General features: G+C 32.0%; 4 protein-coding genes across 4 annotated transcripts in view; 1 reads left to right on the forward strand and 3 right to left on the reverse strand.

Moving 5' to 3' along the window:
• Positions 1–3,433: 3,433 nt before the first annotated feature.
• LOTGIDRAFT_138720 (hypothetical protein) lies at positions 3,434–3,816 on the reverse strand (the record flags this gene model as incomplete). Its single annotated transcript, XM_009048812.1, has 2 exons — positions 3,434–3,547; positions 3,700–3,816. The coding sequence occupies 2 exons, from the start codon at positions 3,814–3,816 to the stop codon at positions 3,434–3,436; spliced, it is 231 nt and encodes a 76-aa protein (XP_009047060.1).
• Positions 3,817–18,067: 14,251 nt separating this feature from the next.
• Positions 18,068–40,857, forward strand: LOTGIDRAFT_238061 (hypothetical protein; the record flags this gene model as incomplete). Its single annotated transcript, XM_009048813.1, has 10 exons — positions 18,068–18,151; positions 24,366–24,452; positions 26,849–26,932; positions 28,295–28,465; positions 29,070–29,223; positions 39,043–39,092; positions 39,214–39,322; positions 39,427–39,506; positions 39,741–39,845; positions 40,190–40,857. 10 exons carry the CDS (start codon positions 18,068–18,070, stop codon positions 40,298–40,300), a joined length of 1,035 nt encoding a protein of 344 aa, XP_009047061.1. The 3' UTR covers positions 40,301–40,857.
• Positions 40,858–43,851: 2,994 nt separating this feature from the next.
• Positions 43,852–46,405, reverse strand: LOTGIDRAFT_205112 (hypothetical protein). The gene is made up of 7 exons (XM_009048814.1): positions 46,251–46,405; positions 45,904–45,984; positions 45,530–45,637; positions 44,988–45,176; positions 44,666–44,757; positions 44,213–44,417; positions 43,852–44,014 (listed from the first exon to the last, which is right to left on the reverse strand). The coding sequence occupies exons 1-7, from the start codon at positions 46,309–46,311 to the stop codon at positions 43,869–43,871; spliced, it is 882 nt and encodes a 293-aa protein (XP_009047062.1). The 5' UTR covers positions 46,312–46,405; the 3' UTR covers positions 43,852–43,868.
• Positions 46,406–50,689: 4,284 nt separating this feature from the next.
• Positions 50,690–72,089, reverse strand: part of LOTGIDRAFT_238064 (hypothetical protein) — a gene marked incomplete at its 5' end in the record, with an annotated part of 24,804 nt that continues 3,404 nt past the window's right edge. Inside the window, 4 exons of the mRNA XM_009048815.1 lie at positions 50,690–51,353; positions 51,888–51,939; positions 53,303–53,680; positions 56,300–56,619. Of these exons, the coding sequence (XP_009047063.1) occupies positions 51,224–51,353; positions 51,888–51,939; positions 53,303–53,680; positions 56,300–56,619 (880 nt within the window). The 3' untranslated portion in view covers positions 50,690–51,223. The remainder of the gene's footprint in view (positions 51,354–51,887; positions 51,940–53,302; positions 53,681–56,299; positions 56,620–72,089) is intronic.

Raw genomic sequence — 72,089 nt, forward strand, 5'->3', positions numbered from 1 at the left:
GTACACGTTAAAGATCCCTCCGAAATCATGGCACACTGTATGGCGTTGTCCATCTTCATAAGCCTCATCTTTTAGAATAAATCTTAAATATGAAAAATACATACAGCCCAAATTGTAGTCAGTTAACAAGAGCTAAATCAAGGCAGAAATAAATAAGAAACCATCTACCTAATATTATGCATAGTTTGCAAAATTTTACTTGAAAACTTTCTGATCTAATGTTGGATTTCTAAAGGCAGGCTTAGATTTACGGGTTATTCAACACTTCTCAACAGATATACCTCACAATCGCAAGGAAGCACAACATGAGCAACAAATGTGATATGCAGGTCTCAGGATCTCCCAGTTGTCATCAGTTGTTATCAGTTGCCATCAGTCATTGGCTACCAAAATAGTCAAAAAATAAACCTGAGCCTTTAAGTGTTGAAACTTTGTTGTGTCATAAATATTACTTGCAATCAAAACATTATAAGTCCCAATTTTGTGTCAAATGGAGGACAGATGTTTCAGACTAAAAGCCAAGTAAACAAACAAGATAATATATCATATAAACAACAATAGTAGAAAAAATAATAAAATAACAAATTCATCCAATAATCTACATTTCTTTAAAGTAACTAAGCGGGAAAAGTTGGACAAAAAAATCAATACTTAAAAAAAGCACAATGGAGGCACTAAATGCCAATTGGCTACCAAACTTGATTCATCATTCCTACAGTTTCCAAATGCCTTTCAGAGAGTCAAAGAAGCATTTATTTAATAGAACTCTCATAGCTTATCATGTGTATGTGGTATATAGGATTGTCAACTTGGCATCTCTTTCTGAGAGTTCAAATATCAAATATTTACTTCAAACCACCCTATATCCATCTTAATTTTAGATTGGGATCAAAATAAGAGTATTAATATGAAAAAAAAAAACCAGGCAAGAAAAAAACATAAGAGTTAGCTTGAGAACCGTATCATCATTCATGAACAATATTAGTACTCAATTTGAGTAATATGTATGGAATGTGATTTCTTATTTTGGTGTACTCTAGAATCCCATGAATATAGAACCTACAAAGAAGCACAAAGAAGTTTTTTTGAAAAAAGCTGAATATATGAAAGTAAGAATAGAAATGTGGTTTATACATTGCTAATAAATAAGTATAACACAAATAATTCAGTATTACTCAAGCTTTTTGTCAGAAACATCATAACTTCAAATCAAACATCAAAATCCCATTTCTGATTGGTTAATTTGCTTTCAGATCTAATAGTAGGAACCACTCAGATATCTGGAAACACTAACCAATGAAATTTCTTGAATTTTTTGTGATCTGAAAATCATTAGTCATGAACTTTCTGAAGACAGCCTATGAAAATTAGGCTCAAACTCATTTATAACAATAAATATTTTTGATAACTATTTTAAAACAATTCACACATACTGTTATCTCAATTACATTTATACCATATTCTCATTCTCCTTCATTCACAATACATGTTCATAATACAGTTCAATGTTTATAATACATATTGCATGTTCACATTGATCACATTCACAATGTATACATGTTCACAATTAATGATCAATGTTCATGTCCATACTTAATGCATGTTCACAAGGAATCTTTGTATTCACACTGTCTTTTCAGGTTTGCAATGATGTTTGTGTTCATATGCTCTTCTTCTTCAAAAAAAGGAGCATACACAAGAGTATAATGACAATACTGCAAACATTATAGAATCAGGATTGAACACTTCTTCCATCAAACAGATCAACCATTTTATTAGCAGTACCTGGATTGGGCTTTCCTACTATCAATCAATCAAGCAAATATTGCTTGCTCCAATCAAAATTGGACTCTTTTTCAATCAAACAGAGAATTGTGTAAGCGTTAGATGTGTCACATTTTGGAGTATATAAGCTGTCCATTGTTTTGGAATATAGAATTGTGCATAACAGATACAGAACCATAGAAGACTAGCTAGGTAGCAACCACGACTGAAATGAAAAAAAAAAAGTTAAAAATAAAAGGCCAAAAATCAAACTGTGACAAATTCATTAACGAAAGAATTTACATTAATCAAACAAACCCAATAATCTGATTTTTGTGCATGTAAATTTTCACATTTTAAATAGTGGGTACAGACAGAATTCAAAATAGCAGAGAAATAGATGGGAAAATTTTAAATGTGACATATCCACTTTCATACCATTGGATTGGGGGAGAAATAGAACAGTTGTTCACAACTCTCCAATCGAGCATATTTGAACCTAAGACTCTCTAAAAAAAAGTCTAGAAAACAATTTACAAATTGTGATACATAACTTGTCAGAGCAAAACTAAATGATAGAATGACTTTAATGTAATTTCCCAAAAATAAAACAAGACATTTTTAGAAACCTTTAAATCAAGCATAGAATGCTATACTTTTATAGTCAAGCAAAAATTTTTTTTTTCATGTCATGGGATGATTCAAAACATGAACACAAACAATCAACTTATCTTAACATAGTTTAAGTAGTAAAGAATTTATTTTATAACAGTTAATTTGTGATGATTTTGATTGTATATCAGTAATCTGATTGGTCAAATCTTCAAGATCAATTTTAAAGGGACGGGTTTGCCATTTTGGAGGGTTGATTTGGGTTTTGAATATATGTAAATAGTCTTCAGGAGTGCTAGAAATGTATGTCTTTCCATATATGGCGAGTCGTCAATTTAACTTTCAAAGCGGACACACACACAGATTTAAAAGCTCATTTTTAGATGGTGAACTGTGAACATTAAAAATGATTTGTTAGCTAAAATCCCCGTTTCTGAGACTGAGGAAGATTGGTCAAATGGATAGTTAACCTGTCCCTTAAAGTTAAATTTACATCTTTACTATCAAAATATCAAATGAAGTAGTATTTATTCTAACTACTATATGGTAGATTGTTTGTTTGTGTAAGTTATGTTTAATACCACTAGGGATGTACACAAATATCTTTACTTGATTATACTGACATAGAATACAATTCAGTGACCCAGAGTTTTAAAGTACCAAACTAAAAAATAACATTGGAACCTCAACCAAAACTAGTTTATAACAAACCAGTGTCCGAATTCTGTTATTCTATTGGTGGATAAGAATGTAGACACATTGGATTGGTTGCTGGTTTGATTGACTAAAGAAATATACAACATAAAACATAAAATCTGCACTGTCACCAAAATTTACCGTTTATTTTTTCTGAATCTGGATAAATGGAAAACAATTTTTTTACTGATTACAATGCACATCCTGAGAAATGTTTTTCTCAATTTATTCTGGGGTTTACTATACTTACCATTCATGATCTGAAGCAATTCTTATTCTAATTGTGGCCAATATCAACAATACTGTCATTTAAACATAAACAGTGCACATTTAGTGTGGAAAAACAGTTCCTTCTTATCCCTTACACAAAACTAAAAAACACATCAAAACTTACCTTGGCATCTTCTCGCGCTAAAATATTTCTTTTTTGTTCATCGTCAAAATTAACTACAGTTGAAATAACTTTGGCAAGAGTCTGAAATATAATAAATGGAAATCAGAAGTTTTGGCCATTTTTCCTCATTATTCCAGTCCACACAGCTGTAAATGGGAATGAAAATCAAACATTTTCAAAGTTCCATCAGACATGAATGGCAGATGCAAGAGAAATAAAAAAGATGATATTACCTTGGTTTCTTTTCCCATCATATATTCATAGAGAATATTCCGTAAATACTGAAACAGATAGATTATATTAGATTTACTTATTATTAAGTAAAGTTTTAGGAAAAAAGTTGGCAACATCATGGTATTTCACTTTCTAGTGTTTGTATGTGGGACATTTATATCTTTTATTTACACTATTAAACTGTGTGGTTTCTCATAATCCAGAAAAACTGATTAGGACATCACTATCAAAAATATTCAAATTTTTTGACAAATTAGATTTCAATCATAGGACTTGCAAATAGGTATTACTAGTAATTACAAGACAACCCTTCTTACCTCAATTTCAGTTGGTTCACTCATCAAAGAACTATCATGTATAGAATGATGACTAGGACTGGCAGGAGAAGTTGGTGTATCACCATATTTTATTCTATTCTCTAACATACTTATCTTAAATAAATACACAAATAAATAAAATAAAATAGTAATATACTTTGCTGTATCTGATTTAAGTTTTAAGGAAATATTTAGTCCTGCTTCAATTGACATGATTGGGCTCAGGAAAGCAAAAAGACTCGGAAAATAAAGGGGTGAGTCACATTTGCTTAGGGAGTGATTTAAGAATGATTCTTAAGAGCCTGTAAAATATGGATGTTTATAGATAATTAATATAAGTTTTGTATTTGAGAATGTTTATAGCAGTCTTCCAGTGACAACAATTTATATACTAAATACTTTAATTAAAGGTGAACTCAATATCAGTTTTCAATTCTGAAAAGGGATCTGAATAGGTGAAATATAGCTAAATCAACAATATCCCTATCAAAACTAACCTTATTTTGAAGATCTGTTTCTCTCTGTTTCATCTGAGTTAATTCACCATTTATCTGACAAACATGAGCCTAGAAAATATCAAAATACAATCACTAACTTTAATTTAGGGTCAAGTACAAATTTGTGGTAGGTATTGTAGCCATTTGTCTATCAATTTTCAAACTTAGTTCTGGTAATGACTCTGCCAGGGCTTTAGAATCTATTAATAACATGGCTAGACCAATGATTTTGGTGTCAAGCTTTCAACCTCCATGTTTGATGCCTTATCACATACCTGTAAATCTAAATTATGGAATTCAAGATTTTGAACTTCCTCTGCAGCATTTGGATCTGTAATGTCTATCTGATGTTTGATTGGTTTAGCTGACAGTGGTGTGGGTAGATTTGAATCTGACATCTGGAGTTGTGTTTGTAATTCAGCCATTTCTAATCTGAAATATAAGAAATGACACTATTTAAGGAAACAACAAGAGTGAATGATATTGGCACTTTCTGAAGGTGATAAATCAAAAAATTGCCAACTGCTGGTTATAGTTGGAATTGAGCTTTATCCTCTGGTAAAGCAATTTAGAAGACTTACTGATGTTTTGTTTGAACTTCCTCTAATTTCCGTGTAAGATCAATCACTTCCTGTTGTAATCGTGACTGCCCACCAGGTGTCGTCTGGTTCTGTAATGCTGTTAATGTCTTCTGTGTTTCTTGAACCATTACCTGTATTCAAATTTGTATGTCATCATAAATCTATGATTATCCTTAATATGAATATTGAGATTACAATGTGCAATGAAAGCAAACTTAGCCTGCTCTTTTTAATTTTCAACTGTGTAGGGCTTTTTAATGTGCACAGCATACAGAGGCTGGCTTTATTGTCCCATTAGACAGTATAGATCGTTAATGTCATAACCTCTTAATCGCATCCTGGGTTGAAAAAAAAAATCATGTTCCAATATCCAATGATATTTACTGATGAAAGCTCATGCATAGTTTACAACATTCAAAACACATGCAAACATTTTCATAGCCTGATTGTTGAGTTTGATGATTTTCAAGGAATATCTGTTGAAGTTGTGTAAAACTCTGCAGACAAAACAATATATTTTTTTAAATCAAATTTCAGGAAAAATTAGATCAAAGAAAATTTGTGAAAACTATGAAAAAGACAAAGAATTGTGAAAATTGTACAAAAAAGAGAAAAATTTGTCTTAAGAATAACAAACAAATTTAAAAAATTTTTGGAGGGGGAAATATACAGAAAAAAACTGTTATCTAGTGGGCAATATAGATATCAAAATTCTAGAAAAAGTTAAAAAATATGGTTTACAGAGAAAAATGTAAATCTAGAAAAATTCCAGATGAAAGTTCTAATTTAAAAGTTTCTTTCCATTGCAATTCAAAATTGATAAAGGTTGTCTAATGGGTGAAAAAAAATATAGAGTCTAAAAATTTAAGAAAGATTTTATAATGAGATGGTAAAATGTGTACCTCTTCTGCTGGTGACTGTACAAGGGGATCAAACTGTACATGTGAAAGCTGCTCAGTCGACTAAAAACAATAAAATAACAACACAAATATATACAAAATAATACAAAAAACAACAACAAACTATTTACAAACATTAATAGCTACAATCAATTTGTGAATTTTTTACATTTGTGAATTTTTTTTACATTTGTGAATTTTTTTTACTTTTGTGAATTTTTTTTACTTTTGTGAAATATTTTACATTTTGTGAAATTTTGTATTTATGAAAGTTTTGTATTTGTGAGACTTTTGTACATTTGTGACATTTACAACAAATGTAAAATTTTCAAATTTGAACAAATACAGCAGGGCAGCAGCAATATCCTAATGTTTTTATATTTTAACTGGCAAACCATATAGTGTACATAGCTATTAGCAATGAAACTCATTGTGCACTCTTCTACTTTGCAAAAAATAAAGCTATACAGGGTACTGCAATAATATTATCCAAATTTATTTCTAGACAAGTTAGTCGATGAAACCTTCACCAGCTGGTTCAAGGAATCTTTCTAGTAAAGTATGAAGCTTATAATAAACTATGTTTGAAGCTTCTATGATCATATAAGCAGAAGAGTCACAATAATAATGATGACACTATCAGCCATTGTATAACCATAGCAACTAAAACTACTCACAATCAAATCTATCTCTGATCTATTTACCTTTCTTTCTTGGTTCCATTCCTGAGTCAGCGCCGAAACTTCTTCTTTGTGTAAGGTTTCTCTCGACTGTAGAATATTCTGATGCTGTTTTTTCAATTTTTCTTCCAAATCATACAGTTCTATTTGATGACGTTGTTTCTGTTTGGCTACCTGATCTTGTAAATTCACCAATTCCGCTTGATGGACCTTATCTTTTTCCTACATTTATGTAATTATTAAGTTGTAACATAAAATCTAAACCTATTACATCATTTATGTCATATGACAAATACTTACATTTATAATTAGGTTGTAACTGTAAATAAACAGTCAATAAGACCAATGTAAACAGTTTTTATTACCACTTGGAAGTTGAAAGTAACAGTTTCTGGATAGTTATTACTTTCTGTCTCTACACTTGCCACAATTATCTGGATTTTAAGATATGTCTTTTAACAACAAATACTAAATAATTCCACAGCATTTTGATTTTGCAAGTCACCCCTCATAGACTCGCATTTATCATCTAACTCTTAATTTCAATGAGGCTCTTCAGGAATTGAAAACTATTAAAACAAAGTTTGAGCTTACCACAGTCATTTTTAGCAATTTGATCCCACACCTACCTGCATATTGTGATGATGTTCTTCATGAATTTCCTCTAACCTCCTATCTTTTTCATGTAATTCCTTATACAGCTCATCAACCTGTTGTTTATGTTCCTGGAACAGTCGATCTTCATCTCTACCACTTTTACCTGGCAGATGAGAAAAATATATCAAGATGAAAGAACAAGGGCAGTAACTCATGGTAGAGTCAAAAATAATGGTCGCAGGTTCATTTTTTGTTGGGATCTCAAGAATATTAAATAAAGAATTTAATCCTGGAATCCAGCTTTATATGATGTTAAATTCCAGATTTCCATTTTGAAAGGTGATACAAACAGCTGGGGTTATCAACCAGTATTAGCCTGCACTGATAAACACATTCACTTACCCATAGCCTCAGTAATAGTGTCTTCAAACTGTTTTTCTTTTTCAGCCAATGACAAATTCATCTCCCGAACTAACTGTTTAATCTTTGAATCATGATCCACTTTTAAATCTTCCACTAATTTTTCATGATCTTTTGTGAGTTTTTCTAGGTTTAGTTTATTTTCTCGAGTTAATAATTCATACTCATCATCTTTATCTGATTTTAAACCTTGGAATTCCCGCCTTTCAGACTCCAAAACAGTCGAAGTTTCAGCGAATTTCTGTTTTAAATCATCCAAGTTTGATTCTAAAATGTTTATTTTTTCTAATAACGAATTACGTTCCGTTTCCAATTTTTCATATTTCAAGTCTTTTTCATTGATCACAATTTCAAAATTTTGAATTTTTTCGTGAAATTCTTTCCAATCAGTGTCTTTGGAATGAAATTCAGAAATTTGAGAATCAAAGTCTAGTTTTTGGTTTTCTAATATTTTTTCTAATTCCGTTTTTTCTGAAGATAAAACATCAATTTGTGTTTCAAGTTCCACAATTCTGTTGTCTTTTTGATTCACTTTTTCCTCAAAGTCACGTATTTGTTCTTTTTGTTCAACTAAAATGGACTCAGTATCTCCTTGAAGTTGCTTTTTAATTTGTGATATGTATTGCTCTGCCTTTTTCTTGTATTCTGCAAGTTTACTATTGTTTTCACTCTCTAGTTTTAGAGTTAATTCTGATAATGATTTCTCAGATTCACTTTGAGCTTCGGATAATTGCATTTTCAAATGAGCTTCATTTTTTAATGATTCATCCAAAGTGGTTTGCACATTTTTTAGTTCACTTTCAAGTCTCTCCACTTTTGAATTTGAAATCTTAAACTGGTCTTGAAGTTCACTTACTTTAGAATTAGCGATTTCAAGTTCATTTTCGCGTTCACTTAATTTGGAATTCGAATTTGATTCTAAAGCAGTTAATTTTGAGCGCTCAACTTCAAATTCACTTTTCGAGTTTCTTAGTTCCTCATTCAAGTTTTGCAAAGTAATTTCAAGCTCAGAAATTTTGGAATTTGAGTTTTGTAATTGGTTTTCACTGTCACTTAATTTACCATTCACCTCCTTCAAGTTCATTTCAAGTTCACTGACTTGTGTTTCATATTTCTGGACATTTTCTGCATTATTTTGAACCAATGAAACTTTTTCCACAATTTCAAAATCTTTTTCACTCAAAGCTTGCTTGAGTCTTGAGTTACCCTCTGAAGCCTCAACCAACGATCTTTCCATTTCTTCACATTTCTTTTGCAGTGACACAATTGTAGTCTCTTTTTCACTCAATGCTGCTTCAAGTTGGTCTAACTTCTCAGAGAGCTTTTGTGATTCTTGATCAGCTGCGGCCATCTTGGAATGTAATTCAGTAATGACATCATCTTTTCCCTTAGCAATGATCTCATTTTCTTGGAGTTTATTTGCCAATTCTTTACTGACTTGTTGTTCAGTTTCTTCAAGTTTCAGTAACTTTGTGTTAACCATTGTCAACTCTTGAGACATAGACTCTTTTTCATTTCTCTCTTGATGTATCTTGTCTTCCGCTTCCGCTTGGTATGATTTGAATTTTGCGACATACTTCTTTTTCAAATCTTGAAGTTTATTCTGCCAAGTTTCTTCTAGACTTTTCTGCTCTTCTGAATGCTTTTTCATAGTTTCATCCAAAAAGACATCCTTTTCAACTAGTTTTTGATGCAAATCGGAAGCATTGGATAATTCATTTCTGGAATCTTCTACTTGCTTGTTCAGATGATCCACTTCTTCCTTACGTTGAGTTTCAAGCTTCTCCATCTTGCTTTTGAAATCTTCAATTTGATTCTCGTAACTATGGATACAATCCTGCATTTTTTCTTCTGCATTACTAAGCTTGTCATTCAATTCCTTGAGTTTAGTTTGAAGTTCATTATCACTTGATTGCATCTCGCTCATTCGAGACTCGTAATCGTCACGAATTTTCTGCATCATTGTCATCTGCTCTTCTTCAATTTGGTTAACAAGAGCCTCTCTCTGACTTCTGCTTGTGTCAAGTTGATTGAGAACATTCTTTAATTCTTCTTCCTTTTCAATCAACCTCATTTCCAAATTCTTGGCTCTTTCTTCAAAATTTGCACATTCATCTTTTAATTCCTGAATTTCATCATCCTTTTCACGATTGCTATCATTCACTGCCTTTAATAACTCCTCAATTGAAGAGCTCTTATTTTCAAGTTCCATTACTTTGCCAAAGATTTCTTGAATTTTAGTATCTTTTTCTTGAATCTCTAGTTCATGTTTTTCTTGTACAGATGACAGTTGATTAGTCAAATCTATGACTTGATCTTGCAGTCCTTTCATTTGATTGTCTTTATGTTGGTCGCCATCTTGTGTCTTCTCCAAATTCTGCTTTGTGCTCTCCAAAATGGACTCCAATTCTTTGTTTTTTGCTGTAACTTCTTCAAGTTCTCTGCTCAAAGCAGAAATCTTTTCACCAACTTCTCTAAATTCTTCCTCTTTCTTGGTCAAAAGATCATTTTTTTTCCAAACGTCTGTTTCCATGGCAACCAATTTTTGCTGTATTTCAGTTATTTCTTGATTCAATGTTGTCAGTTGATTGACCTGCTTTTCACTTAGTTCTTCTATAGCTTTCAAATGTTTTTGCTCTAATTCTGTTGTCAACTCTTCTAATTCTTGTTGCTTCTGTTCCAAATTCTTTCTAGATTCTTCTTCACAATCTTTGAGCTTGTTTTCCCAAACTGCTATCGTTTCTGTCAAGGTAACTTTATGTCGCTCTGCCTGTTCGCTCAGTTGCTGTTCTTTCAATGCCTCCATATTACTGGTGATATCTCCAATACCTAAATCTTTCTGCTCCATCAATTCTTTTAACTTTTGGTCAAATTCTCCATCTTTATCTTTCATTTTTTCTTCAAATCGTTCTTTCAATTTCAACATATTTTCTTTGAACTTCTCCTGCTTGGCTTGAAATTGTTCCTTGAAGCCATTTTCTAAACTTTCTAACATCGTCTGATGCTCTTTTTTTACATCTGCTATGGTTGTTTCAAGTTCATCTTTTTCTTTTGTGATGGTAGCTGTCTTGTTTTCCCAGTCTTTCTGTCTTATTTCAAACTCTTCCTTATGATTCTGTTTCAATGCATCAAGTTTTTCTTTCAAATCTTTTATTTTGTTCCTTGAAGCATCACGTAATTGATCAAACTTGGCCACTGTTTCATCTAAATTATCCTGCTTGTCTTTGAGTTCCTCTGTCTTGTATTTTAAGTCATCTTCAAGTTGCGTCACCTTTCCTTCAAGGGAGGTAATAAAACCAGAATTTTCTTCGATTGATGTTCGTAAGGCAAATATCTCATCATCTTTTGTGGTGACTGACTTTTCCAATGCTTCAATCTTTTCTGACTTTTCTATCACTTCTGCTTCCATATGAGATATTCTGTCTTGAAATTCTTCTTTTTCTTGTGATGACTTCTGCGTCAATGTTTCTGTACTCTCCATCAATTTTTGGGACAATTCTGTCTTTGTTTGCCGCAGCTCTTCCAAGATTTTTTCCAGATTACTGAGTTTTTCCTCCAAATCTGTTTTTTCTGTGACAATGGACTTCTGGCAGGTTTCCAAGGAACTAATGGTTTCTTCAAGTGACATTGCATATTTTTCTTTTTGACTCAATGCCTCGGTCATTTCTGTTTTCTCCTTTTGAAGAGAGTCCTTCTCACCTTTTTCTTTTTCTAATTTTGCAGTCAATTCTGAAATTTTCATTTCGAATTCTTTAATCTTTTCATCAGCATCTTGTAATTTTGAATTAATCCCTGCTTCAGTTTCAGCCAATGAAATTGCAGATTCATTTTTACTCGCTTCCATTTTTTGGATACATTCTTCTTCCACTTGTGACTTTTCATGTTTCAAGGCCTCAAATTGATTTTGGAGGGAAATAATTTGTGAATCTTTACGTTCAAGTTGAGAAACAAGAGCAGACTTGGTATCTGACTCTTCTGTGGATTGTTTCAGTGTTTCCTCACACTGAGATTTCACAATTTCCAACTGTTGAGAAATGTCCGCTTTTTCTTGAACCAAATCTTCTGATCGTAATTGTTCTTTTTCAAGATCCTCTTTCAATTTTGAAATATCACCATCATATTCTTTATTTTTGGTTTCCAAATCACTAATGACTTCCTTGAAATTATTTTCTGCAGTATCTTTTTCTTCTTGAAGGACATTCAGCTTTTGCATCAAATCATCCACCTGGGATTTAAGATGTCTGATTTCTTCATCCTTCTTGCTGACGTCTTCTTTCAAATTTTGAATTTGTTTGTCAAGTTCTTCAATGTACGCTTTCCGTTCTGATAACAACTGTTCAAAATTACTCTTAACGGAATCAACTTGTGATTTATAGAACTCCTCAACCTCTGAATTTGATCCTTGGAGTGATTCTTCATATTTGTCACGCATAGCTTCAATATCTGCTTTATGTTTGGCGCAAATGTCTTCCAACTTTTCATGATAAGCCTTCTCCATTTCTGATTTAAAGACTTGGAACTGTTCTGTGTTCTGTTGGTTTAATTTCTCAATGGTTTCAGAATGCTGCTTTTTTAGTTGAGAAATGGTTGCTTCTGATTTTGTCTCCATTTCCTGTTTCTCATCCTCCATTTTCTTTAATCGTTCCAACAATTCCTCTTTCTCCTGCAATTATAAACAAAATCAATTCAAGTAAGATGTCGGCTTGACACAAGCTCATTGAGGTTAACCTTCCCACATACAGGCTAAAGTAATGTCACTGAACAGGAGAACTTGAAATTATGACAGCTAGTTCAGAAATGAGGGTTAACCTTCTAATGTACAGGAGAACTACAAATATACCAGTACTCTTGACTCAAATCTTATTTACCTTAAAGTAATCAAAATCTGAGTAGATTCTTATTTTAAAAAGTGATACATACAGCATCAATTTAAACAATTTGATTGTTTTTTGATAACCAAGTCTACAAAATACTTATAAATCATAGATAGCTGAAATTGAGCTATGAATCAAACATGCAGATGCTGACTTTCATTACCATCCTAAACCATACCTACCTGTAATAATTTCTCTATTTCTGCACCAAGTTGTTCTTTCTGTTTCTGAAGTTCTGTAATGGCTGCTATTTTCTGTAGTTCTCTCTCCTCCAGTTCAAGTCTACTATCTTGTGATGTCTCTGAAATTTTTCGCTGCATTTCGCCTTGAAGTTGGTTTATTGTCAACTTCTTTTCTTGTTCCTACAATAAGAGGAATTAAATTTCAAACATGAAAATAAATGTATTACTTCCGCTTTTCCTGAACCTGATTGGGCTAATGAAGACCAGCAATACCATGCAGTGTGCAATGAGATAAAATTTGCCAGGATTAACTTTCTTTTTTTGAAATTTTCAAATGTCAAGATACACAGTCTCAGGTTATAGACCTGTCAAGAAAATACAAAAAACTTGAATAAACCTGTGTTAATTGTTTTAACGAATCATACCTTATTGTCGAGAAGTTCTTGCTTCGATTTTTCTAAATCTTCAATTTGTTTTTTCCAGAAAATGTCTCGTTCTTCAATACTTGATTTTACTTTTTCTTCTAGATTCTTCTCAGCTTCCTCCTGACAATAAAAATCATTATTTAATATCAAAATCTCATTCAAGCTAGATAGTATTCACTATAGTGACATTATAGTATAGTCACAAGCCATGAACCAAAGGTGATGGCAAATAAAAATAGGTTAGATAACATCTATAAAATGTTATAGTTCAAGACTGCAAGCAAATTAAATAATCAGCTATAGTCAGGTGTCAATAGATAGAATACCCATTCTAGATAATTCATGATGGAAATAGATGACAAAACTTGGTGTTACCAATAAACCACCAACAATAAAAGATTATAATACCTGTATAAGAGTTATGGCTGCTGCCTTGCCACGTGATAATTCTTGGACCAATTTTGATTTTTCCTCATCCATAGACTGATCTAAAATTTCAAATTCATCCATCAATTTCTTCTTCTCATCTTTTAGTCTGTTGATTATTTCTCGAGATTTTTCAAGCTGATCTTGAGCTAAATAATAATCGAGATTATTTTTTTAAAAAATGGTGGTCATAAATTCTAATCTATGTTTACTTCCAAATATATTCCAGGAAAGAGGTTTGACCAAGAATCAGCTGATAGACAAGATCCTTGAGAACCACTGGTAACTTTGTAAAATGGATGTTTATTTCTTTCCAACTGTACAATATGACAAAACTTCTGTACCTGATTTTTTAAGTTTTTCAATCTTGCTCTCTAGCTCAGTATTGATATTTTGAAGGGAAGATAACTCCTCATTATTGTGATGTAATTGTTGTCTGATTTCATTTACTTCTTCGTCTTTTTTCTCAATTTCTTCATGAACCTTGATAAAAAAAAAAACACCCAAAAATCATTTAATGAAGATGGCAACATCATGCAGTGTCCAATTACGGGTCAACCTTCAGATCTACTTTTCTATATAACTTATAATTCAGTGTGCAATGAAGGAAACTTTCTTGTCTTGACAAGTTTTGTAACATGATAAAGCAGCAACAAGATCCACAATAAATAGCTTAATTGACAAATACTGTGATGAAGAATAATTTACTATTTACCCTTCAATTCATTTTGAACTCATCTAATTGTAATCTCTATGATGTGTCATTAGAACAGATGAGCCTACCTGTTTTTTAACCTCAGCTATAGCTAACTCTCGATCTGTTTCTAACTGAACTATCACTTGTTTTGCTTTTTCTATCTGACTATGTAGTTTTGAAATATCAGGTGTGTTTCCAGCACCCTGCAATAAAACAAAAAAACAGAATGCATCATTCCAAAACTTTTCAAGTTCAAACCACATGGTTTATATCAACCTAACTCAGATTTTTGGTCTAATGACCAATAAGAATTGTATGTTTGACAAAATAAAATGCTCAGAACAAATTCAGGGACACCAGCCGATTCATTGACCTATTGGTGTATAGTAAATTTACCAAATAAACCATAATTAAGACTTTCTAACAGGAATTGTATTTTGATTAACAAGAACAAACCTTCAATTTCTCCACTTCTTTATTCCTATCTTCTAGTTGTCTCTGTAAATTCTCTTTTTCCTCAGCAAGCTGTAGATTTTTCTCTTTATTTGATTTGATAGTTTCTTTACACCGATTTAATAATCCTTCTAAACGTTTTACCTACCAAAAAAAGATAAAATATTTAAGGTCAACACCTTATCTTACAGAAAAAATCGGGGTTGTTTTCTTTTTCTGGACTTCATCAATGCATAAATGGAGAATACAATAATATATATCTACCAAGATTCCCCATTCATTGATGCAAAAATGTGACCAGGCATTCTGGATGAAAAAAACATGTCCAATGTGCCACAGAGTGTGCATGCTTTTCCAATAGTGAAATCATATAAACACTTAATTCTAGTGGGATTGCAAAAAAAAATGGATTATATTAGTGTCCAGATTAAAGAAGCCTCTTTACATTTATTTTAGTTTATTAGCAATATCTTACCTTTTCCTTTGCCACAGCCAGTTCATTCCTACCCTCACTGACAGGAGGTGTTTCTGTCTTGGTAGATTTTTTAGGAGAAAGTTTGGCCTGCAGTTCATCTGGAATTTCTTTTCCTTCTTTTAATAATTTCACCTGAGAATATAATAAAAACCTTAAAACCTCTCATCAAATATCAATAATATCTTCATATTATAATTCTACATGATTCCTTACCAACTGCTTTCATTTGCTTCATTCTGCACAACTGGTTCTGAATGATTTGTTTGGAGATCTGGACCCTTTGATAAAGATTTGATCAACTAATTCTGGACATTTATTTTACCTCATACTATTGCAAAAAGTTCCCCTTTAGATTAATCAGAAATTTAGACATCAAAACATACTGGTTATGTACAGATGGGAGAACATGTGTACCAACAATTTAAGCAAACAAAAGTTGCAATATGTTGTTACTCAAAAGTTAGCATAAAAGTTTACTATTTGCATAAATAATACAGACCTGCATATTCAAAACTTTCACAAATTCTTCTTTTTCATCCAACATTAGTTGATAATTTTCTTCTAGATCTCGTTTAGCTTTCTGATCTAACTGGATCTGCTCCTTTAATTCTGAAATTCTTCTGAACGCTTTATCTTGACACTGGGTAAGTGTGATCTGAATAACAAAGAATTAAACATTACACATTAGCTTCACAGCAGGTCTAGATAATGTGCTGCTTAGTCAAATCCATAAATCTAAGGATAAAACAAGCCTCTTTGCAGACTCAAATTCATTAATCTATTTTTCTTGCTTTCAAAGTTCCAAATATCAGTGATTAGTATCAAATTTACCTTTCTTCAATCAACTTTGTAAAATTATTAAATTTTAATCTATCTTTATCTACAAAATATTAAGCATGTAATATACCTTAAATTTATCTTTTTCTTGTGCCATTTCCTTATAAATATTCATTAGCTCCATAAACTTGGTTTTATATTTGACTGATCTTCGTTCATATTTCTTGATATACAGATATAAATCTTCTTTTGACACAGATTCCAGATTAACTGATGTATCTTCAACTTCACTCTCGATATCAGACGGAAGTGTATAATGCTGGTTGCCAGGAAAGGAGAAATTTTGAAAGAAGGAACTGTCACTGGTAACAGAACTGATGGATGATGTTCTAGAACGAGGACCAGTTGGTGTTTCATCTCCTCTAACAGAACTAAAATCTGAAGCGGTCTGAAGTATAGAAAGATATCCTGTGGTCATTTACTTAAACTCTAAAATTTTCATAAATTATTCTTCTCATTTAATGAAATCTGTATTACTTTTCAGAAAGTGAATTGATCTCAAATGACCTGATACAGCAAATATTCTTATGACTACATCTGTTTGAGATCAGCACATCATGGAGACCAAATTGCTAAATGTTCAAATTTCAAAGCAATGACTCTGTGACTAATATATTAGGCCCCAAACCAGTTATATTATAAACAATCTTACCTCATAGAGTGAGCTATTTGGTGTTTCTAGTGGAATATCAACCAATTGTCCTGTAGCTACTTCACCAGTTGTATTAGCCTGGGCATTCCCCACTGCCCCATTTAATCCATCCCCACCACCTACTTCCTGAGTGCTGGCCCTCTCTGGAGATTTAATGGGTGTGCTCTCTGCTACCGGAGACCCAATATCTGCTATCTTCTCATTACTCTGAAATGACAAATTAAAAGATGAATGCAAAATGGTTGTAAAACAAAGTTGGCCTATAAGTTTCTGACTGAAGAATGACCATCAACAATAGATCAACAGGTCTTGTAGATCTACAACTAATTACTAATTCAAAATGTTTATGTAAATAAACTTATTTTTATAATTGTTTGTGACTTAACGCTTAAATATTTTCAGTTGAACTTTCAATAAAGGTAGTAGACATAGGCTATACATCTTTATGATGACCTACAGATATAGGTATTTCAAGCTCTGAGACTAAAAACTGATTTAACGTCACCTTTTTAAATGTTTAATTCTAGGACCACAATTGCTATATCCATTAGGAATCATCATAAGGTGAAGGGTGGGATGGCTGATAGGTATTGAGAATACATTGGGGGAGGAGATTATTATTAGTTATGCTAGAACTTAGGATGTATTATCAATTTCAATGCAATGGACATCCAAACAAATCAATGAGGTGACAGGTGTGTCCTCTTTTACATTTTACCTGTGAAATTGCAGCAACTGCTGATCTAAGGGGAGTATTTTGGACTCCTTGCTCTAATCTCTTTTTCAGATTTTTGAACATTTTGTCCCATATGTAAGATTAGTAGGTTGTCACGAGCAATTCATAATTTTTATCGACTTTTTGCCTACACGGATATTATTGTTGTCTGCTTTACTTCAATGCGCAGGTGCGACACGTACGCCGACCGTAAAAATTGTGAAATTCAAATGAATGAGAAAACGAAATGAATTTAGTAAAGAAAACTTTCGTTTCTGACAAAAGGTTAAAATTTGTACACATCAATGACTGCGCTTGCGTACATCCGGGTTATTTAAAAGAGAAGTGTCATGGAAGGTTTGTGAGGATTAAAAAAATGACGAAGTTTATCCCCTCTGTGTTTCTTAAAACCCCTGTTGGATAAATACGATAAATGTCTTGAGGTTTCGAATTGTTTTATCTAACGACTTTCTCCATTATTTTGACGTGTTCTGTAATTTTTCACCAAGGAATTACCTTATGTTCAAACTCGACGTGTGGGGTGTGTTTTACCATTTTAGAAAAGGAATAAAATTGCCAAATTTTGCAGGAAAGTAAACAGTGTGATAATATATTTTGTGGCAAATTAAAGACTAAGACAATGAGTTCATCTAAAGGAAGACAGCGGGCAAATGTCCGGCAATATTCAGCAGAAGACCAGGCATTGAACCAAATTTCTGCAGAGGTAAAATACTATCTTCACATTTGTAAACCCCTTGCCTTGGCCCTTTTCTGATTTCTGTCTTTACGTTTAGTATTTTCACTTTAATTTTTCTGTTAAGGTGCAACATCTGTAGGGGGATAGGGGGTAGAGTCACAAATAAACAGATGATTAGTTTGATTCCATGTCAGAACTTTCCACCATGACTGACACTATATTTTTGACAGCTTCAGTCTGGTGTGTAATATCTCTGTAGGTAGTGTACATGAGTTTTATTATGCATTCTTGAGAAAATTTATCATCTTATGTCACATACAGTGTACTGCTTCTGGCAGTAATTCTGGCTTATAATTTCCTTGGATATGTGTCAAAAGTAAGCTTATAGGGAATCTGTGAATGCAGAAGAATAGTATTTGTACAATATTTTTTTCTTGGCAATAAGAGATCAGCTAGCTGGTGTTACTATAATGTACTATCAAATTTCTCTCAGCTGATACTGGTATTAAATGTGGTTATATTATACTCTGTGATACAATGTTGATATAATTAGCACTAACAAGTTAATTAATGAAGTTTGTCGTTAGATATACTGTTAAATATACTGTTAATTAACGGTTGTAATTAGAGAAATAAACATTGTCTTAATCTGATATAACCTACAGATGTCTTTCATCAACTTATGACTTCTGTTTCAATTCTCTTTAGGTGCATCTAAAATTATTTCTGACTTATTTTTGACTTTCAGGAAGATTCATGTTAAACTTTAATATTCTTTAATTTCACCATTTCATTTTCGTTAATAGAATTTCTAACTTGGCAGTTATTAGTGATCATTCAGTAAAAGTAAAATATTCTTCAAAATATTCACTAATGAAATTGCATGAAGACATGTTTTGTAAGCTTATATTACAGTAATACAATATCCTGGATCTAATAGTACTGTTTTGACCATGTAAAGAATTTGATATAAATCTTTTTACTTGCTATTTTCATCTACTTACTATACTTCAAGTTGCTGATTGAATACAATGTTTTATTGGAATTTCTATACCGATATATATATAAAGTATTTGAATTTCTAAATTATTGGCAGGATTTGTTGATTTTGCCGCTAAAGTTTGTTAATTTTGTTGGAATTTGTTATTTTTGCCTCTAAATTTCTTGATATAAATTTGAAAGAGAAAGGCCTGGGGGTGAAAACAAGATTGATTGAGTGAGTTTGACATGTAGAGATTAACAAGATGTGTGATTTATATCACTATAGTCAATATACTAAGCCTACTTATATGTCAATAATTGTGTAATCCAGGACAGCTGACTTGTTTAACATATACCCTCTCTTATTTTTAAACATTAAAATTAAAACTGTGATTCTATGTTGCTGGGAGCTGAAATAAAGTTTTATCAATTGATACAAAGGTCTTGTTAGAAAAATATATCTAGTTGATTAAAATAATTTTTTTTTTTATCAAGAACAAGAATACAAATTTTATATAGAGTATGGGGTACGAAATTCATCTGACAATTTTCCTAATAGTTTACTAAACTTTTTGATACAGTATTTGATTGAATTGTGATATACCATGAAATATAAACAAATGGTAAAAGTCTGATGACAAAACAAGAAAGATGACATTCCATAAGACAGATATGAGTTTTATATTGACCTCTAGCTAGACCTGTCCATCTTGACTAGCTTGAATACATGTTATTATTATTATAACACCTTCGCAAACTTTTTAGCTCCACTAGCAATTTAAAGGGACAGACACACCATTTTTTTCTACCAATCGTACCTTAGTCTCAGAAATCGAAATTTTTTAGTAATAGTGTTCACAGCTCACCATCGAAATTTGAGCCTGCAAATCCATGTGTATCCATTTCCAAGTTTGAAAAGATTAGTCTTTTTTTCTTGAGACTCTGCCATAATATATAGAAAAGACATCTAATAGAAATAGAAAGAGAAATTCCTAGTTTGAGATATTTTTAAAGGAATTCTGCTATTTTAGGACATTTCTAGTACTTCTGAAGACTACATATATTCAAGGCTCAAATCAACCCGCAAAAATGGCGATGTAAAGTGTGAAAAATGTACATATACGGCCAATAAATTTTAGAGCATTAGTCTGGTGTTGACTCACTGAAATTTTTTTCTGTTATCCCCCCATCCCCTTTTAGAGAAGTCACATACCATAGTTTATATGATTCTTCTTCAATGTTTTTGATATAGTTTAATCACATATGACCATTTTTACTTGTGATTTGTATTGTTTGGTAATTAGTTCCCTTTGCACAAATCCCTATGAAGTGGCAATATGCTAATGTTACAGGTATTTCTAGTAATCTTCAGACCATGGATTTGATAGTCTCTACAATAATATGATACAGAAGAAAAAGGGCTAGAAGGAGGAGAGGGGGGAAGGAACAGCAAGCATCTGAAAATGACTTGGAAGATACACCCCTCAATAATAATACATGATTAGTCGTTGATATAACTCCTTTGTAAATATTTTCAAGTAGGTCATAAGATAACACTCCTTGAAGGTGAATATAAATCATAGTAGACATATTTAGTTTCTTGTGGTAAGAAAAAGGATCAGGTTGATAGTGGAAACAGGGGAGGATCATTGGGAAATTAAATGGAGTTTTAACTTGCCAGAAAACAACATCAGGCTAAAATTTTAGAAGCCCCTCTATGTAGTGTGCAATGAAGTAAATTTATTGTCCTATCTGAATCTCTGAGTTGTACTAGTACTCGTGATAATCTTTCATTGAATAAATAAATAACCAGCAGTAAACTATATTTATATATGTCTGGACTAATGGATTCTAGTGGAACTGGTACAAGACACATGTTTCAACCTGGCATTAAAATCTATATTTATTAGCGTCAGGTCACATTTTTACACTTTACTACCAGTTTATTAGATAACTTACCTATTTATAACATATATCTTTTAGTTGAATTTGATTTGTGATTCGATTGCTTGTATATACTCTGCTCTCTGACTACACTGTTTTCTGGCAAACCCTTTCATATGATTTGAAATATCAATTTTACAAAATACTACTGAGAGACTTAGATTGTGATTGGGTTGATGAAAATGTCATTCAGTGGAAAAGTTATTATTTGTAAACCTGATTTTTCAGAGGGGAGTTTTCATGTGAATATTTTTTGGGAGGGAAGATTATTCCATTTCAAATGTAAAATCACTGTTCTTGTATTTCTCTATCATAAAAATAAATTCAAAGCTCAATGTAGTTAGACTGTAGGAAATGGTATTTTTTATGGTTTTTGACAAAACTTAGTTAAATTGTTTGTTATCAATCAAAAATGATCCCCCGAAATAAAGAAAAAATCTATTAACACTGGTTTTTTCCTTCTTCAAAGTAAAAAAAAATGAAGCAATTCTTAGCATTCATTTTGACCTCAAAACCTTGTGATTTATTTATCTTTGCAAAATATTTAAAGCTAATAGTGTTATATAAAAAGATTAAATCTTATTCAGAATTTAGTCAGGTGGATATCAAGAATCTGTCTTGACCTTTTCTTGTTGATTTTGGACCTCACTCTTCTCACTTAGTGAGAGGTTGGTAAGATCAGCCCTCTGACCTCAAACATTCCACATTCTTGCCTTACCCTCCATCTTACCAAACTATTTTGTGCCTTGTTGGGTTATTGAAGATAAGCTAGGAAAACAAGGGTAGCTTATTAAAAAGTATTAGCTTTCTGAAAATTAATGATTTCAGTGGATTTTTGGTAATTATTTGCCACAAAATTAATGTGAATATCTATTGTTAAATATTTTAAATTATTGAAATTTGAAAACACTATGCAGTGAGTAATTAGGAAAGTTTGCTAAGGGACAGCGTAATTCTTGAAGTTAGTGAATACTGATGCTAACCAATGAAAGGAGCTTTGTAGATAAAAGTAGAAACCTCAAGTGGTATTTTACCAGTGAATAATATTTCAGTGTGCAAATAAGAAAAATTATGTTTGTTTTTATTTATTCTCCTGTCAATAACAGGTTCTGGTGCCATGGAATCTTTTATCTGGTAATGAGGGGAGACAGGAGAATCGATCTTGTCAGTAGCGGTAAAGAATTTAAGTATGAATAAGGTGTCACATTACATCTTTAACATGAGTGTTTAGTCCCCTGAATCATACAGTCAAATTAATAACCTTGTGACAGTAAGCTTACTTAAAAGGTGTTCTTTGACTAGCAACTTGTGATGCAATTAATATACCTTAAATTGAACCCAGATTGATATTGATCCTTGATAGATTTTTGATGGAGTGTTCTAGAAATCCTCTCCCAATTTATTTTGTTGGAAAGGATGATTTCTAACATGTTAAGTATGTTTTGTCTCTCAATTTTGATCATAGGATTCTTTTTCCAGAAGAGGGTTTGTTAATTGTATGCCGCATCAGTTGGTAAGAGGTATAGGTGCAATATATTATATCTGATATCTGATACTATAATAACAATACTACCTTCAGATAAAAACTCGTGTTTAATTTTCTCTACCATTGTCTAAACATCAGCTGAGCTGATTCAAGATATTTATAGTAACTAGGATGTCATCTGATTCAAGATATTTATAGTACCGGTAACTAGGATGTCATCTGATTCAAGATATTTATAGTAACTAGGATGCCATCTGATTCAAGTTATTTATAGTTACTAGGATACCATCTGATCTAATCTATTTATAGTAACTAGGATGCCATCTGATTCAAGTTATTTATAGTAACTAGGATGCCATCTGATTCAAGTTATTTATAGTAACTAGGATGCCATCTGATTCAAGTTATTGATAGTAACTAGGATGCCATCTGATCTAATCTATTTATAGTAACTAGGATGTCATCTGATTCAAGTTATTTATAGTTACTAGGATGCCATCTGATCTAATCTATTTATAGTTACTAGGATGCAATCTGATCTAATCTATTTATAGTTACTAGGATGCAATCTGATCTAATCTATTTATAGTAACTAGGATGCAATCTGATTCAAGTTATTGATAGTAACTAGGATGCCATCTGATCTAATCTATTTATAGTAACAAGGATGCAATCTGATTCAAGTTATATATAGAAACTAGGATGCCATCTGATTCAAGTTATTTATAGTAACTAGGATGCCATCTGATCTAATCTATTTATAGTAACTAGGATGCAATCTGATTCAAGTTATTTATAGAAACTAGGATGCCATCTGATTCAAGTTATATATAGAAACTAGGATGCCATCTGATTCAAGTTATTTATAGAAACTAGGATGCAATCTGATCTAATCTATTTATAGTAACTAGGATGCAATCTGATTCACGTTATTTATAGTAACTAGGATGCAATCTGATTCAAGTTATTTATAGTAACTAGGCTGCCATCTGATTCAAGTTATTTATAGAAACTAGGATGCCATCTGATTCAAGTTATTTATAGAAACTAGGATGCCATCTGATTCAAGTTATTTAAAGTAACTAGGATGCCATCTGATTCAAGTTATTTATAGAAACTTGGATGCCATCTGATCTCTTGTCATTTAAATATCTGTACATATGTAGATGTATGTCAGTTGGAAAATGGCAGCTTTGATGAACTCTAGTCAATTAAACAACATTGTCATTCTAGCCTCATAGTAAATGAATACATGTATATTAAAGTGTTTAGTCAAACATTAATGAACTGACTGGTAGACTGTAGTAGATCAAGTATCTGAGAACATCTGGTGAAGTAATATATTGGTCTATATATCATGTTCTTATCTTACACCACCTATTTATCTTGTTACTTATCTTGTCTTGTAAATGTTGGTACTTTGTTACCTTTCTACAGATTGAGGTAGGGTGGGGGAGGGAGGGAGTGTTTATTGTTATAAACCATGTTCTTATCTTACAATCCCCCACCCCACCCACTCTTTATCTTGTTACTTATAGATCTTGTCTTGTAAATATTGGTATTTGGTTACCTTTCTACAGATTGAGGTAGGGAGGGGGTGTCTATTGTTATAAACCATGTTCTTATCTTACAATCCCCCACCCCACCCACTCTTTATCTTGTTACTTATTTTGTCTTGTAAATATTGGTATTTGATTACCTTTCTACAGATTGAGGTCCGGTGGGGGAGGGAGGGGGTGTCTATTGTTATTCACCATGTTCTTACACATATTTAACATATTTTATGTATGCTGATTCTAGTATTTTCACTTTGTTATTGTGTAATTTCAGGCCGAGTCGAGACTAGCTGCTAAAAGAGCAGCCAGAGCAGAAGCCAGAGAAATTCGTATGAAAGAAATAGAAAAACAACAAAAAGAAGTAAGTCTGTTATTTTGTAATGGTCCATGTTTCTGAACATATCTTCAAAACTATATATTTTGATAGAAACCAATATAATTCTGTTTGATACAGGTCATTACATGACTTCTACAGTTTGGGCTCATTTCACATGCAAATATCCAACAATTCAAATTGTGCTTTGGTAAACTTTCCATGAGAACCAGATGCCAGTTTCTCTGATACTCATACATAGACCTTGAAGGCCGTTTTAATCAATTAAATGCCCAATGTTTATTTTGTAGGCAGAAGAAAAAGAAGCTAATCAGTCTAATGCATCTTCAACCAAGGTAAGTCTGAGGTATAATGTATTTTTCTTAGAATTCTGAATGATATAACAAAGTGTCGTGCTGCAGACTGTTTAAATTGAACTTGAAGATCCCTTGATCTTTGGACTTGAAAAAACATCCAACATTGCACATATCCAATTATGTGCATAAAAGTTGTCTATGGCACCCCTTTGCATTTTATTTTAGTGTATCTTTCTGTATTGATAAAAGAAATGTCAAAGCAGCTTCACCAGACTGAAAATATTTTGAAAATTAGACTCCTAATTCAAATTTATGACTGTTCTTAAGGTGATTTCAGTCTACAACCTGGGTTGATATTGTGAGCCACCCCAATCAATGAACTCATCAATGACCAGTACAGATAATAAATGATTGATTTGACCAATCAATGACCAATACTTGATACAAATTGATTGATCTCTATCTAGAATATTTGATGACTTTTTAATCCCTCATTATTGATGACCCTTCCTCTACCACAAATTCTTACATGTTCAATGTAATTGATTTTTAGGTTGAATTTTTAATACCTCACATGTACATTTTCTCTGCCCACTATCCTTTTAATGTATGTACACATTATTTAGATATGAAACATAAGTTAATACAATAAGAAGAATTCAATAAAATGTAATCCTTTTCTAGGTAGAATAAATTACCTGTTAAAATGATATCATCCAGGTCACAGTACATCAGGTGTTCAAGATTCTATCAAGAATAATTTTCTATACTAGTATAATACCATCAATTATTCATATCACACTATCTAGCATTTGAAACAATTAAAAGTCTACAGATTTTTTCAGACAATTTGTACTCTCAGTCATACATGAGTGGTTAATTTGACCAAGGCTTGACCAGTAGGCTACTCATTGATATTTATGTAAACAGTTAATAATCCAACGGACAAATTTTATAGGTACTGACGTGTAAAAGTACAGAAATGAACATTTGGTTTCTTGATTTCAATATCTATTTATGCTATTCATTTTAAGTGGACTGCTTGTATGATGCTTTGAATTACACTTGATATGCACAAGTACCTTTTCTGACTGAAATAATTTACTCTAGTTAAATTGATTTCTATAGGCCGGAACTGTTAAAATAATCATGAAAAGTTTTGGGAATACCTAGAAGAACACTCTCTGTGAACATTCACAAAAACTTAATTTTGAGGAAGAAATTTTAACTGAAAGTGAAATTTGCCCACACAGATTTTATTGAATATGAAACTACATTCACAAGAAACACATAAGATAATGAAACTAAAACACCTTGCTCCCTGTTGATAAATTTCTAGAATTTCCAAAATTTGATAAAAAAAAATTCCAACTTATTGTTATTTTACACTGAATCTCCAAAAATTGATCACAAAAAATAGACCGCTCTTTTCAACTCTTGAATTTTTTGATGACAAAAGGTGACAGTTGACTTAAAAACAAGATTTTTTTTGTTGAATATAAAGACTACTGCGGTAGTGAAACTATAATCTCTCATTATCTGATTAAGTAAACTCTCCAAAATGCCCACCTTCTCAATCAGGAAGTGATTATATAATATAAGCCTGTACCATTATTTTATTGTAAGTTAATTTGTTTGTTTAAATGATGGATATTAAATTATGAAGCTATATTCACAAATATACAAAGTTTGTTGTAAGTTTGATTTTTATTTCATGTTATCATGATAACTTATATCAGTAAGAATTATTTGGAATCAGCATCTTTATCTGTGATGCTTGAAATCTTGACAGCATTGAATTTCTTGGCTTAAAGATATACTATCACTTAGGATGACCAATAAATTAAAATTTGTAATCTTGGTCAAAAGGAGTACCGGTATATAATCATCAGTGGACCTACCTGGTGTCAACTGTACAACAGAATCTCTTATTATTCAATAAATATTTTAAACTTAAAACTGAATCATCCATGAAACTAAAGACTACTTTTGACAAATATTTTTTAACATTTTTCAATACTTAATTTAATGAATTAATACACTATTGACCAAGTTTAAATTTTATGTTCATTCTAAAGTATTCCTTGAAACATTGCCCTAATAATTTTGTATTTGAATGTTTTTCAGGTTCGAGAATATGATTCACGGAGGGGCAGTGGAGATTCCACAGAAAGTGATACAACCAAAGATCCTAAAGATAGAAATTATAAGGTAAGATTAAAAATGACATAAATCCTTTAGTTTTCCACTGAATATGATAAAACTTGGTCTGTAGGTATGTGATGAAAAATGAAGTTAAATAGTGTAAATACTATATAGGTCATTGACTTTCAACCTATTTTCATAAAATTTGGTATGTTTTAAATGATATCAACGTTTTGGCATCAAAGGATAGTTATGGAAGACTCGCTCCCCCTTGGTAAAGCCAGATAATAACCTCCCAGGAGTGCAGTTAACATCTATAAAACTCTTATCTTGATACTGATTGTAGGAATATTCAAACATCTAATATCTAGTTAATAATGATAAAAATTGTTCAAATATACTTTAAATATTACTCTTTTTACTGTGGAGTTCAGAATGGGAATCATATTAAAATTCTGCAAAATTTAGTAGAGCATTTGGGACTGAAAAATCCTAAAAGGAAAATTTGTTGTAGTTCTTCAAGTGACTAAGTCTGAAGTATTTTTGAAATGTGAATAAACTTTCAGTGATTTTGAGTAATTTTAAAGCATGAGTGATTATTTAGAATGATAATTAAAGTTATTATTTATTAAATTAATTTTTGTGTGTAGTTTTGAATTAAAATAGAATATCAGTGTTCTTTGTGAAGAGAACGTGAAATATGCAAAATTTAAAGAAAGTTTAATGGAAAATAATTTTTTATGCAGTTTTATATCAAACAATTACCTTATATTAAAAAAGAATTAGGTTTTTGGAGTGTGAAATAGATAGTTATATTATGTGCTTTTGAAATTGAAATCAAAGTGTTCTTTGAGAAGTAATAATCTAAAGATTCCTCAAGTGTTTTGTACAGGACTAACTATTTTGGATTACTGTAGTGAAGTAAAGATTCAAAAATGTGGCGAGCTAGATATAGTATTAGAAGTATTTACTATGAAATTAATGAACACCATGCTCAACTGGTAAGGCAGGCATGGAATCGTGTATCTATTGTTGGTTTTTGGTTATAATTTTTTAGTCTGCAAGTTAAAATGCTGCTTGTTAGAAAGGGTATCTTCTGATTTGTCAAAGCAGCTTCTGGAATCAAGACTCTTACCCTCCAAACTTGAGTTTAGGAAATCTTTCCCAGCATGGATCATTATTTACAATTCAGATTTTTCAACCCAATTCCCCACGTTAATGATGTAGGTCAAATTGAAAAACAGAAGATCTTTCACAGAATGTATTTGATCCTTCAATTGTTTAAAATAGAAAAAGTAAAAGGTGTTATAGTACAACTGCTCCTGGCAGAATTTTCCTTGTACCACTCCCTGCTATGCCTCTTAATTTGTTTTGCTGCTCTTTGTTATGCAAGTTGTAAGTTAGTTTTACATTCTTCTTTGTTTGCAGCAAGAATTACGAGATCTTCAAGATAAGTTTAAGAATGCCATGATGACCAGTGCCCAGCTGGACAATGAGAAACAGTCTCTAGTTTATCAGGTTGAGTTGTTGAAAGATCAGTTTGAGGAACATGAAGAAGGATATTTAGAATTACAGAGAGAATATAAATCCAAGTGTAGTGTGAGTATCTTCACTCCTGTTCAGCATTGTCATATAGCCTCTATATATTGGAATTGAATCCGTCATTTCATGTTTAGTCCCAACATATCAATATGACATGAATCTGTGGGTGCAGGAACAAAATTTCTAATTTTCCAAATTTTACAACATTGAATAAATGTTGACAATGATTACTAAAGTTAAGTTTGAATGAATGTTTAACAGATATCTGTATTCCTTAAAATCTGGATTCTTTTTATTCCTGTGATTAATTTTACAGGAATTCGAGTTACAGAAGCGATCGTTACGTGAATTAAGTGGTGAACATAGTTTAATGAAATCACAAGTGGAATATTTAGATAAATTATTAAAGGTAGGTGATCGTCATAAAACTTGCTGAACTTTTGTATTGACTTTTTTGCTAGATCTTATGCTTCTCCCCAATGGATCTTGAGTTGACCAAATTGAGGTGAAATGAGGTGCTTTGCTAGTTACCGGTACATCCATTAATTACGTAATGTATGAAAAGATAGGCATAATACTCAATAGGGATGAAAAGGAAAAAATTGAGATTTTTAGCCCAGAAAAAAGAATCATGATTCATGTTAATTTATTTGACTTTCAGGAAAATGGATTAGTGATAATAACAGCAGAATCTGGTGAAATGTCCTTACAGAAAGACCAGTCAGCTATTCCCAGTGGCTCCATATCCACAGGAGCAGCTTTACTTTCTGCTGAAACCATTGAAATATTGAAAAAGGCTGGGGAGGGATCTTTAGGTACAAAAACTAATTTAAGTTCAGGGCAAGACCCTGATTCAAAATCTGACAAAAAATCTGATAGTTCAAAAAACACTGTCAATGACACAGGACAAAAATCAGACACACCTCATGTAAAAGAAAGTGTTGAGCTTCACCCTGACTCTGTCATTTCCGAGCTCAATTCAGAAGAAGATAAAAAAGTTTTGGTTAATTTAGAAAAGGACACTGCATCTGACGAAGTCGACGGGCGAATCTTTTTAAAACCTTCCACATCATTGGCTGATGCTGATAAGGCTAGAAATTCAGAGCAGGCTAAGACCAATGAGTTGAGTTTGCCACGAGACAGTAGGGAAAGTACAGTGGAATCAGACACTAAGGGATCCCAGTCTGAGGGCGATTCAGCCCTTGACCAATATTCAGAAGACGTTAATGATGCTTTAGAAAATGTCACATTAGATGATCAAATTCCACCATCCCCTGATCAGAAATCCAAGAATAAACCGCCAGCTCTTTCCACCAATTCTCTCTCTGTTCCCACCACTCTAGGTCAAAAATCTTCAGTTTCTGATTGCGAGGAGTTTTTTGATGCTCCATCTACTCCTTTGCCATCAACTCCCTTGCCAGATGTCAATGATGACCAAAAAGTAAATCTCAACACATCCCCAAACAATGTAAAAACTGTTGACTCTTCAAATGAGAAAACTGACATAAAGGAAATCACTTCAGAAACTCTTGATGCAGATCTGATGAGCTCTTTGGTTCAACCAACTCCAGCCAGTAAATCAGAGCGCAAAAAGAAGAAATCAAGATCTGAAGTTGAAAATATTGCCATCCCTGATAATCTTAATTTAAAATCAAATGACACACTATCACCTAAGTCAGAAGTTGAAAAATTGAAATTCCCGTCCCAAATTGGGTCGTCTGGCCCTGAAAGCTCTGAACTGGACTCTCCAAGACCCAATCCTCCAAAAGAGGAACCTCAAAATTCAAAATCTAAAAAGAACAAAAAGAAAAATAAAAAGCGCAAAAATGAATCAGAGACTCAAAAATTTCCACCAGACACTAATACAAAATCTGCAGATGCACAAAACAACAACTCAAATATTTCAGTCTCAGCAGACACACTGCAAAATTCAGAACCAAAATCAGAAAATTCAAATCAAAATTTTACTTCAGATTCCAAAATATCAACCTCAAATAATCTAGATCTAAGATCAGATTCCAAAAACTCCAATGCAAATGATCAAAACTCAGCACAAGTCCAAGCAACTATTTCTGAAAAAGACCCTCCTTTGGAAGAAGGGAAGGGTGGCAAAAAGAAGCGTAAGAAGGGGAAAAATAAGGGCAAGTCTAAGGGCAAGCAGGAGTCTGTTGATAATGTAGTTGAAAGTAGTTCAATTGTAGGAGCTAGTTCTGCTGCTTTAGGCGCAATTTCAGGTGTATTGGAGGCCATATCTGGTGTGCTTGGAGTAAGTGGCTCTGAATCAGGACAAAAGAAAGTTGAGTCAATGGAAAAGGAAACTGTTTCTGATGTACCAGTTGAAACTGATCAGAAGTCTGGGTCCATTACTTACCAAAATCAGGGCTCAAGTGTTGATGATGTGGACGTTGGAACAATTAATATTAAATCTGAAAAGACTAAAGATCTGTCCAATGGTGCTGAAGCTTCAACTGACATGGATGTTGGCATAGAACAAAAAATTGGATCTGAAAAGAAGGCTGAGGTAGAAGATGTGAAATTTGACATTGATGGATCATCTGTAGATTTTGATGAAAGCAAATCAGATCCTGTGACACCTAAAGCTTCAAGCAATGAAGCAAATGAATCCTCAAATGATCCAAAAGTCGAAGAGCATGATTCTGATGAGTCTAATTTGAAAAAAGAAATCAATGCCAAATCGGCAGAGGTTGAAGGAGCTGAAGACACGCCTGACGAACTTGGTGAGAAGGAAGAAGAATTTGTGGAAGCTGTAGAGGAATTGCCAGTGAGTTTTACAGATAATGAGCAAAACATTGAGAAACAAAAAAACAAAGAGCCTAATAGGCAGACTGATCCAGAAAAATCAAGCGATCAAAGCAAAGAAGAATCTTTAATTGAAAAAGATAACGCTGAAGACCTTTCCAAGGAACAATCTGATGTTCCAGATTCTGACTATTCCTCACTAGCCAAAAGGAATGTTGTACAAGAATTGCCAGAAGTTAATTTACCTCCGGTTTCAGAAGTTGGTTTGGATGGAAAGCCTGTGGATGGGAATCCTGAATATGAAAAAGTCCCTAAAGAAGAAGCTCCTGTGGATGGAAATCCTGAAGGTGAAAAAGACTCTAAAGAAGAAGCTCCGGTGGATGGGAATCCTGATAATAAAAAAGAATCTAAAGAAGAAGCTCCTGTGGATGGGAATCCTGAAGGTGAAAAAGACTCTAAAGAAGAAGCTCCGGTGGATGGGAATCCTGAAGATGAAAAAGACTCTAAAGAAGAAGCTCCTGTGGATGGGAATCCTGAAGGTGAAAAAGACTCTAAAGAAGAAGCTCCTGTGGATGGGAATCCTGAAGGTGAAAAAGACTCTAAAGAAGAAGCTCCGGTGGATGGGAATCCTGAAGATGAAAAAGACTCTAAAGAAGAAGCTCCTGTGATTGGGAATCCTGAAGTGGAAAAAGACTCTAAAGAAGAAGCTCCTGTGGATGGGAATCCTGAAGTAGAAAAAGAATCTAAAGATGTAACTCTTGTGGATAGGAATCCTGATGGGAAAGAATTAAAGGGAGAGGTTCCAAACTCTGAATCAAGCTATAAAGCAGGGGAAAATTCAGAATCAGAAACAGGTCAACAGTCTAAAGAAGATGTTCCGAAAGCATCATTATCTTTTAATGCCACAGCTGTGAAGACACATGAAGAACAAAATGAAAATATTTCCAATGATGAAAAGGGAGGTAACACAGAAAAACAGAAGTCTGAACTGAACAATTCTTCAGAAGAAAGCAAACAAGCAGACGCAAAATCTGTTCCTTCTTCAAAATCATCTCCAACAGTAGACCTCATTGATCAAGCAGCTGAGATGTTAGCTCAATTACAGAGATTAAAATCTGGCAAAAAAGGCAGGAGCAAGAAAAAGAAGAAGCCTGATGAACGAGGGGGTGATGGAGACCTCAAGAACGAGCAGGGGCAGCAAGGATCTAAGAAATTTACTGTTAAAGATGTTAAAAGTAAAGAAGTTTCAACTGTAGAAGAAAAGAAAAATGACCCAGAAACATATGATGAGAATCAAAAAGAGGTAAATTTAGAGATGCCTACAACAAATGAAGATAAGAAAGTTGAGATGACTACAGATTTGGATGCATCTTTTGAAGAAACATATGAAGAACCATCAAAAGACTCAGCAAATAATTCCAAGTTGGAGACATTGCCCATATTTGAAAGCAAAAAAGAAGAAATGACTACTGATTTGGATGCATCCTTTGAGGAGACATCTTTAGATGCAGCTAAAGACTCTCGGGCAAATTCTGCAGTCAAAGAAGCTGAGACAACTTCTGAAGTCACAATAATGACCACAGATTTGGATGCATCGTTAGAAGACTTAACAAAAGATTCCAAATCTGATGAAGGGAAAGCAGTTGATTTAAATGAATCTGTGGATAATGAAGAGTACAGCTTTGATGATATAGATGATGTATTAGGAGATGATAGTGCCACAGCCCTGCCGAGTCCAACAGTTACAGAAACCACAAGTTTAGCTTCAAGTAGATCTTCTTTCTCTAGTCTTAAAGCTCCTGAACTATCTGAACCCCCTAAATCACCTAAAGTGGACAAAAAATCCAAAAAGAAGAAGAAATCTGATAGAGATTCTGCAGAAGTTCCACACAGTCCGACAACAAGTCCAAAAGACGATCATAACAAAAATGGTGGAGAGAAACAAAAGAAAAAGGGATTCCTCAAAGGATTTTTTAAATGAAAAGATTTTGGTGGTACTTAATTTCATTCCAAGATTCTTTGTCTTTTACCATTTCCACATCCTTGTGTTCTTTCAACTTATTGTCTTGATTGAGCTATTTTTTATCTGATTCAACACATGTTCAGCTTTTGTGAAATTGATTGCTGTTTAAAGTTGTGATTCACTTTTGTCTTGCTAGCTGGTCACATACTGATATTTATCAGAATTGGTCACAAGTGATAAATGACATTGGCATTTGGTAAGTAATAAAGCTGTTGTCTATAATAGCAGGGTCTAAAATGATCTCTTCTCTTGCCATTATTTGATATTTAAAGATTAAATCAATTTTGCATCTATATGTATTTTTGAGTTATCAAAATAGCTAATAGGAATAAATCCTGAAGTGTTTGCTAAGTGTGTGTTTTGTCTATTTGAGTTTAGAATTATTTTGCTTCTTTAATGTTTTTACTCTGTGATTCCTATTTTTTGAGATTTTAGTCTAAATTGTTAGTCGTTTGCTAGTTTTCAAATTTATAAGGTGTTCAAAATGCTTTTGTTTTCAAATTTTTGTATATATTTGAGTTGTTCATTTTAGTTTATTTCATGCTTTGATTTTAGTCAGAATTGTGTAGGTTTGAGTTTAGCTGTGTGCCTCTCTGATACATAGATTTTATTTTGATAAAAACTTAATGCTTCTGGTCACAAAAATTGATTTTTATTTATAATTGATATAAGTTTTTTTGAAATTGATTTTTCTTTTTTCCATTTCTGATTAATTCTGAATTTTCCTTTAATATTACTTTATCATGTACAAATGACATGTTTAGATATATTTAATGCTTAATATTTATTTTTATATATAATGTATAATGTATGTGCATATTACAAATCTAATTATAATTCAAAATCTACATTTGCATATCATTTACATACAAACACCATTCACAACTCTTCAATATATCAAAAAAGTTAATCTTTCCATATATTTAGTGACATGTAATCAATTTAGATTACATAGAGCTCTTTGACAAATGTCTTAAGTTTTCATAAGTTTTTATTTTGACTTGTTTTGATTTGATTTGTTTTACAGGTTTTGGAATTTTTTATTATAGCCAGCGTGTTGTTATCAGTTTTTCAATCAAAATTTTAGTACATTAAGAGCTACATGTCAAATATCTTTTAAAAATATCTAGATGCAGTCAGACATGACTGGCTGATATGATTCTGAGTTAGAGATACGTCCAATCAAAGTGCCTATATTTTACCCTATTTTCTTTCATATCATATTTAGATGGGGCCCTGTTTCACAAAATTTAAACTTGGATAAATTCCATATTTATGAAAAACAGCAATTTGATTGATGAAGATTTTAGTGATTAACCAATCATTTGACTGGAACACTACTATCATCTAAAGTTAGGATTTTGTGGATCGGACCCAAGTGTGTTGTAAAACTGAATGATTTAAACTAAATATATTTACATATAGTGGCATTGCCACTCTTGTTGATATGTTAAATATTTTCTAATTCAGTTCATGACAGTGCTATATGTTTTTTGGACCCAGTTTCTCAACAACAATGATACATTTTAAGAAGCACAGTAATCTGATTGGATAACTAGTTTTACCAACCAATCAGATAACTGGAGGAAGTTATTGAGAAATTGGCTCCTGCATTCCCTTCATGTCTTCAATTTGTTCTTCACTCAAAAGTTGGCTTTGTTTTTTTGATGGTATACCTTTCTGACAATCAGTAAAGATCCTTAACAGAATTCTTAACACTGATTATCTTTAAGTTCTGGTATTATTTTGGCTGGTAGATTGAGCCTATAGCATTCTTGAAGAAGTGGCCTAGTTCATTGGTGGATATGTGTTATACCTGAAAGACTAGGTTTATAATCTAGGGAAAAAATTGAAGATAATAAAGAACAAATTGTAGATGTGAAGCTATTCTTATTTATGAAAATCCATGGCTCACTCTTCACATGCCACTTTATTGCCGTGGAAGACATGTTATTGGTGAAGTAGAATTTGATTGGATTCTGTAAGAGAAGGGGTATCTCAAAAACGGTGATCTGTAACTTTGGAGATATCTTCACTATCTCATAAGTAATCCAATCAGATTAAACAAATACATCCAGGGCTAGATGACATGTAGAGTGGCTGTAGAATTTAGACTATGACTTTTCTGTGATATAAATACATAATTCTATTGACATATTCTTTACTTATATATATAGATATATATATCTATTAGCAATGCCAATTTTTTTTAAAACTATAATTATTCATAGCATTGAAACATACTCGAAATATGTTATTTATATTATTCAAGGGATATGGTCATCTCAATACTTACTTTCCCAACAAATGGAATGGAATTCTGAAATTTAGTAGAATTTTCATTCTGGAAGGTTTATGATATCAATACTGAAATTGAGCTCTTGTTGAAATTTATAAGGAAAGCCAATATTTAGATGAGTATATCCCTTTATATAAGTGTATAGATATTGATTCCTAGTATATCTGCATTAAGTTCATTAGCCATATTTGTTATATATCCACTTGCTGATGGCCAAAATAAGGGTTTGTTTTTAGAGAATTTATCCTAGATTTAAAAATGTTGATTAAGGGGGTTTATTAAAGAATGTTAAGTGAAACTCCAAATGATATTCCAATGATATTTTAATAAGCAAAGTAATTTCTTAAGTACCATATTTCTTTTCAAAACAGTAAAAGGAATATTGTGGTATAAATGGCTTTATGAGTTTATAGAAATTTATCACTTTGCAATATTGAAATTTGATGTTTGGTCTGTTTTAATATTATATTTAAATTTATATAACATCATTGCAAGGTATATTGTGATCACATCTGCTGGTGCAATAATATCTAATTGTAGATAAAGCTGACATCAGATTTTCATTTTAAAAAGTGTTAGAGTAGCAGTTTTATAGATTAGATGACTGTATGGTCAGATATTAGTAAAATATGTGCTTTGAATACTTAACAAATTGTTTTTTTCATGTTCATTTCTTTTATCAATGCATAGTGGCAATCTAATTTTAGTCATGGCTTCAAATATTTATAACTCAAAATTCTGAAATAAACTTATATTTTATTACTTTTCTTGTGTTTTATTTCACAAACATCAATTAGATTAAATTTGAGCCACTATGCATATAATTAGAAATGACCTTGAAACAGGAGTTTTGTTGACATGAGAAATGAGCAGTCATTGGTTTAGAATGTAGGTGTGGCAGACGACACTTCCCGTTTAGACAATATGGCTTGAATTTCATTTTACTAATCTACTCTGACTTCATTCATGAAATTTGGCTTATTGTTGACCTTTTTGCACCAAGGTTACACATGTAGCTCATACAGTCTTATTTGACACTACTTGGCTTAATTTGACTTCCTTGACTTAAAAAGAAAAAGCTTAGTTTAACGAAATTCTGATATTTTGTAGAGTGCTTACTTTTTGGTCCCATTGGTGGCTTAGCTGAAGGAAGTGTCAAAACTAAATGTACTACATATTTCAATAGTTCAAGTTTTTTACAAAGTAGGGCCTACCAAGTAATAATATTTGATTATTCTTTTATATGGCAGTGGTGTTTTCCTTACTTGCACTGAGTAGGTCATATTTCAGTAACAACTGTTGTAGTAGTTCTATTTTTTAAGGGCTTGTGTATAGAAATGTTCATTCATTGAAACTTTTATTATGGCAATTCAGTTAATTCAATTTAGAAATTTACTATATTTTGACTAAATAAGGAAAACTTAGCTCATAATTGACAAAAATGACATTAATAGAGGAAAAGAGTACACTTGGGCAATCCTCGGTAAATGCATGCAGATGTTAGCGACTTCTTTTAATCAAAGAATGGCTGTAGAAACTAATAACTGTAAATTTCAAAAGAATTGAGTACTAGCAATGTGACAGAGGTTAGGAAAGATAAACTAACAAAAACACATATACTGTAATTCTAAATAGTTATGTTAGGTTTATTTACAGTTGTGGACAGTGGCTCAAATTGTGTCTATTTTAAGATTTTGTATATTGTATAGATTAGTCAGTCTATTTACAGAGCTTGGTCTGTGTTTATCTGACTATTGTTCTTGATATACAAGATCTTCATGATATTTCAAAAAGAGTAGATGGGAAACAAATAGGCCTGTGTGATCCCTCAAAAGTAGATCAATTATGCTTGTAAATTCCCTTATTGCACACTGTATTGTGTCGACCCCTTCTTTAACCCAAATAAGTGCAAGGGAAAGTTTCACACAAAAACATAACTTAGTTCAGTTATAGTTTCTGATGGGAGAATCACTTAAATCAATATCAAATTATTGCCATTCTTACAAATCTGATGATTTTTCTAAATTAAGTTTTTGTGTGTTTTTTCAGTCACCCAGTCTGTATTTAGTTATTTGCAACTTTGTCTAAAACTATATTTCCATTTGAATGCAGGGTATGTTCATTGCATTTAAGGGACATTCTATTTCATTACATCCAATTACCATACAAATCTGAACAAGCAATTACCAAAAATCTCCTGGAAAGAATAATGAAATTGGTAGCAATACTTGTATAATAGTAATTGTGAATATGTGGAAGCCATCTATATCCCATTAGCTTGTGTTTCTGACTAGTTCATGACCTGGAACATTTCCTGTTGACCTCCTATGAAGAGACTATTTAATCTAAACTAGATGTTGTGAGTAGAACATATGTCTTAAAGGCATCTCTGTCACATGTTTACTTAACACTCTATAGCTTTAGCTGGACATAACCGGCAATGGTATCCAAAAGAGCTCTAAATTATGTTTACGGTGAATTTTTGATTTAAAATAATATACATGTAAAAAGAGAAGGTATATAGATGTGTTTAAGCTAATAGTAAAAGGACTAGCTATTTATATAATGTATGTAATATGACTAATAACTTACTCATAACTATGTTTATTTCATTTAAAGATACACTAGATACATTCTATTTTTAAATGAAATCGTATCACAAACACATGACAATATTATCACACTTCTTTAAAAAAGTTCAACAAAATTTACACACGTCATCATCAGATAAAATAATTAGGGAATACAGCAACAAAATATATAACAAAAGAAGAATTAAATCATACCTGCCATGCAGTGTGCAATAAGGGAAATTTGGTTAGAACAGCAGCATTACCTTATAACTTATAGCTTTTCAATCAGATCTAAAAGGTTTATAGATTGACATATGGAATTCCTGAAGAAATGGAAGCATATTTAAATAGCTTTTATCAGACTATGATATCCTTAATCTTTGACCCTAAAGTACTAAAACAGTAAATAGTATATTGTAATGTTGACTGAAGCTTTAACCTTTGAAGGTACATTCTTACCCTAGTTTGACTGAAGAGAAAAAAACAATAGAACAGCAATACTTCACTATTTATAACCTTTTCTAAAAAACATCTGTATTTTAGGTCATTTATTCATGAGGCTAAAGTCTTTATATTATAGAATATTCTCAGTGTTGATCTCTTGCACCTGTTCATTAAGCTTACTTTGTTCTAAGTCCTATATTGGAAAGTTTACCTACATCTCCAAATCTACCTTTCCTGATGAAGATTTTATACCTGTAACGCATGTTGACCATATGATAGAACCGTAATTTGATTTTGAACATTCATTCTAATCTATACTCATTCATTCACTCTGTTAATTTATTCATTTATTCATTCTTTTTTAGCAATTGTACTCTAATTAACCTACATGTATTCACAAATTAAAGTTTGACAATATGAAATTGGTTAATGCTATACATATATTCATTCACAGTTTATATAAATTGTATACTATTGTATGATATATTATATTGGTATGATTAATAAGTAACTCTATGTATGTATCTACTTTTAGACGAGAAGTTAAAGAGGCTGGCCCAGGAGAAAAAGCAACTTCATACGGAGGTGAGATAATTTTTCAGTTTTCTTTAATAGCTAGGAAATTCAAGTAAGATAAAGTATTAACTATTTTGGCTTTAACATAACTGAAGGCCATTTTCATGTTCTTTTGTTGTTTGTTTTGTAGATTCAGAAGTTAAAGAACGATATAGAAGAAAATAAATCTAAGAAAAGTGAAGACACGTCCAAAGTACCGGTTATAAATGGCCCAGAACAACAACTATATGAAGTCCAACGTATGTACCCAATCTTCTTGAATTGTTATGGGATTTCAAGGTTCAGATTCAGTATTTGAATGTGTTAAAATATATAAATAATAAATGTTATTTGTACCCTACAGGTGAGGCCAGTAAACAGATACATGATTATAAATGTAAACTACAAAAAGCAGATCAAGATTTAGCTACCTTAGAAGGAACTGTATGTATTATCCTCATCCTTTTTTACCCTCAAAGCTCAAACACCCTCTCTATGTTCGTATGACTCATACATAGGATGAGCTCAAACCTATGTATGTGGTCCTCTCTGTGTAAATGAGCTCAATACTCTTGGATGAGTGAAAACTAAACCATGTCTTGTAAACAATTAGGAAATAATCCTCACTTAGCATTGACTTGTATATTTGATTAAAAGAATGACTTTGTTTATTTTTAGGTAAATAGATTAGAAACCCAGATAAAACGGTATAAAACTGATTCTGATGCCTCAGAGAAACTAGAAGACGAACTCAAAACAGAAAAACGTCGCTTACAGAGAGAGGTAGGTTTTATTTAATTTCTGTAGATTAACAGAACTTATTTATTAGGTTTAACCTTTGTTTAAGATCTAGGTTTGATTATGATTGGCCTGACATAGAAATACTGTCTAGTAGTTCAGATGGGACAATAAACCAAGGTCCTGTGCGCTACAGGCTGTGCATTTCAATGATCCATTGACTGTTTGTAGAAAGAAAGAAAAAGTAGACTGATTTTCCTGATTGCACACTGCAAGGAATTACTTGTACATTCATTATTCCAATCATTCGCAATATCATTTATGTATTGAAAGAAACAAATATCCAATATGATGTATTCTTTCATTTCAACTCGTGAATTTTATTTCAGTTACGAGAAGCGCAAACACAAGTGGAAGAATTAACCAATCAGAACAAACATCTTGTTAAGCGATTAGAAAAAATAAAACAAACACGAACTCAGTTTGGAATTCCAACATGATGACGTTACACCACCATGTTTGGTTTAGTTATTTTATTAATTCTGTTACCAGTTGGACGTGTGAACTTTATTCTCTTAGATTCTTGCTTCAGCTTTATTTTCATTTCAACTCAAATTCAGTGGTGCGCTATCAAAAACATTAACATTAGGTATAAGGGGGTGAAAGCCGACCAGGCTAGCTCTTGGAAGCATTGGCACAGGCATCATCATTTTTCTTATCTTGAGGAGGATTCACACCCACAGCACCTAATCACCTTCCAGACGACACTGGATAATTGTAAAATTCAGCTACTTGTTGTCAGAAATATTGTGGCCCATTGTATGAAATATCATAATTTTGGTAAAAATTCTTGACTTTATTAGCATCTACCCATGTTGATCAACTTACCGGTATATTATAAAATGTTAAACAACTATATCTATCAACCAATCTTATTGCTTAAATTTTATTCAGTTAACATACAAAATCATTCTGTTACTTGTGATTTAATGTGGTTCTTGAAATAGTCGATTGAGACAGTGCTCAGAAACTCTGGCGGCTGTACTGGTGAACCTCCAAGAAATAAGTTATTTGGAATCTACTTTCGAAGAGCTCTTTTGTAAAATGGAATGAAGGAAATACTCTGGTGATTTGAAGTAAACTGTGGAGGAAATTTTCTGATACATAGAGAAGATTATGGTGATTTGATGGGTGATGTCTGGTAAACTGCCTGAGTAAAGCATTAAAATTGAAATTTACATATGTTCCTTTACCTCACTTATGTCAATAGGATATTCTGGTGGATAGAAAATGCAATATATGTGCAATGTAATTTTCCATTCAGAATGGTGCAGAAAAGTAGGATGCAAAGCTCCCAATAGGTTGGGACATAAATCACCATTTAATTAGCCTTTTAAGTGTGGAAAAGTAAGATGATGATGAAAAGATAAAATGTAAAAAAAAGTATATGTTACATCTATTAAAACATTTCAATTAGTACAAAATAATTATCTAGAATGTTAAAAACTGCTGAATAAAACAGACTATTTAAATGTGTGTTAATAGGTTTGTAAAGATAGATTTACATATTTGAGTGAAACTTCACCATTTAGTGATATACAGCTCTTAAGCCATGTATATAATATGCTAATAATTTCTAAAGAAAAATAAATTAATGTTACTTCATACTGACTGAAATAAATACTGTATTGAGATGGTTTCACAAAGCAGAGGCCAAATTCATGAAAACTTGACTTAAAATAACTATAAGATTTTTAACTGGTCTAATCATTAGAATTGATTTGGAATCAATCATTTTTAACCAATCAGATTGCTGTATTTCTTAAAGTCCTATTCTTATGTATCCATCTTAGTCGATTTTTTTTTTACACGTCTGTCTGCATTAGGTTAATCCACAAAAGGGATATAAAACTCCATTTCAATTTGATGTTGTTCCAGTCAGTAAGAAGCAATTACATATTATTATACCATGATAAAGAAAGATTAGAATGCATGTGCATGTATGAAAGTGTGTGTGTGCGTGAATCATTATTTAGTAGTATATTGTATAGAACTTAGCGGATTGTGATGATAATAATAATATATTAACTTAATGTCTTGCTCTCACCTAGCCCTTGAATTACCTGATATAGGGAATTACTTATTGTTGTCAACCATCCCACAAATTATAACTTTTCTATAATTTTACTTTATGAAAGTTGTTGAAAACTACAGAGCCAATCATTAAAGTTAAAACTCACAATTAGTAGAGCATATTTTCATATCTAAGGTTTAGATTTCTGTAATAAAGGCTAAATTCGTTTCTTATTATTATATTCACTAACAAAACTTAAATAATAACTGTCTTTTGATGAGTTATGCAAATTTCATAAGCTTTCTTGGAGAGAAATCCTTTCATTTCATTCACAGATGACTGGCACAAACAGCTTCAACAACATCCCTCACAATACTATATATAAAGTTTGCTACTTGATATTCGCCCAATATTTCAAACACGCTAGATAATTTTTATCACCTGACATTACAAATGTATCATGAGAAAAAATTGCATGAGCCAAAGTTTTTAGCATCATTCCACAAGAATCCCAAAGTTAGATGAATTTTTATTATTAATTTATGATTTTGAAACCTTTTGCATGAAAACAGTTCCTATTCCTCTCATGATGGATATTTTGTATTTATTTCACTAACCACTCTACTAATTTGAAAACAGTTTTCTAAAATCTTTGTCAGTTTGTAATTGAAAGTATATTGTTCTGTTGTATCAAAGGGTGGGATTTATATAACTTACATCCTTTGATAAATCAAGATGAAAATGAGAAAGAATTTTAGAATTCAGTTACTTCTGTGCCTTTTCTTCTTTGCTCATCTTATTTTAAAAGAATTTACAGATATTTTCTAGTCCTAGGGTATATACCATGGACAACATTTCTAGCTTATATTTGCACCCTTTTCAATTTCCAAACATACATCAGTGGTTCCTGTAATTCTGAAAACATGATCAAATCATGATTTCATTAATTATAGCACAATTATAGATTGGATATCAATTTTAGAATAATATCTAACTATAGAAGTAAAAAAATTTATTTACTTCACCCTAAAGTCATTCAAATAGATTTTATTACTGTTTTGAAGCCAATATTCAATTTCACATGGAAAAAATTTAATTAGAAAAAAATTCAATGCAATAACAGTAGATTGCTTGGTTATCTAAAATAATTTCAATTTATTTTATGTATGTCACATAGTGATCTCAGAATTCATTTTGGATTGGAAGTTAGTTTCTGCTTTTTGGATAGGAATATTGAAGTCAAGTACTTTATAAATATATTTTAACTGCTTATTCTTATAATTTCGTGCAATTTAGTTAAGTTTAATTTTTTAAATTAGAATAAAAAAGTTCAAGGGATATAGTCTTCTAAATGTTTGCCTTAATAATTAACACAGCTTATTTTGGTTCCCATATCTCTATTCAGAATTAAACACAGGCTTTAGAATTCCTATATTTTGACTAAGAGTATAAGAGAAATGATTTTATTTTCAAAAGTAGTACAGTAGAAAATAAAAAATGTGAATGGTGTTGGCATTATGTCCAGGCCTGTATGTCATCTTTTTCTATTTTGTACTGAATTGCACCTAGTCTATACACAATTTAAAAACAATATTTAGAGGACTATATCTGTTGAACTATGATTATGGAATGAAATAGAGTTGAATAAGAAATAAAGTCTGTATTTTTGCTTGATAAGATATGATAGAGAATAAACAGGTTGTTATTAAACTAATAAAATTCTACAAAATATTTTCTCTCCTTTTTTCTGTGGATTTTTAGTTTTTTTATATCTAAGGTACAACCACAATTTTTGTGCTTGCAAATTGTGTTCATATAAATATTGGAATTTTTTTTTTCATCTGTTTTCCGGATCATTGGCCCTGGAGACAGTCACTGAAAAGCTTGTCAGTGGCAAGATCAACAAGTCCCCCCTCCCCATCCCATTCCATTCCATCCTTTAGAGAGCTACTTAGGTGAAAAAGAACACATGAAGCTGAATAAAGAATTTTAAATCATAAAACACATTCTGGATTCCAACAATAATGAGTAGAAGACTCTAGGTTATTTAAACTATTCATATCCTCACTGGACAGTGAAAAATTCGTAATCTTCTGATTCTCATCTATATGTTGACTGTTGGTGGATTTTGGAATTACTCCTGTAGTACAAACAATAAAAAGGTTAAAGAGTATCATTTGCGTGTCAATCATGGATGGCAGTGTAGGTAACCCACACAAAAAACCTGAAACATTTGAATCAAATTAAAAAAAAAAATGTCATTTCAAATTGAGCTTTTCTGTTTGTAAAGCAAATGATTAGATGACAATATAGATAGCTGAAATTGAGCTCTATTTACCTATATTTTGTTGAATGGCCCATCTGAGTAAAACCTGGGCTGGTGTTTTCTGTAATTTTTTTGATATTGTGATCACAACTTCGTCTGTCAATAATTTATTATTGTCATCAGATGTACCTAGTGATGAGTATGCTTGGAAAAATATATTCTTCTCTTGACAAAATTCAATCAGAGGTTTCTGTTGTAGATGAGGATGGAATTCTATCTAGTAAAAAACAACATTTCAAAAACATTGACATCAGAATTTACGATCAGAATTGAATGATATCATTTGAGAAATCTGAAGAGAACAGCACCATGCAATGAAGCACAGTTTGCTATGACAATTATATGTGGTAAAGCGATCAAGGTATATTGCACAGCATGTATCCTGTTGCCATGGTATGTCCAATTCAAACAAATTTCCACTATTCCATGTCAGATAATCTGATCTGTATCAGAGAGAAGACATACCTGTAAGACTGCAGGAGGTATTGTACAATATTCTAACAATTCTTCTATATGTCTCTGTAGATAATTAGATACTCCTATATTCTTTATTTTACCTGAAGAAATAATGGACTATGGATATAATACATGTTGTCTACAAACAGAACTTCTTATTTTCAATTTTCACATCATGTTGTGGATTAAAATTCAAGACTGTAATTAGTTTGATGTGACCAAGTAAATGATGTTGAGGTTCAACATACTAATCGACTGAACTACAGTTTGTCTCAGGCCCTGTATAGTTTAATAATTTAGTCCATAGCAATAATGAGATCCTGATAACTACCTTCATTATAAAGTTGTTCCATAGCCTGCCAACTTTCACGGCGTAGATCTTTGTGTCTGGTATCACTAGGCTGTAGTCCCTGTCCTCCAGGCCAGTGTATCAAATATAAATCTAAATAATCACATTGTAGAACTTCTATAGATTTTAAACACGATGCTCGACATTTGTCTTTTCCATGATCTTTTGGACCTGATGAAAAACAATAAACAAAATTTATTTGAAAACTGAAATGAAGTTTTACATCCTACTGTTCTCATCCAGTTAATCAAGACTGGTGAATCCATGTTGTTACCAATGGACAACAAAATTGAACGAACTTTTACCTCCTACTTTTTTCATCCATATTGAACTAATGAAGACAGGCAAATTAATGCACTGAGTAATGAGGGAAATTCCCAAGACTGTGCTCTTTTGTAATATATTGAGCACACACTGTACCACAAAGGACTTGGGCTTATTGTCCTCTATGATGCTTTTTAATGTCAGGCCCTCAGTGCTACATCACTGACTGAAGGAAACCAATGTTGTAATTGAAAACATACCTAATTTACTGGTGATAAAAATGTCTTTTCGTTTCAGATCATATTTTGGCAATATTTCTTTTAAATTCCTTCCAATGTCAGCTTCATTTTTATACACACTAGCTGTATCTGAAAATTAAAGATTTGACAAATCAAAAATACATCATACCGTAGGCCTACTTCATATTGATATCAACTTTATTTCCAAGGATCCTGTCTGTCTACCAGCTGCTCCTTTGCTATAATACAAATAGGGTCCCCAGGATCCTTCCTGCCAGTGATTGTTGATATTTTTCACATTTTAAGCACCTTGAGTTATACTACAAGCATCATTAATCCTCAAGTCACGTCAATCTCAATTATATAAAAAGAATTTATAAAGATTTATTTCAAACCTATAGCTCTGTATCCTGATGATATTGCAGCTTCTAATACTGTTGCCACTAAGTCACTGCCTTTTATTTTAAACGTTCCTACTGAAAATAAATGGTGTTACATTAGGCCTTCTAATCTAGTTCTTCCAAGTAATCGATAGAAAATTGTTATGTTCAAAGTCTGCTGTCAGATTACAAGACATTAGGCATTCTCTAACAACTTTATTTAGATTTAAACTTAAAAGTTTAACACAATAGACTTAGTTTAAAGCTTAGTAGGTTGCCTCTGACAAAGTTTGCGAATCAAAGACACCTTCTTGAAACTAGTTTCAACGGTGGGAAATTAGGACTATACAAAAGTTACTTACATCCGATCAACGGTATTTTGTGTCCAGTGTTCATAACAACAGACATTGCTATTTTTATCATTCATCAACTTTAGATAGATTCCTAATATTTCAAACAATTGTTTTGTTTTGAACAAATTTGTAAACAATGCAGTTATCTGTCCTTAGCGTTTTCACTTTTATGGTCCAAGGGAGATAATACAATTTAGCATTTGATACTTAGAGGACAGACAACAATAAATTAAATGAATCATATTTTCAAAAAATTTAATTTTACTTTCGTTTTTTTTTTTCTAAATCTGATTGAACTAAAGAATAAGGGTAATGCCATGCAGTGTACGTGTACAATGAGGGAAAAATTACTGGGACATCATTGATGTGCACAGATAATGTTAGTTAAATCTGTGGTTTTAGCCTTAGAAGGTCAAAATAAATAAAAAGTTAACTATTGTTAGTTATTGTGAGTGATGTTTGATTAACACTGAGTTGTATTAATTAAGTAGCTAGGGGACAGTTTGATGATTTAGCGAGGTAACTAAGCAGCTGTTAATACGCAGTAAAGTTTGAATTATGAGGCAGACGCTCGATGAAGATATAAAGTTAGTGAGTGACATTAGGTGATATTTTGTAAAACCATCACCAATCAGGTTTAATTTTAACTCAGTGATTGTAAAGTTATGGTCCATTTAAGCCTTCTGAGCTAAATATTTAGCTATCCCAAAAATAGAACAGCAGAACCTTAAACAATTAGAATTTCCATAATTCTATCAGTGCTTTCCTTATTGCACACTGCATATCGTTGGATTTTTTTAAAGAGCAAATCCGTATGACGTAAAACTCATTCCATCATTCATTTAATCATAGAACTGTATACTGTTTTATGATTTAATGAAGATACTAGACTACACACCACAAATAACTTTGATTGAGGACACATTGATAAATAGAGTTACTTCCCTTAGACCGTAAAGTTCACAAGTTTGCCAGGCACGAAAATCTCGTGCATATCAAAAAGTATCTGGACTAATAAATAATATTTCTAACCCATTGTCATACAGAGAAATTTTTCAAATAAAGCCCACATTTAATACCATAGTTTTTCAAATTTTGAAATCAGTGTGATGGCTGGTTTTCTGGGAATATAATTTGACTGCTCAGTCTGAACTCTCTAAAAAATAAAAGCATCCATTTCTGTTGCAGAAGTTGTGAAAAATCAAAACTGAAACACCCCATGGGCATTTTGTGCAACAAACATTTACAAATTTTGCTAAATCCAATTGAATCCAATAGGAATATTTCTTAGTTTTGGATTTCAAGGATAAAATACCAAAGTTGTGGACTGAAAAAGAAACTCTGAAGATTCAATTTGTGCCTTATCTTTTCACTGGTCACAATTTTTTTTGAATACTGGTTAATTCACAAGACTCTATTTTTCGTGTAAATTGACAAGTTTCCAAAGGTACTTTATCAACAGCATTTGATACTGATGTCACTTTGTGTCTCTGTTTATCCCTTTTGGAAAGCTCACATAGTTAATATTTGTTTCACTCAAAGACTGTAAGCTTCTAGTGTTCATAAAAACTGTACTTGAAGATTCAGAAACCAATTTGGCGTGTTTAAGCCTCCAAGAATAAGAACTGTTGAAGTAGTGTTTTGAAAAGCCTTAAAGATTCTGCATTCCTAATAAGAGCCTTAAGCTGGATTGATATGTGTAGGACTCCATTCTCCGAGCTTCACTGGTGACCTATCAAAGTCCTGAAACAAGATGATGACAGAGCGAGTGGAAAATCTCCATTGGGTAAGCTATTATTTCCATCCCATTTTTGTTCAGGACTCGTTTCATAAAACCTTAGATGATTTAAGTGCCATATTCCAGCCATCTGATTGGCTACGGACCTTAAAATTAAGTTTTATTTACCATTTGGATAAGGAGCTTCCTATGATCATGAAGCCCATCAGTAATTTTCTCTCTCACCTCTCAATGCTTTACTTTCTATCACTGAACAGTGTCCCATTGCTCCGATAGGGCTCTTTCTCCCCCCTTTTATATCTATCAATTTAAAGCCCATGAATGAATGTCCAAAGCTCAAGGGCTCTGCTCTTTCCCCTATATATTTAAAAGCTGATATGAAGATAAAAAAAACTCTTGAATTAGCATGATGATTTCTTATATACTGTATCTTTAAATATAAATGATATACAAATGATGAAAAATATTTGAAATAAATTATTTAATTACATAATAACATTTATCCTGTGTTGGCAGGACATGCTTATACATTCCTGTAACATCAAACAATTCATGCTCATATAAACTTACAAAAGATTTTTTTGTTTGTGTACACTATTTATAATCAAAGTAGCTTCGATATTATATTTAGTTATATAAGCTTATTTGCCAAACATTTTCGACTTGTGCTCAAAAAAGATCATTAAAAAATGGTCAGATTACACAAAAAACAGAAGTTAAGGTATTCTTATGCATTTATAAAAAAAATAGCATAAAACATAAAAATTTCACTTTTAAGTCCTATTACACTCATTATAATAGCTTTGATTATCCATACAACTACAGCAATTTAAATAATGGGACTTTCAATCATTGGATATCCACAGACCACAGCCTTCTAATTTCACAGACATTGCTTGTTATATATATTAGAGCTGGATGATATAAAACTAAAAAGGATAACCATCTAAATATTTCTTTTAATGCTCACGGAGCTCAACCTCAGCAATCTGTATGACGTTTCAGAATTGAAATCTTACATCATCTTCTGCAATTCAAAACTAATGTATCAAAAACCTTTACACTGTCATATCTTTTTGAACGTTACCGACATTTAAATTTGCAGGTATTAGCAATATTATAATGTCATTGGTATTAGGTCATACAGCATTGAAAATGTTAATAATGCCCTGGAAGTGATGTTAGTCTAAACTGGCACATGATCATCATATTTAGAAATATATAAGCATTGTGATATAGATATTGCAGCAATATCCTCCAGCCCTTTGTGATTTTGAAATATACTCTGAAGAACCTAATTAACAATAATAATAATAAAATCTATGTTGGGTTTCCATTTTATAAACTTTTTATCTCAACCCAGATACACAAATAATTATGTACATAAATATAAAACAATTATGGAGACGATAATATGATAAATGATGCAAACTAAAATGAATAAGGCTATTTAACTGCTGCTTAAAAAAGCATGAATTCATGTTAAGGTGCGGTCTTTACATATAATCACTTAAATATTTGCTTTCCCAGCTGATCTGGAAATTGTAACTTATATAATTAAACTTTAAACATAATAACAAATGATATACTTACACAATGATAACAAATAACAAGGGTTAAGGGTGGGAAATGAAATGAGGAGTGGGAAATAAGTTGTCCCAAAAAAAAGCTATAGAAAACATGCAAAAGAGGGAAATGTTCTCTTTTCTATATCAAAATTCTTGGTGGAACAAACAAGGGGAAAAATTGTCTCAAATTCAATGGAGTGATTGACAAGGGAAAGTATGGGAAGAAAGTTGCCCAGACAAGCTATCACTCACACCTGTCTATATTGACAATATTTAATTTATAGGGGAAGAAGGAAGGGGTGAAATTTGGAAGGCATCAAGTTTAACATGATTATATCTGATAATGCATCTATTTTACAATATATATATATGCATATATTATGCCTTGCATATTCATCAGGATTGCTGATTTAGATGTTTTTGCCAGACAAGTTTGACAAGAGCTCTAGACTGTTGATTTTGTCGTTCCGTATTTGTCAACCATGTCTGACAAGACCTCTTGACTGTTGGTTTGTTAGGCTATTAGATAATCTTTACCAAGCCATACCGAATAGTTTTTGAGTAATAGTACATCACCCAAACATGTCCGAAAATCAACAACTCTGATACAAAGTAGGCATATATTTTTAGAAATATGCCTAACAAACATTTAGAAAATGAAGTTAAATGGAGTTTTACGTCTTAGATATGAGCCTACTCTTTTGCTGTAATGGTAAAATATCCATTATTCTGAATAAGAACACAATTAGCTTATCCTGATTTCTATTACCCATTCACAAATGTGGTTTTTCATGAATTTTTCGTTCACTTGAAAATTTTTTATGAGAGTTCACACTGTTAATTACAAAATAAAGTCTAAGCTTATAACTTATAACATTGTTATTTGGGCTTGTCAACTCACCATCTCTTTTAGAGAGTCCACATTGGTATAATGTTTCTTGAAATTGTATTTGCCTTTTCTTAACAAGAGTCCACTCATCAACCATTTGTTTGAATCCACATAATAATGTTTAATGATGTTTGGGTTTGTCAACTCAGCATTCCTTTCAGAGAGTTCACATTTATAATGATCTCATTCATATTTGGGTTTAAGTCTTTCAATGTTTATACCCAATCTTAAACAAAACATACACTTAACTTCTCAATTCCTTTTGCAGCATAAGGAGTAGAAGTAGAACATTCTGTGTTCAGGAATATCCCTGCTCTAACATACACATTCAATCTATTTAGTTCACCTTGGTAGGGTAAAGCTGCTTTCACACAACTACATCTGTCACAGAACTTACTGTCACATAGGTGTGAATATTCGCTTTTGAAGAACATTTTCAATCCATTATAATCGTCACAAACTACCTTGAATCTACTGGTGTAAAGGTATTTTACTATGCACATAGTTAATTGATATCAATATTTTTCTCCTAGAAATTTTCCATTTAGTTCTCATTAATATTCATGTGAAATTTGAATAAGACAATGGTAATTTTATGGTATTTTCAAAGAAAAATTCACCAGCTAAACCCCTCCCAACAAATATTCTGGCTTTTGTAAAAGTTGTTGGGTTTCCAATGATGAAAGTCACCATCTTTGATATATTATATCTTGTGCGTATTAATATATTCGTAAACTATTCACAATATTATTATACAAAAAAGCACTTTTGTGTACCACATTTGAATTTACATTCGGAAATTACTCCTTTCTGGAGTTACATTTTCCTGAAGTTTGCTTCTGTGGGAATTAGCAAGTGAGGTCAAGGCAAAGACGGCATCCATTTCTTTCTGGCGCATATCACTGTCATCATGGAAACTGAAAAAAAAAAATTCTTTTCTTTAATTTCGATAGGTTTAATAAAACATTATTTTCTAAGAGTCCCCATAGCTTTTATTGTCTGGATCATAATATACACACACCAATATTTTTCTGACTTACAAGCCCCTCGGTACAACATAATGTATTATTCTAATTGATCAACAATGTCAAGGATGGTCATTAAACATTTTTACTCCCCCAAAAATCACTTTTTGCCATCTTTCTTTATATATGAATCTTACTTGTCAAAATTAGAATTTGAAGGAACAAACAAGCTTTCATGTGATTTCTATATTTGTCCATGTTTCATGAAATAGTTACTAATGCAGATGCAAATCATCACCAACGATAGCAAAATTATATGAATTTGGAAATATGACCTCAGTGTGCAATGAGAACTTTTTTTGGGCATATTTCATACAACTAGGTAAGTTCTGTGATGTACTTGACTCGTTGGTAAAACTTTGATGGGCCAATTACATTTATTTGATTGTAGACAGTGTTATTATAAATTGGTTTTTGATTTCTCACCTGTGATGTTGGGTGATTCTATAAGTTGGTAGTTCCTGTTCTTCTGGGAAATCTGAAGAAATTTAACAAAACTTATCTTAGAAATATACAATATATGAATAAGAAATATCATAATTCTGTCATAGACACAAAAAACATCATTAAGACCTTTGCGAGGATGAATGTTGAGAAATTTAAGAAATTATAGTAAGGAACATCATGTTCATTAAATATCTCTTTCTGATTGTTTAAGAGAAGATATTAATCAAGAAAAGACCTGTTTGTCAAAAAGTATATGACTAAAAAGGAAGTACTCTATGGGAAAATAAAATCAGTGACAAAATTTCATTGTAATATTTTTTGGAAACGATACCCTGATATCAAAAGATATTTTTAAAATGTTTTGATGTGTTGGACAATAGGCCCCTGTGTTGAGTTATTCTTTTAATCCCAGGTTTTCTCACGTATTGAACAAGGTCGTGTATAGCTTAAATTTCAAAGTCGCTTCGAATTTCATCTTCAACACATACTTTTAAAGATCATTGACTTACTTAGATTTTCAAAGGGTTAACGAGTCAGAGTTCATCTTGCCCTTGATAAACATGACAAATATTTTTTGCTCTGATTTTGAATGATTAATAATTTCATTCGCCTTCTAAACAAACCGAACCCACACAATATATGTTTTTTTTTTTGGACTGAAGAAGGTTTTTAGTCATTGGTTCACTATCTATAAATCCAAAATCTAATCTTATGTTACTATTATCGCATGGAAAAATTGAGTTAAGTGCATTAACCACATCAAACCCCTACTTGAGCATGTTTTCCTAATATTTCAATAGGACACTCTATTCTGTGTGTGTATTTAATATTAAAATGAATTAAATATTTATGAATTTATACCCCATCCTATTTCTATAGCAAACTTAAGTTTTTGACCTGCACAGCTGTGGTTTAAGTTAGACATCAAACCATACTAAAGTTATCTGATCATAAATCTTTGTCGAAGGATATCTAGTTACTTCATGTTTATCATTAAAATAATTTGTTACAAATTTTAATCACACATTTCAGGTCTATTTATGAATTGAACAAAGTCCTAGAAGTTTGATCATGTATTTGATTTACATGGAATATTGTCAAATATTGATATCATTGTCTTAAAGAATCAGTATAATTTACTTGTTTCAGATGTCATTGACTTTTGAGAGTCAACAAATTAAGTATATTTGGTATCTTGAGTTGTCAACTAAACAGCCCTTTCAGAGAGTTAACATGTGGGTTTGGTAACATTTAGTATTTGGTGTTTTTAGCTTTCCAACCTGGCTTCCTTTACAATAATGTTTATTTGATAGTATATATATTCTACTCTATTGATTTGAAGGGTGTGTTCTAAGAGCACTAGGATGGAAGAAAAAATAACTACCAATACCAACCATCAAGGATGCGGTGTTGAATTCTAGACGAAGCAGATGATGTCGACATTTCTTCATAATCTTGTGACCCCAGAGACCCAGATTGATGTCTGTCACGTCTGTTCCAGACCAATTCTGCAACATTGATGACCCTTTGTGGGTCACCTTCTGAAGGTGGATGGAACCCCATAGCATCAATATATGCATTATCGTTGAAATACCGTTGTAATATGGTCTGTTTATGTTTCAAACTTGTCGTGGATGCAAAGACTGTTGAGCGCTGGTCAAAAGTAGGAGTGGTGGTTCGAGATGGAACAAGAGAATCTGATTGGTTGAGATCTGTGTGTGAAATCACCAAGGTGTTTTCATTTTGGAATGTTTCGTCATCATTCTGGACATCTGCAAGATAAAATATTATCTTAAAGTAGGTCTGCTAAGATATTGGATATAGGAAACTATACAGGCCTAAAAATTTTCAATCATTTTTTAGCTGTTAAGACTAAATTTCAATATAATTGTTTAGCTTTAAAACTAAATATACCAAACGTTGTCAGTCTTAAACAAATCTTTAGCTTTAGAATTAAATTTCCAGCTTTAAAGCTAAATTGTCAGCCTTAGAACCAAATTTTCAATCTTCAAACTTTCTTTACTCCTAAAATATAATTATCAGCCATCCCTAAATTTAAATTCATATTTTTGACCCAAAACCAAATTTTCATCCTTTAAACTCTTGATCGATATTGATAAATGACAGTATCATGCAAACATATATAGAACATAAACTTTTAGAATTATACAAAACTTGAAGATAAATTGTAGAGCTAGCCAACTTTTAACTTGAGTATAAAAACTGATTTCTTTATAATGGAAAAAATAGCATGCATTTGACATTTAAAAATATTTCAATCGACAAAAAAACACAACGATTACTTTCGACAGACTTCCTGTTTCTTGTAAAAACAGGAATAAAACAATGTTGTCGACACACACGATGGCGTCGGCTGATTTTAGCACCTGCATCCTGACGCATGCCTTTGTAGAAGTGACGTCTTTTATAAAACTTTATAGTGCCCCTATGAGTTTAACTTCGATTTGGAAATATTTATTCTAACTTAGTTAGAAAGAACTTCAAGAAACCCTTTTGTTACCAAAATTTAAGAATTGTCCCCCCTTTTAGTTCTGTTTGTTGGTCTGTTGACTCTAATTTGCCTTGTGAACGCTATAGAGATGCTTTTGTCTGATTTTGATGAAAATTGGTATTCCTAATATGTATATTGAACTAATTTCAATTATGATGTAGACAAAAACCCTTAGATTTGTGTACAATAGGAGAGGAATAATTCACAGCTCTTGTTATTTTGAAGTTAGTCTGCATTAGCCACTTTAACTATTTAAAACTTCACTCAAGAAAAAAACATTTAAAAGTCTAAAGTTCAAACCAACACCTGTTTAAAATTTGACTGTCACCTTTTTTATACTAGAAATTTGACTAGTTTTACTATACTACTAGTTAGACCACATTTTACTTTCAAATGTTAAACTTTACGTCAGCAAGATTTTAAACCATTTAAGTATGCAATTTATCTTTTTGAGTTTCTGAAAACTTTAACATTCAAAATTTAAATCATAAGTGCAAATTTACATAATAACAACATGTTGTTGCTCTTTACTCTTAGCTCCCACCCAGGGTACAGTCTAGTAGAGGTACCAATGAATCTTCCTTTGATAAACAATACTTAATTGAAACTTCTCAACATTCTCTTCATGGACAATGCCTTGATCTTTGTCATTATATCTAAGCCATTGTGAACTGTTCAGCTGAAGATATCTATTTATTTGACTGTATTTACCAGTAATATCTGTCTAGAGCTGTAGATATCTATTAATTTAACAGTATTTACCAGTAATATCTGTCTAGAGCTGTAGATATCTATTGATTTGACTGTATTTACCAGTAATGTCTGTCTAGAGCTTTAGATGTCTATTAATTTGACAGTATTTACCAGTAATATCTGTCTAGAACTGTAGATATATATTTATTTGACTGTATTTACCAGTAATATCTGTCTAGAGCTGTAGATATCTATTTATTTGACTGTATTTACCAGTAATATCTGTCTAGAGCTGTAGATATCTATTTATTTGACAGTATTTACCAGTAATATCTGTCTAGAGCTGTAGATATATATTTATTTGACAGTATTTACCAGTAATATCTGTCTAGAGCTGTAGATATCTATTGATTTGACAGTATTTACCAGTAATATCTGTCTAGAGCAGTAGATATCTATTGATTTGACAGTATTTACCAGTAATATCTGTCTAGAGCTGTAGATATCTATTGATTTGACAGTATTTACCAGTAATATCTGTCTAGAGCTGTAGATATCTATTGATTTGACTGTATTTACCAGTAATATCTGTCTAGAGCTGTAGATATCTATTTATTTGACAGTATTTACCAGTAATATCTGTCTAGAGCTGTAGATATCTATTAATTTGACAGTATTTACCAGTAATATCTGTCTAGAGCTGTAGATATATATTAATTTGACTGTATTTACCAGTAATATCTGTCTAGAGCTGTAGATATCTATTGATTTGACAGTAATTACCAGTAATATCTGTCTAGAGCTGTAGATATATATTAATTTGACAGTATTTACCAGTAATGTCTGTCTAGAGCTGTAGATATCTATTAATTTGACAGTATTTACCAGTAATATCTGTCTAGAGCTGTAGATATCTATTAATTTGACAGTATTTACCAGTAATATCTGTCTAGAGCTGTAAACATCTATTTATTTAACAGTATTTACCAGTAATATCTGTCTAGAGCTGTAGATATATATTAATTTAACAGTATTTACCAGTAATATCTGTCTAGAGCTGTAGATATATATTAATTTGACAGTATTTACCAGTAGTGTCTAATTAGAATTATTATCTGCCCATTACAGCTGACTATTATTCATATATGCCAGAAATTCCTGGAAATTAAAATTATCTTTATCTTACCTTCATCTTCATCAAAATCTTCATCTTCTGAACTAATACTGAACAATTCAGCATCCCCTTCAACGTATTGGTTATAGAGTTCTACACGTTCACTCCAGGACAATTCTGGTTTTTTAACCACATTCTTTAAACGTCTTCTGGCATTCGCAAACCAATTACTAATTTGCACTAAGGACATGTGACTGTTGACAGCCAATGAATGTTTCTGCTCTTTTGTAGGATAAGGATTATCACGATTCTCGTATAACCAACGTTTTAAAGGCCTAGCCATATCTTGTAGCGTCTGTCGTTTGTGGTGGATTTTTTCTGGGAATAAACGTCTGAAAATAGAGAGATGAAATGTAGTTTTACATGTTACTTTTCTGTTCTTTACTAGGCTAATGAAATGAAATGGAGTTTTCTGTACCTATTTGAACTAGTTTTATATCCTACAGTTCTGGATCTTTTTGAACTAATGAGTTTTTTGTGTCGAAACAATACGCTTCTAACCCCCCTTTGGAATCTCAGTTCCTGTAAAATGCCTTTTAAATTCATCTACACTTGGGTGCAGAGAGACTGTTTTTAGCTAATTGCCAATTCAAACATTTTGTGTTATGATTATTGTGAATTATTTGCAGTTTTCCATCTGTCCTCCATATTGGTGCTAGAGAGTTGTGTAAACATGTGAACCTGCAATTTCTATCAATTTTCATCAAAAAAATCGGCAACCATGTGATAAAGTATCAATTTCTGTGTTTTCTTACTCATATCAAGTATATCAGAGTCCAAATTCCGGGAGCATTGACCTTGAGGTACACAGGCAGGGAGTGACGGATGGGGTTTGGTTTGTTTCACATCATAGATTTCACTGCCATTTTTTTTCTTCAGTTTTGTAGAATTTCATGTTACAGCAGTAGCATTCAGATCAATACAAGTATCATAAGACAATGTCATCCCTGATAACATCTCATAGTGTGCAATGAAGGAAATCAGCCTACTTTTCACATTGCCCAACAGATCTCTTGATACAGTATCATCTCAGATTTAGAGAAAAAAATAGACCATTTCGAAATTATATACCCTTATAACAAAACATCCCATCTGTTACAACTGAACAGCCTCATTAAAAAAATTTACCAGATTTTGGGGGTCGCAGGGGTCACTGATATTTTAAATTTTGGGTGGATAGATGGGCTGTAAATGTCATGACTGAAACAGAATTGTATGTCATATGGAATAGCTTACTTCTTTCAGAGATTGAGTCACTGCTATCTATTCTATATACCCTTACACCCTATATGCTGGCTTACTATAACCATTTGCTTTACATTGTCTAGGTTAACTGACTGCTCTCTTAACTCCTTTCACCCTCTAGATTGACTAACTTTTATTTTTGGGATAACCCTTTACAATCACAAGTGTGACTTACAATTACCTAAACTATAACTCTTTTAAAATAGATTTACTGAACCCTTTACACCCCTGATGAACTGTGAGTGATAGTTATCTTTACATCGTCTAGGTAGGCTTACTGCCATCATTAATTCAAAAACCTATATCTAGTTTATATGTATAGTATTTTCATGCAGTGTGATTGTCACTACAAAATCAAAGCTTTTAAAAAAAAAATATAATTACATATAAAAGTCTGGGTCACAGATGTTACATTCAAATAGGAGATTGAACTTAGTTTTACATATTAATGGAAAACACACAGGGTGTACACACACACACACACTTGTCATGCATGTGCTTAATCATAATCACATAACATACATTGTAACTATCATATTTTTTAAATGTTTTTGGTGATTTGTTACTTGAAGCTAACAACTAGGGAAATAGTCTCTCAAAGAAATAATCATCAGCTTTGACAAACTTGTTTCAAAAACTACAGTGAAATCTGCTCAACAATAATGACATTGCTATAATGGAAGTTTTTTGATCTATGTGCTTTCTTTTTTTGTTTCCTTTCAAGGATAACCAGTAAACACAATCTGTCACAGAAAATTGTCACGGAACCAATTTATGTTGTGTCTTGTTCGAAGCTGGGATCAACTACTTTTCTGGATAATATGTAATATAGAGTGAAAAAGACATGCATTTATCAATGTTTTCTTGCCCTAAAAGAAGTAGCTAAAGATGATTTTTTTTTTAAGAAATGGTCATGATTTGAACTTCAAAGATGCCCCATTGTTTCACTTTTCAAATGTGTCAAGAATGAAGAATGGTGCTCATTTGTCAGAAATTCATGAAACCTAAAATCATTGGAGACAACCTCATCCATTAAATCTGACAGTGAAGCACAACTTCCTACTTTGGTAAAAGGGTTTCTAACCTGATGGTTCACAAGTTTGATTGCTAACCAAAAGGTTTTAATCTGGCATAGGTCAAGGTGATACTTTCTGATTTTTCAACCCTGCTTCTACTTCTAGTGATGCATGTAAGAGGGGCTGACAAATAAAGCATCTTGACAATTGGAGCAATCCGAGGCCCTGGTTGGTACAGACATGTTTGGGGAATCCTTGTAATTCAGTTGTAGTTAGAAAAGAATTGAGCAGAGTAGACCCCAAGTGCATGACATTGCCATTTTATTTCAATTCAGTAATAGGGTGAGCTTGACCTATCACAAAAGGTCACATCGCCCTCATACTATCACAATTACACTTGTTCTTGACAAATGAACAGGGAAAATCATTGTAACCTAATCTGTTACAAGCGGTCACGAAACCACAAACCAGAAAAATAGTAACCTGGATCTTCAAGTCTTAAAGGGACAGAAGCTCCATTTTGGGGGGTTGATTTGAGTCTTGAATATATGTAAATAGTTTTCAGAAGTATTAGAAATGTACGAAAATCGCATAATTCCTTTAAACATTTCTCAAACTAGGAATTTCTACAGGTGTTTTTGTCTATATATGACAGAGTCTCGTCTTTTAAACTTTCAAACGCTGTGAATACTATTATCGATTTGCTAAAAAAAAAAACCTGATTAAGGTAAAATTGGTAAAAAAAACAAATGGCACACTTGTCTTTTTAAATGCCTGGATAGTCTCCCTACAAAACTAGACTTGATCATCTTTTCACACCTTGAGCATTCTAATCACCGTGAACCACAAAAATCTGCTCTAGAACGTGATACAAAAATATTGTCACATGAAATATTGATTGGATCAAGGTTAAAGAAGTTTGTTAAAGCCAACTTAAGTGTTTGAGGTTAAAATAGCACTAGGCCAACCTGGAGGTTGTAAAGGGTCACCTAGAGGATGTAACCGAGCATTGTAATATTAATACTATGCCAACAGGTATTTGACAAATGTAAAAATTTAAAAATTTGAATAGCAATTTATCGCACCAAATTTTAGCTTTGGATAATAAAGTTCAAGCTTTATAACAATTAAATGACTTTCATTCCTTACCATTATAGAGTTGACATACATTTCTAGATTTGGTTAAAACTTCTCATCAAAAATATACAATTTGATTTACAGATCGTCATAACTTTTTGGCTAATCAAAAGAAGTATTGGATCACAATAGGAGTCATTCTGATTCACAAACTATAATATCTATAGCTGTGTTTTGACAGCCACAAATTATCTGGGGATGAGTCTGGACTGAGTATTACAAGAAGAGGTGGTCTATGTCCGGACCGAGGAAGGCACGGCATGGCTAAATATCAGAGCAGTGTAAACGTGCCACTGGGCCGAGAGGGCACGGCCCACTTACCCATACTTGATGACTCACCATTCTGGCCCAGTGAAAACAGTACACTGTAAGCAATACCAGCAAGCTGGGCCGAGTTTGAGACCGACCGATTACGGTTCAATTTAAGCAGGCCAATTTTTAGGGCAGTGCAAACACGGCTTTTGTATCAATTAGGTTGACCTACTGATACAGACCATCCTGGTTGAATTTTCTTGGTTTTATCCTACAATCAAGGTTGTTGGCTATTTTCACTAGGAACATCTGTCTAGGTTTTCTTTTATTCAATCAAATTTTTTACTGTCTTCTCTTTTATCAAGCCCAATTTTATCAAGCCCAATTTTATCAAGCCATCTAGGTTATTTGTCAATGTTTACTATATATTGATAATATTTTGTATGATTTGTGAGATTTGTTACAGGATGATCAATAAATGGTGTCAGATTTTGTAGAAATATTATAAAAATAATGACTAAACAACACTAGCTGTCAGTGGAGTTGTATTATTGATGGGGAGATTGCATGTCAGACAGATTGAATATCACTATTTAATTGCCTCACCCATGTTTCTTACATTATCTCACAGTTCAAATCTTTTTAATCATTATCTATACCTAGACTATAAATCAGTTTTCGATATTTTTTGTAGTTCTTGTATCAAAAGTAGCCCATTTTATAAATTGTGTCCCGAACGGAACAGCTCATTCATAGTGAGTCATTTCTTGTCTGCTTGTTGCTTTTTCACCCTGGTTTTATTTGTTGTTCTTGTATATAAAAGTAGCCCATTTTATAAAGTGTGTCTCTAGTTGCAGTAGAATAGCTCAGTTTTAGTGAGTTGGGTTGTCGTCTACTAGGTGAACTGTTGCTTGCTATCTTTTTGAATGACATATATAAATATTTCTCGTGATATTTGCATGTGTATTTTGAAAATCTCCCGACCGTTCCAAAAATAAGATTTACATCATTGTACACTTCATGACATTGCAGAAACATAGTCTAGAATGGATCAGGTTATATCAAGTTTTAATTGATACTATTTTTCAAAAAGGTTTATTTCTGATAGTGATGCACGTCACAAGGAACTGACATGGAAAAAAGTTTGGATGGAATTTCCCTCATTGAATACTGCATGATAAGGCACACATTATAAGATATAGTCTAATCTTATCTCTTCATGGCCAGGTATGAACTGGGTGATATATTTTGTTTTATGAGAATAAGCCTGTCATGTTTTCAAATCCTGGTTTTTATCATCACATATCTTATCATATCAGCAGGAACACATCAAAATTTTCTGTTTTGAGTGGTAGATATCTACCAGGTAGGCCTGAATCATGGTTACTTAGCCTAGCATAACAGTTACTCTAATTCATTAGGTCTTCTAAAACAAATAATTTAGGTGGTGGTTTTAATTCCAATTTCTATTGTATTTTTGACTGATAGTTATTGCTTCAATCCCTGGGGATAACTAAAAGGTTTAATGATGTTTAATTCAGTGTATGTGGGGTTCTCTTCATTGTTTATTAATGTCTGAATTCTACAGTGGCGGAATACCACCAAAAACAAATTTAATATTTACAACATTTCAAGAAAATTTTTCAAAATGTGATAACATTTTTATGTAACATTTGAATAAAATTTGTATAAAAGAAATTCTCATTTTTGTCAAAAAACCAAATTCAAAACAAAAAGTGAAAGAATTTGTCCTTTAATATTATTCTTACAACAGTACGATTTATTTACACATGTGCATATCATTAGCGTTAATTATGCGCATATGTAATGCACATGTTAATAAGCTAATAACCATGATGGTTATCTGTGGTGTATATCATATTAAAATAAATATATAACATCAATGGTAAATGTATATCAGACCACCTGAGATGTATAAATATGCCACATGATTTTATAACACATTACTGTCATATTAATGGAATTTCAATTTACAAACATATGAACACCTGTATTGTTTGAAACTAAGTTACAAAGTAATATAGGGGCAGACAGGGAGCAGAGGGGACTCAATGCCATTCCCTTCAAGAATAAAATTAATAATGCCAGCCGGGATTTGTTGAATCACAACTGAAAAATACAACTTAATCATTTAGCAAATGAAGATCAAACTTGCAACCAACTTCTGTGTTTCAATTCATCTGAAGGCCAAAGCATAGCTTTCATCCCTTCAAGGAAGAATTAATTTGGCTAGTTCTAGGTTTGGCAAAACACTACTGTGAAATAAAACCTGTCTAGCAGATGAAATCTAACACACAATGCACGAAGTTATCCCACTACATTAAAATGCTCTGTTCAAACTCATCCATTGGATAAAGAATTGCTGATATTACACCATTTTGAAGATGTTCATCCATTCAAAAACACATTCAAATTAAAAGAAAATGATGAATTTCTACAGATTGGACAAAGCCTTACCAGAAAAATAATCTTCATTGTCTAGCAGTTGAAATTTCATTCCTAAATTCATATTGCCAAGGATTGGCTGTTTCTAGATCGGGTGAAACACTTGTACCGAAATTGTACTAATTTTCAAGAAAGCTAAAAGTACTAAAAGTCATGTTCTAATGTATTGCTGACTAAACTATTTGAATGATGTTCATCCCTTCACAAGACCAGGAAAAATAGAATTCTACCGAAAACACAGAATTGGGCCAAAAAAATATGACTTTTTTCCAAATACAGTCATATTTTAAAAGTTAAGTACCGAAGTATTGCTGACTAAACAATTTAGAAGATTTTAATAATTTTGAGATAAAACTTCAAATATCAGAGAAGATAGAATTCTAGATTGGGAAAAACATGACCAATAAAATATGACGTTTTTTTCAGTCGTGAAAATAAAGTTTGCAAATAAAAGGCCTGACTACTATTTGATCTATTTTAAAATTCAACCCAAGGTGTGACTCATACAGACTAACTAAAATAGATTGACTTATTCTAAATGAGATTTTGTCACCATGTTTCAGTCCTATGATGAATTGTGCTGATAATGTAACTACACTCCTTAGATGATGTCAATTTGTTTAGGTACAATAGACAAGGTGATTCTAACTTGTCATATTGTAGCAAAAAACTTAGTTTCATCAAAATATAAAGTGCAGGACAGTTGAATAGCCAGTTTTTCAGACATGGGGAGGCCTCCCCTTGAAAATTTTTCAAACCATAGCAAAAAAAATACCGTCTAAATACGCCAGAGATAATACCTCTCAAGCAAAAATACTAATACAAGAGTCATTAAAGGGACAGGTGTGCCATTTTTTTACCAATCATACTTTAGTCTCAGAAACGGCAATCATATAGCTAAGCCAATCAGTAATAGTCTTCAAAAGCTCATCGTCAAATTAATGTGTGTCCAGAATTATCCAAAATTGAATGTTAAAACTTGTCAATTTAAGATACTCTGTGCTTTATAGAAAAAACTTCTATAGAAATAGTGAGTAAAATTCCTAGTTTGAAGTATTTTTAAAGGAATTATGTGATTTTTGTACATTTCTAGTACTTCTGAAGATTATTTACATATATTCAAGATCAAAATCTGGCTCGGTGAGATTGGCAATTTCTGGCTAGCTTGGGGCTTCAAATTTAACTCAAGAGTACAATTGTATCTTTCAGATGACAGAGCATGTTAAAGAATTGAAAAAAGTAGAATGTATTCTCTGATTTTAAATTCTTTTATAATTCTGGAAATCAGATAAAGAAATTGATGGTACAGTAATCAAACGGTGACCTTCAGAAAACACATGCAAGGATCTTTGATTATAACATTTTACATGCAAATTTCTAATCTTTGGACGCGAACATCAAAAACATGACATTTCACACAAAAACATCAAAACAGTTTTTTTGATTAATGTCATGCCCTCCAACGCCCCTACTTTGTATGTTAACATTCAACAAAGATATAGCCTCTCTTTGAGCTTCGAATATAAATTGGTTGCTAGGATATCTAAGTTTTTATGATTCAAATTTTAATTGTTTACAAGAATATTGACGCCATGGTTTAACTTTATAAAAGAACAGAGAGCTTTAAGTTTGAAGATGTCATTTTGTATAAGCCTTTAGATATAGTTTTGTATTTCAGTTAGCAATGCAATATAAGGTCAATCTGGTTAAATGTACATGAAGTGTCAACTGTGAAACATCTTCAAGCGCTCTTCAACATATCACTGTGTTTTATAGTCAGCCCATTGGGACTACAAGATATTGTAGACAAAGCTAATGAAATAAAAACTTTGTAAGAAATAGATTCTAAATGATAATGTACATGTAGAATTGATTAACTGATAGTCACAATATAGCATTAAATACATAAACACAATATAGCATTAAATACATAAACACAATATAGAATTAATTATATATTCCCAATATAGCATTAAATACATAACTACAATATAGCATTAAATACATAACTATGATATAGCATTAAATACATAACTACGATATAGCATTAATTCCATAACTACGATATAGCATTAAATCCATAACTACTATATAGCATTAAATCCATAACTACGATATAGCATTAATTCCATAACTCCAATATAGCATTAAATTCATAACTACAATATAGCATTAAATACATAACTACAATATAGCATTAAATACATAACTACAATATAGCATTAAATACATAAACACAATATAGCATTAATTACATATACCCAATATAGCATTAAATACATAAACACAATATAGAATTAATTATATATACCCAATATAGCATTAATTACATAACTACAATATAGCATTAAATACATAAACACTGTATAAACACAATATTGCATTAAATACATATACCCAATATAGCATTAAATGTGTAAACACAATATAGCATTAAATGTGTAAACACAATATAGCATTAAATGTATAAACACAATATAGCATTAGGTAAGTTTTAGAATCATACTCCTGATGACCGGCTGTAAGCTATGTTAGTTGAAATGTAGCTATATCAGCTGGTAATGTAAATATCTATATGCCAATATTCCTGTAAGGAACTGGCCACAGACCATAAATTATTTGTTATCATTTTCTATCTTCTGCCACTCCTCAAACTAAAAGTCCAATAAATTATACAAGATGGTTTTTGTTTCACTTAACAAGCCCATTACCAATTTGCATAATCATGTAATTTAACTGAAGTGCATTAAGTGTGCTCTTGTAAAAGTCAAGGTCATTTGTAGGGCGGAGTCAAGTTCGCTGCGGTCATTTCCAAGTCATTATGACATGACACCATTATATCCTATGCCATGAACAATTGCATAACTTCACCAAATTTATCTTGCATTGTAATCTTAATAATATTGTAATTAAACCTCCACTTTTCAATATTTTTTAAATAAAAAGATCAATTTCAATTCATTATTTCTTGATTCGTTACGTATTAAATATTTTGATTAAATATGCCCTAAGGGGAAAAAGCTGACGATTTTGTCAAACACAACTTGAAAAAACCTTAAGCTCTCAATCTTATTTCCAATGAAGCCAAATGAAATTGTTGTCTGCTAGGCAAATAGGAGCTATGGGTTCAAATCTCCTCTGACGGCTTGACAAAGTTATCCAAATCATATTATAGAAATAATAACTTGCATGATTTTCTGTAAAATGAAATGTTGAAACTGCAATGAGTTTAGATGCCCTAATAGCAAAAAATTAATAATGGACATGGACGATGCTTTAGTAACATGCTTGGTATATTTGTAATCTTTATCGCAAATTGATACTTTACCAAAAATTAAATTCAATTGACAATTTAAAAATGCATAAAAAATTGTCATTAAAACGCAAGAATTATGCAAGCTTTGAAAGAAAGGTTTACAAAACGTGCAAGATTATATTTTAACTTGTATGTTTTGCGAGAAGTTTAATTGTCCTATAAAAACACTCGACCAACATTGACGTCAAAAGAAATAAAAATATTTTGTCAGTGGTGAAAAGGCTATTAAATCTCTTTGTTACAATTCTTCACACATTGATGTGAAAATGAGAATACTTGAGTTACCTCCCTTTAAAGTAAACATGTAAATGTAGCCGGGGAAAGACTGTAAAGAATTTTGTGGGGTGTTTAACTTGTTAAGGTTAAGGTCCCCTTTTCTTTTGTCTATTGTGGTATAAGATATAGCTGTTCAAAACAGACATGCTAACACTTTTAAAACACCAATCTTTAATGTCATATGTCTAAAGGGGTCTGACTGTCCATAATCGGGCATGCTCACATATACATAGTATGCAGTGTGCAATGAAAGAAGTTTTGCCAAGATATCAGCATTAGCCTAGTCTATTTGAAGTCCTCTGGGCCTCGGTTTATTGTCTAAAAGGGTATTCAAACTCTTTTAACATCAGAATAGGTAAATGCATTTCCAATATCCATCCATGAAGAAACCAAGTTGAAAATTCCAAAGGTAAGGACCTATGTCAGGACTAAATCCCTAAACCCTAAAAAAGTAATTGATTGTCTGCAAAAACCAAAAATCCCAGAATGCTTATTTAAAAGAAAAAAATCTATATTTGCAGTAAAAGAATGTAGATTAAATGGAGACTAGTGTGTGTGTGTGATGTCATGTTGGTGTGATTACAGGGCGGGACCAGATTTGTCAATATTATGTTTCAAAATAGAATGAAGTCAGCATATTTCTCAATGATTTCAACAGGTCAAACTATACAGTACACCTGTACATGACTTCAGCTAATATAGGGCAAGAGTGTTCACATAATTTCTGATATAGTTATTGACTTGACAGGTACAAATAAAGGACACCTGTATATATGACTCAATCAATGAGTGCACATTACCAATAACACCTGATCTCACATTGTGATGGGTTGGGTGCACATGCCTTTATGAGAGTTTACATAAATTGTGATATAGTTATTGACTCAAAAAGTACAAATCCTGTTTTGGTTTGCACCTCAGGGTGTTCACATCGGTAATTGCTTGGAGCTTAGTAAATGTTCATTTTGTGTGGTACATATATTACTTGGATGGAAGTGTGTTTACTTCAAATGCAAAATCATAAAATTTTTCAATTCCATGTGGATCCAAAGATATGACGAGTAGCATGCAATTGAAAGTTTATTTTCAAGATGTAGTAAATGCTATTGCCATAAGAAAAGGGACAAAATAAGGGTTATTAGTATTGACAGAGGGAAACTGGCTTGTGGGTTTGATGAATTTAGTATCTTAAACATGCGTCAGGATTACAAGACAACCTTTGGTCAAGTAATTAGAATTATTTTGATGGTAATTATGACAGGTGTTAAAAACAGTAGTTATAATGTTATTAGTGGGCAATATTGGAGATAAGAAAGGACATATCTCTAGTGTTATGTAACTTAATATCACTTATCAACATAATATGTAGTTACTGAGAAAAACTACTTCAAACAGCTCTTCTCAACATATTTCAAACATCTCAATTGTTAGGCTAGTTATATAAACACTTAAAGATATATAGTAATTGTCATATTTAATTTCTAACTAATAGAGCTAGCCATGTGTATCTCTTCTCAAATAGCCTATCTGATAGTCGCTGACTGGTATGTACAATCACATCAACACTCTTGTGTAACTGTGAGGTCAACTGTGGCTGTTGAAATTGAGAAAAGGAGCAACAACTAGAAGCTGTGAAAGTTACAGATTGCAATTGCTGATGTCAATGACAAGATTCAATCATTGCTAGATTGTAGAACATGAGCAACTGATGGTAATTGTCAACATCTGCGATTTTGTTGCCCAGGTTGACTATATCCAGAGATAAATCAGGTTCTTCTCAATGCTGTCAGTTGCTGGCAATGGTTGAAATCCAGGTTGCCTTCAGATTCTATCAGTCAAAGGACTACCTGAGACTACCTTAAAATGTTTTTGTGATGTTTTTATGTAATGTATATAGGGTATTGAATGACTGTAATCTCAGCCTTCATTGTTTAACTAATCCCTAAAATATGCTGACCCCTGATCCCAATATACCAGAATTACCTTTAACCCCTACATTTTTGGTGGATATAAAATTAGTGAAATGGAACCATCTGCAATCATGTTACTGAAAAATTTTGGTAAAATTCGTCAATCACAACTTTACTAATGGATCTAAGGCATCATTTATCCAATTCAAAACATGTCTAGTTTCATTGTCACTAAAATTCTTATAAGATATAGGACTAAAATAGACTTGTTTTTTACAATAAAAGGGCCATATAAAGGATATTTAAAGATTTTTTTTAAGAGGTGAAACACATGTATTATGGCTTTAATATGAAAAGGGTGATTATGTCATATCTTATAACAAGAAAACATACAGCAAATTCTTACAAAGATAATAACCTTCTATAAGCTGGTCCTAAATCAAAACTCATGACCATAACCAGTTGGACTAGAATGGGGAGGAAATACGACTTTAAGTTCACCACTTTCACATGCCAATATTTAAAGGTTTTTAAATTCTTTTGTTCAACTTTTTTACTGGTTAACTTACAGGGTATATTTTAAGATACTTTCCATTTCCTGAAGTCATTGTTTATATAACCTGGTACTCACTTCCCCTTAAAGCAGACTGGACCTGAAATCCCTGGTTGTTTAGCAATCTAAGGGCAACACTAGAGGATTTACTGAACACATGTATTATAGCTGCAATATGAAAGGAGGGATTATGTCATATCTTATACCACCCAAATTTGATCTATTCAAATGAGATTTTATCATTCTATAACTATTACGTTATTATGTTTCACACCTAACTCTTATCTCATCTCAATATTAAATACAATTCAAACGATCTGGTGAGATTTTTTAGATTAGCCATTACATACGTTTCTGATATAAGCTGTTGAAATAAGAGTAAAGGGAAAGTCGATAGGGAGTATCTGGACAGCTCTCCGGAACAATTTCAGTTTTTATCAAAGGGTGGTTGAATGGTAATAAGTTACTATCCAACAGAAGGCACTGGCACAGGGTTAAAGCAATGTCTGTGTTGATTTACTTGGTAGATTTTGAAATATAAAAGACTTAACAATGACTTATCCCTCAATTGACATTCGTCAAAGGTAGACATTTCTCCTAATTTTGAATCTGGCACATACTCCCTCTTTAAAATTTAAAAATATTTTAGATTGCAAAATTGAAACTCAAATTACAAAGGTGTATTGACATAGACTAAAAAAATCTTGGTAAGAGGTTAAAAGGTCAGGCCAGGTAATATGGTTACCGTAGCGATATTTAGTTATAAAAATATAAAGCTAGGTAACATCAACATTGTTACAGGATTCAAGTTAACAGGTGTGATTTTATATACTCTGAACTTTGGACTTTACTACACACCTATAAGGCATGCTAGGAACTATTTTGTAAAATTGGGCATGTTTTGATACTGGCTTAACAAAATAGGTGTTATATTTTAGAAGGATTTTTCCTAATAAAAGTTCCTACCAGCCATATATCAATTCAAATGTTTCTTTTGCATCATTGGGTCAACTTTTAAATTGGTTTAGAAAATTAAAAGTGAATTGTTATTTAATACTTTAGTAGAATCTTATGTTTCTCACTCTATCAGTTGATTTTATATACCACTAGATTATCTCATTTTTAGAGTATATTTTTGTTCTGAATTTAGCAGGATGACAGAATGTTTCTGTAACACTTGCAGAATTTATTTTTCTGAATCTAGCCGGACGACCTCTTTAATTTAAATAAAACTTGCAGAATGTAATATTTCTGAATCTAGCAGGACCACATCTTTAATTTAAATAATACTTGTAGAATTAAATTTTTTTGAATTCTTCAGGGACAACATCTTTAACTTTATGTAACAATAGACTCTTAATTTTTTATAATTTTGTAAAATGACATTTCAAATTTTTCTTGCAGAATTTAAAGGGACAGATGTGGCATTTTTGGGGGTGGGTTTTAATCTTGAATATATGTAAATAGTCTTTAGAAGTACTAGAAACTTACAAAAATCGCATAATTCCTTAAAAAAGACTAGGAATTTTACTTACTATTTCTATATATGTCTTTTCTATATATCACAGAGTATCTTAAATTGACGAATCATCATTTTAACATTCAATCGTGGATAAGTCTGGACACACATGGATTTGAAGGCTCAAGCTGATAACTGATAGGCTTAGCCAAAAAAGAAAAAAATGGCCTACCCGTCCCTTCAATTGTTTTTAATCTAGCAGGAAAACATATTTAATTTTATATAAAACTAATCTTGCAGAGTTCAATTTTTCTGAATGTAGAGGGACAACATCTTTAACTTTATGTAACACCTGTACAATGTAATTATCTCATTATACCTCTACCACATTTCCTATTTCATACAAACTAAATAAAAACTGTGACAGTGGAAGATTTATTACCTCTACTTATTATTTTTAAATATAATGTTTCTTAAAGTTTATGTAGAGGGCAATGACTAGGGGTATTCACCTGCCTGACTTCTCTCATTTCCTCCCCACCCCTCATATTTAATAAATACAGATAATAATTAAATACAGTAATCCAGCCAGCTACCTGTGGGACAAAAATAGAAAATTTGGGCAAAAAATCTTGAAAATCAATAAAGCTCACTTTTTCTGATTCAGTACTTCCTTGTGAGAGCCCCCCATTGTGCATGAAAGTGAAATCTAAGCACTTTGGAAACAGGTGTAAATGTGTCCAAAAATGTCTGGTTTTCATTAGGCTTACAGAAACGCTCAGAACTTTTCAACTATTCAGATTGCACCATTAGAAACCCAACATTTGAAAGTACATTTGTGTGTAAATTTCATGAAAGTACTAGGCTATGTGCTGTACCACTAGTATATACCTAGGGTCAATAATTTGGGCATGCACTTTCCTGACTCTTCTCCATTCCTCCTCACCCCTCTCCCTTGAAAAAGACAATAACTAAATACATAAATTAGGCTGACCACACCCAGACCCCACCCTCCCCCTCTATTTTCTATCTTTCTTTCCAGAAAAACCCTACCTACTGCACCCATTACCCTCTTCAATACCATAACCCCACCTCCCTTCTTTCAGGCCCCATGCAACATGTGAGACATATTAACTTGTTAATTTAATACAGTAATTATTAATTTATTAGACTGAAGTTGAGTTGTATTGAAATAAATGTCAGATTGACCCAGGCTATGTAATTAAATCTTCTCTAAGGAAATGTATAGAGTTGTTGATTTCAATATAATAAGTATATCACTTGATAGTTAGGATATTATTTCAATTTTTCTTTCCATACACATTTCACCCTGAATTTTTAAGTTTTAGTTCACATATCCTTTACAACTAAAGAGATATCATTTAAGTTATCAGCTTCCTGTAATACTTTTCAATATCAATATATGAATCCTGGTTTTTCTGCAACTGAACAAATAGTAATAGTTATCTATGCAAGTCGATAGAGCAGAAGATCAAAGAAATGTGTAGTCGTTTGCTTTGAGACTTAAATAGACACTGTGTGTTTCCAAATCAAAAATTGCAAACTTGTTTTGGAAAAAGATTTTCCATGATTGCTCATACTGCACAATGTTGCCAGTCTAAAAGTGACTAAAAGAAGGATGTAAACCTCCATGTCAAATTTACGAAATTATTATCAAGGCACAGAAAAAAAAAGCAAAGTTTCCTATTCTAACCTTTGATATTTAAGAATAATATTTTTTTAATACACCTTACAAACTTAAAATCCCATCTATCTTGATTTTTTATTGCTTTTGTACCTCAATACATCAAAGAAGGTATATGTTAGTTTAAAATATATATAGACATTTCAAATCTACATTGATTTAATGTTGTTCTTTCTAAATTTAATTGATTTGAAAGAAAGTAGGACAATAATTTTTAATAAGTCACACCCTCCTAAAAAATCCAGTTGTGTCACTGCGTTCAAAAGTTTTTTTATGTCTGTACCTCAAGTTAGATGTTGTCAGGTCCACACAGACATGTCTGCACATATTGTCATTCATTTTCTAGTCCAATTAGTCTACTATTAAAAAAATTCTTGTGTGCACCTCCATTTAGACTTATTCTAGTCCAATCAGAGTGTACCTCTATTTAGATTGTTCTAGTCCAATCAGACTAGGCCTACTGCAAA

This window comes from Lottia gigantea (assembly GCF_000327385.1).
Source record: "Lottia gigantea unplaced genomic scaffold LOTGIsca_129, whole genome shotgun sequence".
Lineage (NCBI taxonomy): Eukaryota > Metazoa > Mollusca > Gastropoda > Lottiidae > Lottia > Lottia gigantea.

Coding starts and splice junctions, on each gene's coding strand:
- LOTGIDRAFT_205112 (XM_009048814.1), bottom strand. CDS start 46,311: ATGATAAAAATAGCAATGTCTGTTGTTATGAACACTGGACACAAAATA. Junction 44,758..44,987: donor GGAACAACTTTATAATGAAG/GTAGTTATCAGG, acceptor TTATTTCTTCAG/GTAAAATAAAGAATATAGGA. Junction 44,418..44,665: donor TACCTCCTGCAGTCTTACAG/GTATGTCTTCTC, acceptor GTTTTTTACTAG/ATAGAATTCCATCCTCATCT.